A 60,948-nucleotide genomic window follows, 5' to 3' on the forward strand; every position below is an offset into this window, starting at 1 on the left:
AATCCGTGTCATGCGCGCTTTCTCTTCCGGTGTCTCTGGTGCCTGAGACTTGCTCAAATGCACCCCTGGAGCCATAGGAAGAAACCCCATCTTGGAGTTAGTCATGCTGAATCTCTCTAGAATCTTGTCTATGTAAGACTCCTGACTGAGAGATAACATCCGACGTGATCTATCTCGATAGATACGGATGCCCAAAATTCTTTGTGCCTCACCCAGATCTTTCATCTGGAAATGGTTCTTCAACCATACTTTTACCGAAGTCAAGAGAGGTATGTCATTCCCAATCAGGAGTATGTCATCAACATACAATATTAGGAAGACAATCTTTCTCCCACTCGACTTGATATATAGACATGGTTCCTCGACTGATCGAGTAAATCCATTGTCTTTTATCACTTGGTCGAAACGATGATTCCAACTCCTAGAAGCTTGCTTAAGTCCATTAATGGAGTCCACCTCGGATTTCATGGCCTCAAGCCATAGCTTTGAGTCGAAACTAGTCATGGCATCTTTATAGGTTGCGGGTTCACTACTCGTTAAGAGTAGAATGTCATCTATGTCATGTTCCTCGACCATACCAATGTATCTGTCCGGAGGAATAGAGACACCCGACCTCCTAGGTTCCTCAGGAATATTAATCGCAGCCGGGATTGAAGGAACTGGTTCCTCCAATGGTTTCTCGGTATTTGGTTCTGGAATCTCCGACAGGTCGAAGGTTCTATCACTCTTTGCATTCTCGAGAAATTCCTTCTCTAAGAATGTCGCACTAGCCGCAACAAGAACACGTTGTTCGGTTGGCGAATAGAAGTAATGACCAAGTGTTCCTTTAGGATAACCTATAAAGTATGTCTTGACCGATCACGGGCCGAGCTTATCCTTGTGTCTCCACTTGACATAAGCCTCGCAGCCCCAAACCCGTATAAAGGACAAGTTAGGGACCGTTCCCTTCCATAGTTCATATGGAGTCTTGTCAACAGCTTTAGACGGACTTCGGTTAAGTATTAGAGCAACTGACAGAAGAGCATAACCCCATAATGAGTCAGGCAACACGGTGTGACCCATCATGGATCGAACCATATCAAGTAGAGTTCGATTTCTCCGTTCGGACACACCATTCAACTGAGGTATTCCAGGTGGAGTTAACTGTAAGGCAATCCTACAGTCTTTAAGGTGTTGATCAAACTCGTGAGAAAGATACTCGCCACCACGATCTGAACGTAGTGTTTTAATCTTTCTACCCAATAGGTTCTGTACCCTATTCTGGTATTCCTTGAATTTCTCAAAGGATTCACTCTTGTGCTTCATTAAGTAGACATAGCCATATCTACTTAAATCGTCCGTGAAAGTGATGAAATACCTATAGCCTTCTCGTGCGGTGATTGACATAGGTCCACATACATCCGTGTGTATGAGTCCTAATAGGTCAACAGCGCGCATTCCAACACCTTTGAAGGAAATCCGAGTCATCTTACCGATGAGATATGATTCACACGTGCCAAATGATTGAAAATCAAAGGCCGAGATAGCTCCATTCTGTATGAGTTGTTTAACGCGTTTCTCATTAATGTGTCCCATACGGCAGTGCCATAGACACGTTTGATCTTTGTCACCAACCTTTAACTTCTTATTCATTACGTGTAATATTTCGGTGGTCTGATCTAAAACATAAATTCCATTCATGGAGACTGCCTTGCCATAAATCATATTGTGTAATGAGAAAATGCAAGAATTATTCTCTATTACAAATGAAAAACCAAGTTTATCAAGTGCAGAAACTGAAATAATGTTCTAGAAAGACTGGGTACATAATAGCAGTTATATAAAAATAACTCAAATCCGCTAGGAAGCTGGATCACGTATGTTCCCCTCGAGATGGCAGCCAATCGTGCTCCATTCCCGATACGCAGGTCCACCTCACCCTTTACGAGGGGTTCGATGTTCCGGAGCCCTTGCACATGATTACACAGATGAGAACCACAACCAGTATCTAGTACCCAAGTTCCGTAATTTGCGTGGTTAATCTCAATCATATGAATAAAAGTTGAAGAAGAAGACATACCAACAGGTTTAACGCGACCTGCTTTTATGTCCTCATGATAAACAGGACATGTACGCCTCCAATGCCCAGTCTTGTGGCAGTGATGGCATTCCATGTTATCATTCTTGCTCTTTGTCGTGCCTGATGAGGTGCTCGACTCACCAGTCCACTCTTACCGATCCCGACTTCTTAAACTTGACACCCTCGCTAGGTCCGGCGAGAACTTTGCCCTTATCCTTGCCCTTGTTTGACACAACGAGAACATCCTGTTTAAGGCTCCCACTAAACTTCATGTCCTTCTCGGTGCATACGAGAAGGGAGTGTAGTGCGTGAGGACTTTTCTTCAAATCATTCATATAGTAATTGGCTCTAAAGAGCGCAAAACCATCGTGGAGTGAATGAAGCATGCGGTCAATCACAATGTTCTCGCTGATTTTACAATCAAGCGTCTCCAATTTCTCGACATTCTCAATCATGCTGAGAATGTGTTGGCTAACCGGTTGGCCCTTCTGGAGTTTCGCCTCAAAGAAGCGACTGGTAAGCTCATAGGTCACGATTCTCGGTGCTTTCGAGAATTCCTTAGTGAGCGTAGTGAAAATCTTGTTTGCACTTTGGGCTATGAAGCGTTTCTGCAAATTGGGTTCCATTGCAAAAATGAGTACGTTCTTTACCGCACCCGCTTCCATGGCGAAATCGTTATACTTGTCGATCTCGTTAATTCCAGCCGTGGGGCCTGGGTTTGGTGGGATGGGCTCGATCGGATATTTGAGCTTCCCATCAGCAATGGCGGCATTCCGTAATGCCGCCTCCGTCCGCGGGTTAGATCCATCATTTTTTGGTCGAGTAGATCGATTCATCCGATCCATGAAGATCCGAAGCCAGGACTCACGGTCCAATGTGACACTTGGCATTGGGTCGTTAGTAGGACCAGCCATTTTGTTATTAGCAGTTTAAAAATCGTGTTCTACACTGAAAAAGAAAGAAAACAAAAACGAAATAAGCAACCCATCGAGGTGATTTAAGTCTATTTAAAATGTATTTTAACGTGTAGACTCAAGCACTTGCATAATTGATCTTCCTCAAGAATGATACAAGTGATCCCAAGACTCAATTTTCGTAAATTGATAAGCCAACTGTTTAGCTAATTCTTCCGTAAGAACTCTTGGTCGATAGATTTCCGTAAATCCTATCTATAGTCCACCATAATCACAGGATCGTACGAGTGACCATAGTGTTGAAATAAAATAGGTCAATCGGTTCCAACTTACCCGACGTAGAAGGGGTCATATTATGCCTACCGACGAAGAAGGGACTCATTGGAGTTTGACCTATAAAGACCATTCTCAATTTTGGTTTATACGAGGAAGATCCCATCAACTTAATTTTAATTCATTTTAAGTGAACAAATAACTAGCGTCTGCGTGAATGAATTAATTTAGGTGATGGCTTATCATTGATCGTGTGACATGAGAATGTCAAAGAAAACTAACTCGTGACCTCTATATGTGTCAGTTTTCATGCAATAATTAGGTGGTTTGGTTTTTAGGCGGAAAATGATGCATATTATCGTTACGAAAAATAAATAAAAGAAGAATGCAATACGTAAATAAAATTTCTAGTGTGGCCTATCCTAGTAAAAGAACATAATACAACTTTGGAATCCACCGTTGGACCCGAAAAGCTTGTCTTGATGTTCCATCTTGATCCAAGTAGCGGGAGTGAGTATCCGGTCTCCATCTTTGGTCTTCTCAAAAATTAGAATTTAAAAATTTACAAATATAAACCTATTTACATTCTAAATACAAAAACCGCAATTACAAGTGAAAAATCCAAAACGGAGATACGAGATCTCAAAATACAACCAAGACCGTGTTCCATCATTACGGTAACACGTTCTACTAAGGCCACACTAAGTTACAACTGTTTGTAAAAATAAATAAATACGTAATAAAAAGCATTCAAAACATTCAAAGACGATAAATAAAATGCATCAACTAAATTAAATTTATTCGTGACATAATTCCGTAATTATGTTAAATTATCCAAACCACCAAAGATAATTAAAATTATATGACAAAACCGCTTCAGTCAAGTTAATTTTAATTCATGATAATCCGTTACTTTAAATACGCTTTAAAATAACTCAATGGTACGTGTGTGAACCGTTTCACAATCATAGCGAGTGTACAATATCCGTATAAAGTACATATTAAGGCCAAAAGAAAATTTAAAGCAAAAAGAATAAATTTTCAAAGCTGCCAGAACAAAATCACTCGATCCAGTGGACAAAAGTGTTCGATCGAGGAACAAAAGAGCTCGATCGACTGAACTGCTAGTCGATCGAGAGGATTGCCAAACAGAAAGTGCTCGATCGACTACACTGGAGGTCGATCGAGTACTTTTATTAGCAACACTGTTCGATCGAGTACGAGGAGGTCTCGATCGAGCAGTCAGGGTTTTAAAAGTGGTCGATCGAGTGCAGCAAGGACTCGATCGAGTAAAACAAGACAGAAAAACCACTCGATCGATTTAAAACTGCTCGATCGAGTACAAAAATTTCTGGAAAACTTAAAACCCTCGTGAAACAGTTTTTCAACACAAAACTTATTGCAATTTTGATCAAAACCTTGTAAAATTAAATCAACAAATTGCAAAACATAAACATAAACATATTGCTATAATGATCGTGTAAAATAACAATATGCAACGGACAATAACCGTATCGTACCGTGTAAACACAAGACACGGTTATCAAAACACAAAAACGCAATGTGACCAAAAAAAAATTCTGCCGTGAGAAATAGGCTGATGCCGCACGGTTTTTAAGACAAAAACAAGATCGTTTCAAATCGATTTATGAAAAATCACAATGAAAATTTACGTGGCCTCGCTCTGATACCACTTGTAGGGTAATATCCGTATAAGACCCTCTAAATTTAGGATTATAACGTAAATTTAGCATGTGAAATATTGTCATAAACGAAAAACAACAAAGAAACAATAAGGATTAAGAATCAACCTCGGGTCCTTTAAAATGCGGCGTAATGAACAGAAATCAAAGTAGATTTCCTCCTAATCGTTGCACCCAAGACCGTCTGAGACTATGCCCCTTGTGCTAGAAAGTGCTCTCTAATTGACTTGCAATATTGAGAGAGTTTATGTGAGTGTTCTGATGAGAGATCTAGGTTTCAGAGAGAATTCTTCTCCAAAACCCTAGTTTTTCTGCAAATGATTATGCTTAGGTCAAAAGGAGAGAGGCTCTCTCCTTTTGTCTTGTTCGGCCAAACCGAGAGCCCAAGGGGAGGGAGTGGGCTTTCACTTCCTCCTTATTCTAACTCGTAGTTCAGCTCGAAATTACTAAAATGTATATGACGGGTTTTCAATTATAAATCGTCATCGGTTATCGGTTATTAACGTATCAACTAGTGACATGACTCAGTCGATATATTAATACATGTCCGACAAAGACAATATTGTATAATTAAATAAATTCAATATACATTAATTAAATATAAATCGTTTATATTTAATTTACGAATTAACTGCTTAATTCGCCTTAGCCATTTTTATTTAATCCGTATTAAATAATTATCTCAACATCGCGTTTGACTAATTACTAGTCAATAACTCTGACTAACTGGTTAGTCATATTAGGCATCAACATGACTGTATTTTCATACCGTCACATCTCTCAAACGTATCCTATAGGTGTGACTTTTAGGGACCAGTTGATCACCGCCATCTGTATGACAATAACGTCAAACTTATCTAGCAAGCCAACCGTTATTGATAAACGTGGATCAACTGATAATAATACCAAAAATTATGCCCTTTGATCATTTTAGAGATTTATAAGTCCTTGCACTAACTGTTAAGGACACCAACCCCAACAGCGGAGGTGTCCAAAACAGTTGTGGGCACCCCGACGCATGTTTGTATCTAATGTAGAATAATCTAAGTTTTCCCATCAAAGTGCTCTTTTTTCCATAGTCGCCATCAAGAAACAGACGCCGGCTCACACTGTCATACCGACAAGAGCGGCAGTCTCTATCAAGAAGCCGACGCCGGCTCACACTGTCATACCGACAAGAGCGGCAGTCGTTATGAAGAAACAGACGCCGGCTCACACTGTCATACCGACAAGAGCGGCAGTCTCTATCAAGAAGCCGACGCCGGCTCACACTGTCATACCGACAAGAGCGGGATCGTTATGAAGAAGCGACGCGGCTCACACTGTCATACCGACAAGAGCGGCGGTCTCCATCAAGAAATATAGCGCGTCGTCTTGAGTCACCCCAAGTAGTAGACGTAACGGCAGCACCCCCGCAGGTGTGACGCCATCGCAGCGATCACTCCAAGTGGTAGACGCCACGTAACACGCTATCAAGAAACCGACGCGGCTCACATGTCATACCGACAAGAGCGACATCGTTATGAAGAAGCGACGCGCTCACATCTGTCATACCGACAAGAGCGGCGGTCTCCATCAAGAAATATAGCGCCGTCGCAGTCACCCCAAGTAGTAGACGTAACGGCAGTCACCCCCAGAGGTGTGACGCCGTCGCAGTCACTCCAAGTGGTAGACGCCACGTAACACGCTATCAAGAAACCGACGCCGGCTCACACTGTCATACCGACAAGAGCGGCAGTCGTTATCAAGAAACAGACGCCGGCTCACACTGTCATACCGACAAGAGCGGCAGTCTCCATCAAGAAGCAGACACCGCGACAGTCACGGCCAGCGAAGTTTATTCCCGCAAAAGCAATCAAAATGCCTTAGAAACGTTGACCACAGTTGAGATACGCACTCTAAACTGCCTCGGCCAAGCCGAGGCGGAAACAAAAAGAGACGCTCAATTAATAACGTAAGAAGACAACTCAGATGAAGACAAGCAAAGACCTCGGCCAAGCCAGAGGCAAAGTGAAAACGCTAAAATGATGGCCGAGACGCTCAACTATTGGCGCAAGAGTATGAAATAAAGCAAAGGCCTCGGCCAAGCCGAAGGCAAAAGAAATGAACTCTTATTAAAAATAATAACAGGTTACAAGTGAGGAGAATGCAGACGACGGCCGTCCCCGTAGGGGTAAGCCAAAACACAACCTACCAAAGTTGTACAAAATACAAGGAAAGAAAATCAAAAATTACAAATATGTCATTTGAAGCGCCAAAAGATGGCAGGGAGGAAGGGCTTAATAATTGGCTCCCGAACAGCTGAAACTATCCGAGACGCCGGGTGAGCCTGGTGACGACCGCCCGTCTCCCTATGCCTGTTCCGCTTACCATCGCGGCGGTAGCGCAGATCTTCTTCGGTGGGCAACCCAGCAGCTTTCTTAGCAGCCTCAGCTTCAGCAGCCTCAGCTGCCCTCATTTTCTCGGCTTCCTCCTTGGCCGCCTTAGCCTTCTCAGCAAGAGCTGCTTTCTCCGCGGCCGCCTCCTTCTCTATCCTCACCCTCACCGCCTCCTTGGCCTTCTCCGCCACGGCCTTCTCCTTAGCTTCGAGCTTGTCATCAAGCAGCTCGTCAAACTTGCCCCACGGAAAGGAACCATCAAGAGGGAAGAGCTCCCCAATCACTTCCCTGGCAGCTTCTTCGGCCAGATCCCGGAATTCGGCGCACATGTTAGGGAGCATGACGGTTTGGAGCATCTCAATGTCCTCCTCCTTTTGCCTGATGATGGCCTCTTTGCTCCGAATCACCTCCCCCTGGGCCTTAAACAGGTCCCTGGATTCATTCCTCTGCTGGAGATAGAGGTCGGCGTGCCTCTGAACAAGGTTACACTTCTCCAAAGAAGCCTTCGCAGCCTTCGGCCGCCGCGGCCTCGGCCTTGGCTCTCTCAAAGAAGGACCTCCTTTTCAGCGTCCTCCCTGAGTTTTCTCTCAGCCGAGAGCGCCTTCTCGGCATCTCCCCTAAGCTTCTGCTCATTGAGGAAATCCAGCTTCGCCGACACGGCCACCTGCTTGATGGCATTACGCTCAAAAACAGATTGAGCCACGGCCTTCTCCTGCTCTATGATACGAGCACCGGTCAGCTCGTTCCACCTCTCCAGCTCCTTGATCAGCTTCGTGCCTTCCACTATAAGCTGGGAGACGGAAGCCTTCTGGGATGAAGAGACAGTGGTGACATTTTGATCACCAGCCTGCAGCTGGGAGAGGGAAGCCTTCTGGGATGAAGCGACAATGGCGACGCTTTGATCACCAACCTGCAGCTGGGAGAGGGAAGCCTTCTGGGATGAAGAGTCAACGGTGACGTCAAGATCACCAGCCTGCACGGGGTTCTCCCCCACCTGCTGCCCAATGAGAGAGACGGCCGACAGCGGCTGATCTACAAAATTTAATGAAAGCATCAGTGTCAACACGCATTGACATACCAGAGAGCCTGTCATCAGGAGCACCTAGTGAACCGGCTAAATTTGAGCCACATGATAGATCCGTACCATGCTTGGCCTTCTTGGCCGGAGGACGCATTTCCTTGCCAGCGGTAGAAGCTGTCTCCTTCCTCTTACGGACAAGGGGAGATTCCTCCGCATCAGAGTCCCCCCCATCAGTAATATCAACGATCTCCACCGTCTCCTTCTTAGGGGGGAGGATGGGAGGTGGAACCGGTGTCGACGCTTTCGCCGCCAAAGACTTTGTTGTCCGCGTCCGGCGCGCTATGCTGCTAACAACCTTCGCCTGGGCCTCCTCCATGTTCAAACCCTTCAGCTGTTGTTCCATGAGATCATTCGGCGACGTCCTGCGGTCATGGGCTAGAGCCTTGGGATGCAAGTTAGCAACTGTTTTATCTTTGTGCAGCCCCATTCTCCGGAGGATATTCTCAGACAGGTCCGGTCCAAAGTGGTCTGCGAAAGAATCAAAGCAAGAGTTAAGTAGAATAAATAAATCGAAGTTCGAGAAACAGGAACATTGAGAACGGTGATGGGCCTCACACCGACCCCACTCACCCTGTGCTAGGGCCGGTATGAGGCCGACATGGCAAAGCGGCTCATCCTGAAGAATGATCTGCGTTGGGGGGATCCATCTTTTCGGCACCCCACTCTTGTCCACCTCAAAAAGTCTCATCGCCAGCTTCTCATCCTCCTTAAGAGGGACCTTGCTGGCATCCATTTTAAGCTTCTTCCGGGTGACCCATCTTTCATGCTCCGCCTTAGTCTCACACCGCAAATTAACTCGGTGCTGGAAGGAGCGGGGCAGCGGATAGTCATCCGGCACCTTAACGTACACCCACCGATCTTGCCAGTCCTTGCAAGAAGAAAGTTTGTCAACAGAGACATAACCCTGCTCCATTTGCACACTGTACCATCCGACGCGGCCAGAGATTGATGGTTTGAGATGATGAAGCCGGCGGAATAAATTCACCGTTGGGGCCTCTCCCTTGAAGAGACAAAGCCAGACAAAACCGATTATGGTCCTCATAGCCAACGGGTGCAGTTGGGCAACGGCAACGTTCATGGCTCTAATGATGGCCATAACGTACTCATTCAGCGGAAATCGGAGCTCGTACTCCAAATGCCGCATGTATACGCCGGTGTAGCCCGGTGGAGGGCAACAGACGGCCTGACCATGATCAGGGATAACAATTTTGTATCCCCTACCAAAGAAAAAATGACCCTCGAAAAGTTTCTCGCCGGAACAACTGGCGAGCTTATGGGTCCAAGCACGGTCAAGACGGACCTTACAGGCGTCGCCGTGATCCATAACGTACTGCCTCCCCTCATTAGGACGAGACCTTTCCGCATCATCACCAAAATCATCACCAAAATCACCGACATCATCATCATCCTCCCATTCCTCCAGAATTTGAGGATCAACTTCAGGAGAAGGAAACCTAGGGCCCCCCGACGCAGGTTTACTAGGTCCAGCATCAGCAGAAGACATGTTCACAACAATTACTAACAGAATAAAAGAAAATTTGTTTGTTTACCTTAAAGAAAAACACTCGCCGGATCAAAGACTCTGAAGATTAGAAGAAAAGAAAGCCCTTGAAAGTTTAGAGAGATGAAGATTTTGGAGAAAAATTTGAGAATATGAAATTGGTGGCCAAAATCACGGAAAAACTGCCCTATTTATAGGGAAAAGCCCATGGAGAAGGACCAATCAGGGCACAGCCCATGAAGCGTCAGCCAATCAGCAAACGGACACGTGTAGGACATGCAACCACGGAATGTCAATCGTTGCAACAGTTGAACGTCAATCAATGCAACAGTGACCAAGCGTCTTCAACACGCCCATTCACATCTCTTCGCCTATTCATCTTCCTCAACAAATTCCTAGGTATCTGCTCTCCGCCGGCCACATGATCAACCAAGCTAGGAAGCACCGGCCAGGGGCAATCAAAAACAACCGGCACTCTCAACCCTGGTCTCGGCCAGCGTCACTTTCTTTTCCACATCGGATGCCCTTTACACATCCATGTGGAGGGGGGATATGGTACGGCCTAATAAGAACCAGGCCGAGGTAGAAGAAGCCGATACAGAAAAATTTTCAGAAATTACTTGCGCAGAATATACGCTCGACATACATCGGAGCCCATACCACGGCATAGGCTACGCTGGGGGCAAATTGATAGGGCATATTCTGCACCGCTGACCAAGTCAACATATTGAGCAAGGTCAGAGATATCCACAGCAAAGTCAACAACTCAGACAGTATAGCCGATGCAGCCCATCGGCCTGTCACCTGGGTCTCGGCATGGCAACCAGCTAGCCGGAGCACATATCCGCGTACTCATATCCAAGACCCCTCGGCCGGCCTGCCATAGGTCCATCGGCCGAGGGTAGAACGGTCTTTCCACCTGCTAGCCACTTGGCCACTACGTGACAAAAGGTGAAAGTCTATAAATACTCCTCAACCTTCATTGAGGAAAGGATCCACAATTAAACCTAATAACCACTATTCATCTGGTAATATCTTCCTTATCTCTCTACAATATACTCTTAGCCAAGTAACAACAACTTACCTCTCTAAGTTAACTGACTTGAGCGTCGGAGTGAGTACGCTCGGCCAAAGCCGAGCCCTCAGTTTGTTCATTGTTTCAGGAGACCGCAAGGAGGATTCAAGCAAAGACATCATTCTACGAGCCACGAGTGGTAACAAATATCTGCTCTGGAATTACACCCGGAACAAATCATCCGCTAATGATTGTACAAAACCATATTTTATCAAAGAATCAGTCAATTTTGCAAACCAATTCAGCGAGGCTTGCTTCAAACCATATAGCGATTTCAACAGGCGACATACCTTAGTCGGTATGTGCTCTCCATAACCCGGTGGCATACGCATGTATACTTCTTCACTCAAATCGTCGTGGGGAAAAGCATTGTTTACATGCATCTAATTGGGCTATTGGCCACCCTTTTGCAACTGCCGTGGCTAAGAGGCATCTGACACTCGTCATTTTCGCCACTGGAGCAAACATCTCATGATAATTGTCACCTTCAACTTGTGTATAACCTTGTGCCACGAACCTTGTTTTATATCTTTCGATTGATCCATCGGTTTTATACTTCACCTTATAAACTCATTTATATCTAATGGATCGTTTCCCGTCGGTAAATCTACCACTTTCCAGGTTCCATTCATTTCAAGTGCATTGATTTCCTTGGCCATGGCTAGTCTCCATTCGGACTTCTTTGCTACTTCAAAATAGTTATGCGGTTCTTGAACCGCATCAATAATTGCTAAGAAATTCTTGCGATACTCAAAAAAGCAATTGTAGTGACATAATTACCTACGAGTACCTTTTTTTTTAATGACAAAAGGAGTACCTTATTATCCATTAAATTATCTCGGATAACATTTTAATCGGGTTTCAAGTAGATCTGACAAAGCTGGCCTGACTCGAAACCCGAAAACGACTTGAAACTCGATCTGACCCGATCCAAAATGACTTTAAGTGACCCGAAACAGCAAATGCTATATTATACACATCAAAATAAAGTTTCATTAGTTACAACTGTCACTAATAAATAGTTAAATTTACAAAATAATAGTTCCTAATCAAAATAGTACTTCCCTCGTCCCGGTCATTTGTTGTCCTTTGGTTTTGGCACAAAGACCAAAGAAAGAGAAATGGACCAATTACTAAATGGACAACTGGAACAAATTGAGTGTGAATGATCAAATTGCTCATCAAGTTCATTCTTAAAATAGAAAGGACAACAACTCACTGAGACACCCAAATATGGAATAGGACAACAAATGACCGCGACAGAGGGAGTACTAACTAAAGTATTTTAGTCATTACCCGAAAGCGACCCGACCCAAAATGACTCATACCCGAAATCGACCCGACCCAAATGACTCATACCCGAAAGTAACCCGACCTGAAGTGACTCGACAATAGATCACCTGAAATAATACGACCCAACCCGACCCCATCCGAAATGAATAAAAGACCCGAAATAACCCGATCCAAACTTATACTCCGTAAGACTCATACCCGACCCAAATACCCAATTAACCCACTTACCACCTCTACTTTCAAGCCTCCGACAAGAGGAGAAAGATAAAGACGTAAAAACTGAAACAAACGTAAAAACATCACAAATTCTTGTTTGTGACGGTACATATCCGTCACTCTTGAGTGACGGATACCATTTTACCTCACAAAGTACCCACTTTTTCTCTCTCTGCAACACTATTTATGTGGTCCCCTTTCTCCACTAACCCATTTTGTTACCATTTTAACTCACAAAATATCCGCCACAAATGGTAACCCGTCACAAGGGAGACCAATTGTAAAAACATTCCCCAATCGTGGGCTAAGTCTCAGAGGATCCGAATCCCTACAAACATGATCCGAAATCGAAACAACAGACACGCGACATACACGCATTGGTCCTGCAAATGGAGAAGATAGAAACAAAAGGAGCAATATCATTCAACATCAATGGAGCCTCAACTTGACGCGGAAGCCATTGCCACTACACCTTCCCAACATGCTCATTCTAAACCTATTTCCACCATTCTCATCTTTATCGGTATCTTTCTGTCTCTTAATTCACAGTTTATTTCGATAAATATTTTTCCCGATTTGTAAATATCGTCGACGTTTTTAATCCAAAAGACGATAATGCCTTTTGCATAATTACACTATTTTCTCTCTCTAAACAATTTTCTCTCAAATTCTACTAAAAACCAGCTACATTTCGATCTCTCATTGCATTAAACCAATTAAAAGATGTTAAAAATTAACGCACATCGACTAGAAAACTTAAATAAATTTTAAAAATCGGCAAATAAACGTATTAAACGCGGTTTTTTTTTTTAAAAAAAATGAACTAGTTCATGGACTAAATGTTGAGATTCAACAATCGACCATGGACCAAACGTTGAAAACCAACGTTTGGACCACGGCCAACATTAGATCTCAAAGTTTGGTCCATGCCTCCATGGTTCAACCTTGGGGGTACAAATTTCAGATTTGCGCAGAAAAATTGCAATGTTTGTTATTACTAAGTCAATGCGTGACGTAAATCAATTATCGAATAGATTTAGCGGTGCGGGAAAAAAAAATTAACCAAATAATAAAGCGATTAAGTTGTTTAAGTACCGGTGATTCAAGATCCGTCGTGTTGTTAATTGTTGTTGTTGTTTTTTTTTTTAATTTAGTTGAAGTTGAGAGGAAATTTTTTAGAGAGAGAAAGTGTTGGATGAGTGGAAGGGCACTTATCGTCTTTTTTTTAAAAAAACGTCGTCGATATAAATAAGTCCGCATTTTTTTTCGAATTTTTTTCAAAAATTGGGATTAAATCCAAAGTATTTAATAAAATAGGGCTAGTTTGAAAGTATTTACCAATAATAGGTCCATGTCACCATTTCAACCATTTTTTTATTTTTTCCAGAAAATATTTTCCATTATACCCAGAATACCTTCATTTTTATTTCTCCCATTGACGATCTTTCATTCATCTGCTACCCTCTTCCTTTGTTATAATCGTATGATTGAAGAGATGGAAAATATATTGTATTATTCTTGTTCTTATCATATATTACAACTACACTATATATAATACAATGCAAAGCGATATATACGGAAGTAGATAATTACAACAGCTATATTTACGTTATTATAGGCAATGATAATATTTTGCCTTATAATAGCAAAGTAGCCGTTGTAGGCTTGATTGAGGAAGGCTCCTCGTAATACCCCCCCTCAAGTTGGCGCGGTGGATGAGGAGACGCCTAACTTGGAGAGCAAATCCTCGAATGGTATACGTCCAAGTGCTTTTGTGAATATGTCCGCAAGTTGGACCTTTGTATAAACGTAGCTTGGACGAATAGTCCCGTTGAGTATTTCATCCCGGACGAAGTGACAGTCTATTTCAATGTGTTTAGTTCGTTCGTGGAAAACGGGGTTTCGAGCAATATGTAGTGCGGATTGATTGTCGCAAAATAATTCAATGGGCTTGTCATGTTTGATGTTAAGAGACTTGAGAAGACCCTTTAACCATTTAAGCTCACAAACTGCGTAGGCCATAGCTCGATATTCGGATTCGGCGGACGACTTGGAGACCGTAGATTGTTTCTTAGTTTTCCATGAAATTGGGGACCCACCTAGGAACACGAGGTATGCGGATAACGAGCGTCGAGTGAGTGGGCAGCCATCATAATCGGCGTCGCAATAAGTACGTAATGATAATGTAGAGTCGCGTCGGAATAATAAGCCTTGGCCAGGACGGCCCTTAATATATCGAATGACTTGTAAAGCGGCGTGCCAATGATCGAGTTTCGGAGCATGTAAAAATTGTGCTAGTATATGGACGGAGTAGAGAAGCTCGGGTCGAGTAATAGTAAGGTAGACGAGGCGGCCAACCAACCGTCTGTAGGGGTGGGGTCCTTTATGGTGGAGGAGGTCGACGGGCTTAGTGTGTGGTTCGGGTCCATGGGAACCGCGCGGGTTTGCGGCCAAGCAACCGGCTTCTTTCGAGTATGTCGAGCGCATATTTTCGTTGAGAAATGAATAACCCGGTTTTATTTTGAGCAATCTCGAGGCCCAAAAAATATTTAAGTCGGCCCAAGTCCTTCATGTGAAAACACTCACTCAAGTAATTTTTGAATTTGGAAATGTCGGAGGAGTTAGTCCCACAGATAACGAGGTCGTCAACATACACTAGAACGTGCATCTCAGTGGTGGGTTTGATAAGGGAAAACAATGAGTGATCGTATGGACATTGGGTAAACCCGTAAGATTTTAAAGCAGAGGCGAGTTTAGCATACCAACATCGCGGAGCTTGACGGAGGCCATATAGAGATTTTCGAAGTCGGCAAACTTTGTTATTGGCCGTGGAGGAGAACCCTGGAGGGGGTTTCATGTAAACTTCTTCGGTAAGGTCTCCATGGAGGAACGCGTTGTGGACGTCCATCTGATGAAGTTCCCAATTTTTAATCGCGGCAATAGCTAGAATTGTTCGAAGGGTGACCATTTTAACAGTTGGGGCAAATGTTTCGTTGTAGTCGATGCCCTCAACTTGTCTATTACCCATGACCACGAGCCGAGCTTTATATCGTTCGATGGAACCATCAGCATTATATTTTATTTTATAGACCCATTTCGAACCGATTGCTTTCTTATTGGGTGGGAGATCTTCAAGAGTCCATGTTTGGTTACGTTCAAGAGCATCGATCTCGTGTTTCATAGCTTCTTGCCATTCTTTTACCTGCATTGCGTCACGAAAATTGCTTGGCTCGTGATTTTTAGTCACGGCCGCTAAAAAACATTTGTGAGTATCGGAGAATTTGTCATAATTAATGAAATGAGATAGGGGATATCTTGTACCTGAAGATGGTGTCGATGCGATGGTGGCATGGGTCGAGGGATGACGTGGGGGTTGGACAAAGCCAGCAAGGCGGGAGCTCGGGATTTTAAGTCGATGGCCTTTGCCCATAGTGTCGGGGTCGATTGGAGTGGGATCAGGTGGTGGGTTAGAGGCAGCCGTGGTAGACGGTGGGGACTCCGTGGAGGGTGGAGAGATGTCGTGAGTGGTGGAAACAGAAGGGGTTGTAGTTGGATTGGTAATTGGTGGTTGCTGGTTTGATTGGGGGTTAGGAGGTGGAGTGTCGAGGGTTGTAGATGGGTCGGTGGTTGCGGGTTCGGGATTAGGGGGTGCTAGGGAGAGGGGGTCGAAAGGGATAGCGACATCATCAAGTGATGAGGAGTCGGAATTTGGTTCGTTAATGTGTAGGGCTTGATATGGGAATTCGTTTTCGACAAAGACAACATCTCGGGAGGAAAAGAAAGTGCCAGTGTCTAGATCGTAGACACGCCACCCCTTTTTGCCAAAGGGATAACCTACAAATAGGCATTTCTTGCTGCGAGGAGCAAATTTATCGTGGGAACGGTTTATGTTACGAGCATAGCAAAGGCATCCAAAAGTTCGAAAATGGTCTATAGGAGGTGGTTTTTGAAAAACAAGTTCGTATGGAGTTTTGCCTTTTAGTAAAACGGATGGTGTTCGATTGATAAGGTATACGGCGGTTAGAATGCACTCCCCCCAAAAGAAAATAGGTAAGCTAGCTTGAAATAGAAGAGCACGAGCAACATTCAAAATATGACGATGTTTTCGTTCGACTCGCCCATTTTGTTGAGGGGTGTCAACTTGAGAGGTTTGAAAAACAATACCATTTTCTTGGAAAAAATCATTTAAATATGTGAATTCTGAACCATTATCACTACGCAAAATTTTAATTTTCTTGTTGAACTGACGTTCAACCATAGCGAAGAAATTAAGCAAAAATTTTCGTGTGTCACTTTTCCGTCGAAGTAAATAAACCCAGGTGGACCGGGAAAAATCGTCAACTATAGTTAAAAAATATTGTGATCCACACGAGGCATTAGCCGAGTATGGACCCCATAAATCGCAATGTATTAAATCAAATAAATTGTCCGCAATACTAGAACTTAAAGGAAATTGTTCACGAGTTTGTTTGGCACGAAGGCAAACATCACAATGAGAATTTAAAGAATGAGTTTTAGGAACATTATTCAAACTGGGAATAAAACGCAAAATAGAAGTAGAGGGGTGCCCCAACCTCCGATGCCAAATCTCGTGGGTATTCGTTATTCCGACTGAGTATGCCCGCGGTATATTTTGTCGAACCCCGGTCAAAAAATAGAGCCCATCGACCTGCTCACCCGCACCAATCACCATCTTCGAGGAACGGTCCTGTATAAGACATAATTTGTGAGAAAATTGGATGGTGAGAGAGTGGTCACGTAATGTGAGCTAGAAACAGATATTAAATTACAATTAAGATTTTCCGCAAAATAAACATTACGAAGAATTAATTGAGGAGAAAAATGAATGTCACCCATATGTGTGGCAATTGTCATATCGCCATTGGGTAACCCGACTGATAACTTATTAATAGTATGTAAATTACGAAATAAAACCCGGCACCCCGACATATGGTGAGATGCCCCGGTATCTATAATCCAAGAGGAAGTAGAAGAGATATTACCATTTAATTGTTCCAGGGACTGATTTTTTCGAGCATGCCACATCTGAGTAATTTCATCTAGCTCGGTGGGGTTTAGGCTATTGAAGTCGATTTTGTCAAGAACAGCCGCCGAGGAAGATGCTTGGTCCACGACTCTGCCCGACACCATATGAGCCCGTGGTGTAGAGGCAGTCGTAGATTTTTTTAGTTGAGCCCATTTGGCTCGACCTTGAACGTCGGGAATCACAGTCCGACTTAAATCATGTTCATTAATAGTTATTCGATCCCGAGGACGATCGCCCCACCATTCGGGGAACTTTCCAGTGACACGAAAACAAACTGGATAAAGGTGACCATAACGGAGACAAGCAATACAATATGGTCTATTCGGGTCGTCTGTTTCGTGTTTCATAGGACGGGCATCGCGTCCCGACGTGAGAGGACGAGATGAATTAGGTAGACGAGCCGCAAACGCCATAGGGTCAGGTCTGGGTTCTGTTTTAGCAACATTCAGAGCACGCATACTCTCTTCCTGGAGGAGTCTATTATAAATAAAATTAAGAGGAGGAAGAGGATTGATACCGAGTAATTGAGACCGAGCACTATCGAACCGATCGTCTAATCCCATAAGAAATTCTCGTACCTTTCGGCGTTCACGACGAGCATCCAGAATCGTTACCCATGTACAGGTACACGGATTGCAGGGGCACGAATCAACTGGGTCAGCCTCAACAATCTCATCCCAAATAGTGATGAGACGACCGTAATATGCCATAATCGATTCCGTCGGCCCTTGACGACATGCCATAAGATCCGCCTGCAAACGGTATATACGAGCATCGTTGTGTTGAGAAAATCGAGAACGGATATCGAGCCATACCTGTCGTGCTTCGGGCCGTTTGGAAATCGACTTTTTGAGAGTTGGGTGGATAGTGAGACGAATCCAGGCTATCACGAGGGCGTTTTGTGACTGCCAGGACTGAAAATTAGCATCAGTAGCATCAGGTTTCGGGATGGTGCCGTCGATGTATCCGCTCTTACCCTTGGCTAATAGGGCAAGGAGAAAATCTTGGGCCCATTCATCGTAGTTATTGCCATTGAATTCGGTTTGGGTGATTTTAATGCCAGGATTTTCGATATGATGGTAAGAATAAATTGGTTGTCGAGTGGGATCGACTAAGGAATTGTTGTTGTTTGGATTGTCGGAGTCGGAATTTGTCATAGTGTGGCTGTCGAAGATTTTAATCGTATTGTTGATGAAGAGAAAACCTAAACTGATACCATGTTATAATCGTATGATTGAAGAGATGGAAAATATATTGTATTATTCTTGTTCTTATCATATATTACAACTACACTATATATAATACAATGCAAAGCGATATATACGGAAGTAGATAATTACAACAGCTATATTTACGTTATTATAGGCAATGATAATATTTTGCCTTATAATAGCAAAGTAGCCGTTGTAGGCTTGATTGAGGAAGGCTCCTCGTAATATCCTTCTCCATTAAAGTACAAAATTCTAAATTACACAAGAACCCATCAAAGAATCCCTCAAAAAGTTGACATAAATTCAAATAGAAAGTTAATGAACGAGTCATTGCATTGTAAAAAAAAAATAGATTACAAAGTAACTGCTTTAATCTGCGAAATTAGTTTCGGTATTGTTCTTGGACTCGCTTCATCGGTAATTGCTTAATCAAGACGGATTAGTAATTGCCTTATGACCTCCATTAATGAAGCTTAACAAAACTTGTGAACTTGAAATAAGCGATTATAGGCAGTAGTTTTGCTGTTTTGAAAATTTCCAGCATTATTGAATGAGGAAGTTATGAAACAATTGCTTATAGTTGATGCAGTTTTCAAATAATACAGTTGTCGTATTGTCTTCTCCGATTCGGATGCAATTTAATAGCTGGAACTGCTGGGTGTATGAGCTGAAAAGAATTGTTTATGCTGCTGTTTTAATTAGTTTGAGTGCAGCTGCTGCATTCTGGTTTTTCTCCTTGATTACTGATTTAATGATATCTCTGTTTTTTGGAAGTAGATGTGGCCATGTCAGTATGTACTGTTGGTTGTTTACCGGAGACAGTTTAGGTTTCTATACTTCTTTTTTGCTGATTTAGAGTTCCCAGTTTCCAGTTATTCTGAAGTGGCTTTATGAAATGTTTATGGTGTATTTTAGTTTACTTTTAGAATATGGGTTTGTTGTTGGTGGTGTTCATTTTTTGAGACCGAATATTTGCAGGTAACCAAAAGGTGTTCCTTGGGTGCGATATAATCGCGTGTACAAGAATATGCAGATAAACATTGTACAACCTGGGAAAGATCCAGCATTAGGTAAGCATATTTTTATGATCAAGCTATATTGTTTATTCTCATGAAAAATCATTCATCAGACTATCATAGTTTTTGAGAACCAAAGACCTATTCTTCCTGACATTGATTCAATACCCTGCGTCTTTTCGAACTAAAGGCTGGAGCTTTTGAGGCTCTTGGATGATTATGTATATGAAACAGAATATAAATTAGTAGTTCTCCTAAAGCCTAACATGTTTGATGACATCGCTAAGCAGACTAATGTTAATTCTATGATAGAAGACTACCCATTCCTGTGAGTATCTAAGCTTCTCCTTGTGAAAGTCTTGTTAGTCTTTCAAGATTCCTCTTCCTTCTGCACTGGATGACTTCTTTCAATGTGTCATGCATTGTTGTACGCCAAATACTGTTGCTGATGCTAATGATAATATTAAACGTGGTGGCGCTATGGTAGCATCTATTTCCCTGGGTGTTTTCTTGAAACTTGCAATGACTCAAACAATTACAATGAAATGGCTATATGTGGAAGCCTTGCCATTATTAGATTCTTAGGCTTTCTTATATCATAATTCTTAACTTTCTCATGACTGACTGTTTATACTGCGAGTAACTACGTACTTACGAACCTTTTTTGTCGTTCAAACTGCCAGTTTATATTCTGTTCTTGTTGTCGGATTTGCTCCATGGTATGTCATGTACGAATGTAGGATACTTTCAGTTGGGTGTCCGTTTGAACTCAGAATAACTTGGTTATGGTCTAAATGCTGGTTTTGGCTGGGAAGTTGATTCCGTTGGCAAGTCATGCTTCGTCTATGCATTTCCGACTTTTGCAAGATTTCCTCATGTTTTATTTTTGAATTTGCGTGGTCTGTCTTGTTCAGGTTTTTGATTTATATGGGGTTGGACTACGACAGGCATGCTTTACATCCAACATGGTGCACGCGTTAAGTTTGAAGGTAATGGTGACTGCAACAAATCCTGCAAAATTTGATCACTGCAGACGGGTAAAAAAAGATTAGTTGATTAAATTAGATTTGAATTTCAATCTCCACTTTTCTAAGTGGGCAGCTCGAGAAGTTAATATTAAAGCCGTAGAAAAATTTTGCTTAGTTTTTTTTTGTTACATAACATGTATTCACAATCTTCTGACAGTAATTGTCAAGGATCAGATGCTTATCATTGCTGCAGACCATTCTACTCTTATAGCAGTTTGCGCATGTAATGACGCCGACAATTTTTTTCTTAATACTAAACTTTTTCCTGATATCTTAGACAAGGAAATTGTCAACTGGTGATTCTTTGGACATGTCCCCACACGATGAAGCGTCTATCAGTGCAAATGAGGCTACTGTCAAAGATATGGAGGTAACCTGTTTCAGAGAACCTTGATTAATTAGTTCTTGATTGGCGAGCTCTTTATACACAAACTTCTTATTTATATCTTTATTTTAATTTACCGTGTACTTGATTGCCGCTGTTGCTTATGTTGCTGAAAGTCCCGGTTATTTTTCTAAAGGCTGTGACCGATATTATTGATGGCGATAGGCCCTCTGCAGAGGAGTTCATGCAAAATTTGACTGACGTTACAGCTTCTTTGGACTTGACTGTTGCTAAAGTTATCGATTTTGTCGATGGGAAATGCATCGCTGAACTCTGAAGTTTCCCTTGGCTACCATTCCTTACAATTCTTTCAGGCACACAAAGGGTGTGTTTGGATAGCGAAAGTGGAGGGAAAGAGAGGGGAGGGGGAAGGAGGGAAGAGAAAGGGAGGGAAAGGAAGGGGAGGGTAAATGGGGTGTGGGTGTTTGGATACAAGTTCCTTTCAAATCTTGCCTATTGTGGAGAGATTTTGATTTGCCTTGGAGGAGGGAAAATGGATCCCTCCAAATCTCTCCCCCTCCATTTCCTTCCACTCTAATTTTCTATCCAAACAAAGGATTTTAAATCCCCTACTCTCTCTCCCTTTCTTTTCCCTCCAAATCCTCCAATCCAAACACACTGTATAACACTTACCTCATAGCATAAATTCTGGTGGTCCAATTAAGAAGTTGCAGAATGCAAACTGGGTGTTCATCCTCAATTTTGCCCTACTTAACTATAGTAAATAAGTAATATGATAAATGGAATCGTTTTTTTTTTTTGTCATGTTCCTTTGCCAAACTTCAAATTTCTTCTAGTTGTGTTCATTGCAGTATTGAACTTCTAATGGAAAATGCCTCTTTTAAGCTAGTATCCTGATAAAAAGAAAATGCTCCTGGCAGCGTTAATTGTTGACGGGATTTTGTACTTGGGTTATAGGTTCGATCCTGAAGGGCGTTACCGGCCAATCCCATATTTTAGAATGCATTTTCTTCGAGTCATATGATTGATGCCTCTTCAATTTTACTGGTATAACCGAGTACTTCTGACATAAATTGTTCCAAAATGATTTTGGAGGCGATTTTTAGTTGGAAATTAGCTCGATTACTGGTGACGCGAACAAATTAGATTACTGAATGAAAGATTATTAGTAGAGCAAAAGGTATGCTTCTTAACTACTCTCCATTTGATTATACATTCTTTACAAGAATGAGCACCTAAATATACCTCTACCATTTCCCCCCACAATAAATGCTTTTCAAGAATGTTATTTAATTTCTCTACTCTCTTTAATGGACATTATGCAATAGGATATATACAGTTGAATTGTTTGCAGGGATCAACTATATCTGCAGTCTAATCTTTAGAAGATCAAAATTTCGATTAAATGGGGTTCGAAAACATCAAACTTAATGGCATGGGGAAGAAGCCAACTCCCGGAAAAGCAACTGTTCTATCTCTTGGTAAAGGTTTCCCTCATACACTTGTGATGCAGGAGTTTCTAGTTGATGGCTACTTCAAGAACACCAATTGCGACGATCCTGAGCTCAAGCAGAAGTTAACTCGGCTATGTACTTTCTCTACTCTTTTTCTTTCCTGATTTGCACCCATATGAGTATCTCAACATCATTTTCAGAATTATTGATACAGAATATTGTTTGACAATTTTGTGTAATTTTGTAGGTAAGACAACAACTGTGAAAACAAGATATGTGGTAATGTCGGACGAGATTCTAAAGAAATGTCCAGAGCTAGCAATGGCAGGCCAAGCCACAGTAAAACAAAGACTAGACATCTGCAACGACGCTGTAACGGAGATGGCAATTGACGCCTCAAAAGCCTGCATCTCAGATTGGGGCAGACCCATTTCAGACATAACCCACTTGGTTTATGTGTCCTCCAGTGAGGCTCGTTTACCCGGTGGTGATCTCTACCTTGCTAAAGGGCTTGGGCTGAGTCCCGAGACAAACCGAGTCATGCTTTACTTTTCTGGGTGCTCTGGTGGGGTGGCTGGCCTTAGAGTGGCCAAGGACATTGCAGAAAACAACCCTGGTAGCAGGGTGCTATTAGCCACTTCTGAAACAACCATAATTGGATTCAAGCCACCGAACCCTGACAGACCATATGATTTAGTTGGGGTGGCATTGTTTGGTGATGGGGCCGGGGCAATGATAATTGGGTCCGACCCGGACTCAACAGAAAACCCACTTTTCGAGCTGCACACTGCAATCCAGCATTTCCTGCCTGATACTGAGAAGATCATTGATGGTAGGCTAACTGAAGAAGGCATAAGCTTTACTTTAGATAGAGCCCTCCCTCAAATAATTGAGGACAATATAGAAGGGTTCTGTGATAAACTGATGAGTAGTGTCGGATTAACTAGTGAAGATTATAATGATATGTTTTGGGCAGTTCACCCTGGTGGACCTGCGATATTGAACAGGCTCGAAAAGAGGCTTGATTTGTCACCAGATAAGCTGAGTGCTAGCCGAAGGGCTCTGACGGATTACGGGAATGCTAGCAGCAATACAATTGTGTATGTGATGGAGTATATGATTGAAGAAGGGTTGAAAAAGAAGAATGGAGAAAAGAATGATAATGATTGGGGACTGATTTTGGCTTTTGGTCCTGGAATTACATTTGAGGGTATTCTTGCTAGGAATTTAACTGTCTGATAATAATATGTTGATTTTACCTGTTTTACAGCAGTTACATGTAAGCTACTGCTACATAAAAAGTTTCCTATCATAAAGTTACTGTGTACTGGTTATAATTATTCTCGAATCATAATGAAAATCTAAGAAGCTATTTGCTCCGTATATCGTATCAAAAATGGTGTATTGTACTTGAGTAACACACTTTTCACTTAGTTATGAAATTATAAAACCATTATCTAGTCTTTAAAGCCAAGTCTTAGTTTTTCTCACATAATCTGAGAAGACGACTGCCTGCACCGCTTATACTGCAACATGATAGTAATTAGTAATGCAGACGTAGCCCTAAGGCTTTGCCGTGAATCAGTAGCAGACAGATTAACAAAAGCGAGTAGGACAGAAAAGGCGAAGCCCATTCCAAACAGGATGAGATGGTTTCAAAGAGTTGAAGGGAGTTCCTATACTTATTGACAGTTCTCAATCGATCACGTATCATCGCATTCAAATTAGATCATTTGGGGCCATGTAGGTACACCGAGTCACGTATACATTGAAGTGTTTAGCGCCAAATCATAGGCGTATTAGATTAGCGGCTGTATACAAATAACCATTATTACCGCAATAAACATGTATCACCACAAGGAACGTTCATAACAGGCTCCTAAAGTCGTTCGAGCTGTGTATCTACCCTTTAGTTTCCGTCACTCGATAACATCTCAATAAACCATGTCACAATGAATTGATGCTATCAGCTTCATAGCAGCAATTCATACTCATTTATAATCACTTTTCTGCAAGTCAGTGAATTTGTTTCAACCAATAGAGCATCACCATCAACTCAATGGTGATGTAGAAGATGACTTGATGCATAATGCAGTACTTCTCGGTTGAGTTTAGATTAAGTTTGAGCACCATAGGGAACGAGCACACATTGGATGCTTTCACAAATTTCAATCATTTTCAACACCATGGCGCCAATAACTAATCCCGGTCATGTATTCTGGCCTTCAGTTTAAGACGTTCAATTCCATCTCGCTGATTATATTAAAGAGAGTTGCAACTCATAGATATTCTAGCAAGATGGTGTGTTTACATGCACGTCTTTAACCATTGGCAGGAAGGCATGGTTATTTGCACACCTTTAATGCACGCTGGATATTCTCGTTCCCATTATCCATCGTGTTTTTCAAATTAAGCGCTCTGTGGAACGCAAGGATAAGCATGCTAAAATTTAAGTCATCCTCAAAAGTCCAGAAAGAATTTGCAATTTCCAGAAGGCAAAATACACATACCGGTTTTTTCTCTGATCTAGGTATAACCGGATATCTGTTACAGAATCTGACCGTCAGCTACCATAAAAGTTACCACGAGTTTTTCCAGATAAATAAACTCAAGAACTTCATACTTTGACATACTTTTAATCAACAGTCCTAGAGAAAATGGCTATGTCGAAACAAGTGACATATTTGCCTGATAGCACTTAACTGTAGGCCTGCACCATAAGCGAATACATCCGAATAAGTTAATGAAATCCACCCTTTGAGATCGCTAAACCAAATTGTTGGTGCAGCTTGCCACATCGTGTTGTAAAATTATACAACTCCTGAAGGAAGTCGCATAACAAGTTGTCCTCCAAAGATGCTGCAAGCATTGAAAAAATGGAATGAATAAACGAAAAAGATAGATGAAAGGTGTGAGGTAGAAGCTTAAGTCCTTGAGTTGTGGTCAAAAATACATGTAAGATAAGCAATCTTGCCAGTCATTAAACATAGGATCAAAAGTCGTCAGTATTGGTTCTCTTCATACAACAACAATACCCCTCTGCAATGGCTTCTGCAAATTGCAAGTGGGGTAGGGGGTCGAATGTATGTGCCCTTACGATTCTCTTCATATAAAAAAAAAAAAAAACATTGACCAAAATAAGTAAATGAACAAGACAAGCGACGAACCTTTTGACATAATAATAACAAAAGTCTGCAAGGATGAAGGTTTGAACAATCTCCGAGATGAGGACAAAGGATGGCCATAATCCATAGCCCAAAGCAGTAAGGAGGTGCCCACGACTATCCAAAACCTAGATGAAAAAAGAGCGGCAAAAGATCACAACATAGAAGTAAGAATGAAGATCCTCTTTTATTGATTTTTATTATGCAAATTACGTACTCCTTATAAACAAGAATCCCCGGAGTTGCCATGTTATATTTAACCAATGATTCAAGACATTTATTCAAAGAGCATAGATGTTTACAGGCTTAGCCAATTAGAGATAATTCCTCCGGGTTCTTCTGTCATATTCATTTCTGTTAGATATTTTCTACTCAGTGAGCATATCTCAGGTACAAGCTCTCGCGACAAGACACGTACGGATTTATGATAAATGTTTTAAATAGGTAATTTTAGATTTACAATTGCTATTAATCATGGTATGAGAACAGTAAACGAAAAACTGTTCAAGAAAAAAAGAAGCAATTGACAACAAATCCAATCCATAAGAAACAACATGAATAAATTTTGTCAAAGAACACAAAGAGGACATCTCGCTAAAAAATAGGCAATCTAGTACCAAGGAGAATGGAATGTTGACCCTTTCCATGATTAACATTTCAGAGCAATTTTTAGTGCACTGAATAACACAAGTAAACAACAAAAGTCATACATATATTTTTATGAGTTCCAGTACAAGGAGATTGGAGATTTGGAGGGCCAGAAACACTGCATTTATCTTGAAACACTTTCTCAAACTTCAAGTTCAAAACAATACCTGAAGAACCCAGTGGGCACAACTCAAAAACCTTGCTACTCCAAGTGCAAACACATAATGAGCTGTAAATGGTTCAACAATCTGAAGGAACAAAACAATCGGGAGTCAAAAATCAACAGAGTGATAATCAATTAATCATAATACAGATTACTCCCAAGATAACCGCACCTTTGTATTTTGCATAACCCGCAACTGTGGCAGCACTGAAACAGCTTCTAAATATACACACATTGCCCACATAATTCTGTTTATAATATTGTGTGAAGTTGAGGGATGAACTAGGAATGCTAAAACAGCACATGGCGCCAACTGCCAAAAGAGAGAGGAAATATAATTAAATTAATACTCCCCGCAACTTAACAAGGGATATGTTGAAGTAGAAACAAAATACAAAATATGGTATGTGGGATACAGACAAGACACAAGACAGATTTCCAGTTGCAAGCCATATAAATCAATTCTGAAGCAACAATATTTTGAAGGTAAGGCATGGTGAAGTGGTTCCCTCTCCTACCTTCCATAGTGTACACATGGGTTTAAAATTTAAATCCTCTTTCCAACTAGACCAAAGGAATGCCCCTTCTCTCTCCCTCCCTAAACGGGTTTCGCCAGAACTTAGAAACAACAACAGATGACACATAATTAAGTTAAGGAAAAATGGAAAAAAGTTACTCAAAATAATAGGTACGCCGCATTAAAAATACTGATGAAAAAAACGGCATTTGCCATACACACGAAAAGTGCACAGAAGCAGTTAGCCAGAATCACCACTCGTGCAACTGTGCAAGTGGCAATGAACAAACTAACATAAGATTATGATGCAGCCCATTCACATACGATGTTGATATTGCAGTTTATTTATTAAAAAAACATTTTAAGAAACGAAAAGGTGATGAATTTACCAAACTGAAATTTGAACTCCCAAGTTTTAGCAGTAATACTAGGAAATATTAAACTGAATAACAAAGTCTTAATGCAATACAGTTCTTGTCTATTAACATTGTTCTTGACGCCTCACTACCCAAATATGTTAAAATAGTTCACATGGTCTGCAAGGTATTCCACGGAGCAGAGCAAATAGTGAGATCATTCATCGCTCCAGCAGAAACAAGGCAGTAATAGATACCTCAAACTAATGATAACACTATGATGGGAGTAGATTGACAACAGCTAAATATAAAGGAGAGACGCCAGTACATAATGATCTCGAAACTGTAAGATGTCCAGTCATATCAAAAGGTAGAAAAATGATCACCAAGTATATGGCTATATGAGCACCCAGCAAACGTTTAGCAGGTAGGCAAGGAGGCAACATAATAGAGAGATCAAAATAAATTGCTTCTATCAGCTAGCTAAGCCTCTTAATCTGTAATAATCAAATAGATGACTCGCGTCTGAGGGTAATGAAATTCCTCCTAAATCTCTTTTGGTTATTACTTATTAGTGTACTCAACCAAAAAATAATTGGAAAGACAAGAATACGAATGAAACAGCTTACCCTGATGTTAGTCAGTAGCCACTACTCGAAATTACAGATTATTTATAATTCACAGCCAAGTTAAAGTCACTTCACTCACCACATAATATATAGGAAAGTTGTCCTTATCCTCCATATAAGTTGACCTCAAGCTGAACCGAATCATATAAATTACCCACAACGTAAAAGCCAACGTAGCTGAATCAAGCAGCGTATGTATATCATATTCCATGACAAAACTACAGTACAGCCTTATTGCTAGAAATATAGCAGTCAGCTCTTGTGACTTCAGTGAGAGCCCTGCATATCATCCAAAGAAGAATAATTTATTGAAGATACAACCTCAGCAATACCAAACAGAAACTATAGTGCTCTCCCAACATTAAAAAAAAAAAAATAATAATAATTGACAAACATCTCAACAAAGTTAATCGGCTACTAATACTAATAACAAAACTAAAACTAATCATTTGTTTTACTCCAAGTCTCCAACCGCGAATTAATCTGTTGTCAATCTGTAACATACTCAATTTGCTGTCAATTTCACGGTGGTGGTAAACAGACCAAAAGGAGTATTAGCTATTGTGTTGGTATCACATAAGTGGAAGAATTAGTATTAGTATACATGTTGATTCCTCACTGAAGCCTTGGTGCGTCTAGCACCTTCTAAAACTAAGCAAGCATCATTGACTTCTTAGGCAGTTAGACATTAAAATAGCAAAAACTTTAAAGCCAAACACTCCAATTTGCTTTTCTAGAACGCAAACTTCCGAAATCCCAAAAATCAAGCAATATAAAGACTAAAGGAACAAGAATATTAAAAAATCTAAAGCAATTACTGCAATTCCAAAATCCAATTTCAACACTCCAAAAAACAATTTTAAAAAAAAGTACATTTAAAGTCCAGGTTCAAAACGCAAGTCAATTGATCCCAATTCAAAAAGCTCTGTGGCCATTTTAAGTCTTTACTAACAAGAAGTTAGAAAGAAAAAGGTTGGATCTTTATGCTTCACATGTAGGCAAATGCCCACACCAGAAAAGTTTAAATATTAACAGCTCTCTGGTTTGAAGTAAGCCTCATCAGATAGGTATCTTGATACAAGGGGGTTGAAGTTGTAAAAAATCAAGCCAAAAAAAAAAAAGAGAATAAATAATCATCTAAACAATACTCATATCGAAAAAATCATCTGAAAATTAACAATAATGCTATCAGGAATGTCCTTTCAGATAATTGACATTAAGCTACATAAAGCTACAATGTTCCAGCAATAAAAATTATAATTAGAAGAATTAAACGGAGCAAATTAAAGCCAAAAGATCAAAACTTTTAAAACGGCACAAAAATCCGATACCGCGAATATGATAATTACATAAATAAACCTTCAGATGAACTGCACCACTGAGATTAAACTGAACAAATTAAGCGAAAAGATCAGAGCTACATAAAGCTACACAACCTCAAATTTGTATCTCAAAAACAGAAGAAATTTGAAAACAAAAGAGATTAAACTGAGCAAATTAAGCGAAAAGATTAGAGCTTCAACACATCACCACAACCTGATAAATCAAAATTTAAACTACACAACCTCAAATTCATCTCACATCCAGAAAAATGAAAACGAAAGTGATCAAAATGCGCAAATTAAGCAAAAGATCATCAAATTAGCTTCAAAATTTGACGAAAAAATCGAAACAATAGAGATTAAAGCGAAGAAATCAAATGAATACCGGCGCAAGTTTTCTCCTTGGCGAGCTTATAAATAAGGACAGCGATACCAATGGCGTGAACGGCTTCGGCGGCGACGAAGAGATTATCGTGATCATGCACGACAGCCCTAAGCAAAACCAAGGCCGCCATTCCGGCGACCACCGCGAGAAACGCCTTTACCTTCGGCGGTTGTCGTTTTAGCCATAAAGTTATTGTGTGGATCGGCCTTCTTTGCGGCCTCATTTTCGATTGATTTAGGGATTTGATTTTATCTTTTTACAGAAATTGATTTGATTTGGGGATTTAGGTTTCTCTCTCTTGTCGTGTGTTCATTCGTTTCTTCTGAATTGAATTGATTAAAGGTGTGATTGTACTGAATTAAGGTATTTGATTTGGGGAAGTTGGTGGCAGGTGACCCGTCCTGGGACCAGGGGAGTTGGGGGGATTGTAGATACGGGGCGATTAAATGCGGGTTTGGATCGGATATATTTTTGTCGAAAAAAGAATTCTATTTAGTGGCAGGTAAATTGTTTGCAGTTTGTATTTTGGGATTTTCTCATTTATACCCCTGTGTTATTACCTTTTCTCACTTGTACCCCTGCGTATTTCATAAGCCCGCATATACCCCTCAACTTTACAATAACTTTCATTTAGGACCAAAAGTTAAATTCCGTCAACTTTAGTCCGTTAGATGGAAGATGTTGCATATTATTAGCTGCTAATTAACTTTAACTATCATTAAATCCTACTTGTAAGATTAGAAAATTAATTTTAAAAAATAAGAAAATGGTTTTACAAATATGAAAATTAAAGCATGCCCCAACCCCATCACAACCACCAGCATCCGCCAACTACTGCACCGGCCACCAGGGCCCACCACCCTACAAAACCAGTCCAATTTACTGCACTCCACTGCCAGCAGTATTTAAACTCGGCCACAATTTAGCCCCTCTCTCCGAGACCACCAAAACTAGGGGATGTATTCTACCGCCTTATTGTGAAGTTGAATGAAAGAGATACAGTGAAACAACGCTAGCACCAAGGAATGGTGAGCGCAGCCAGGAATGGTGGCTTTCGTGCGAGGTTTGATGAAGGTGCTCGATGGCAAGGTAGGCTGAGTTATGATGGCGGCGATCGGAGGTGATAAGATGTAGCTGGTAACAAGGGTACTTGCCGTGATTGAGGGGGTTTATTTAAAAAAAAAAAAAAAAATACTTCATTTTATTTCCATTATTACGATTATTTAGTATCAAGGATTAATTGAAATTGATTAGAGAATAATTAATTGTCAAATGATAAACTTAACAGATTTTAACTAACGGAATATGACTTCTGGTCACGGATGAAAGTCATTGCAAAGTTGAGGGGTACATCTGGGCTTATGAAATACGCAGGGCTACAAGTGAGAAAAGCTAATAATAGAGGGGTACAAATGAGAAAATCCCTTGTATTTTTGTAATGAGTTAGGATTTTGGATTTTGCACTGTTGTCGTTTTATTAATGGTACAAATTATACAATGTTGTCGTATGGAATGTAAATTGTGAATTTGTGTTGGTCAAACAGAATTAGTAAGTCGTTATACTTCCAAATTGTTCTACATAAATAAAATTTATATTTGTATTTTTGGTCGGAAAACGACTCATAAGAATTGTTTGTGGAGATATAAAATATAAAAATTTTGTGATGTGTAACACTTTAATTTGTGGGAATGAAATGAAAACAATCTTCTTCTTTTTTATGTTGGAGATGTAAACTCCACTTGGCTTTCATGTAACAAAAGAAGCACGAATTTTTGTTTGACACGGACATTATTTGTCTTAAATTTAAGACCGGTCAAATAATCCATACAGATAAATAGGATAAAAGAAGAATGCATTGGAAAATGGCACGTGAGATGATATTTGATTCGTCTTTAAACTTAAGACGGATAGTAGTAGCGTAGTTATGTTGGTTACTTAGACTTTCATCAAAGTTATTATAGATTAGGTAATCTAATACTCCCTTCTATTCATTCATTTTGTCCCTCTTTCCTTATCAAAGCTAGTCGGATTTTTGTCCCTCTTTCCTTTTTTGGTAACTTTTGTGTGGTCCAAATTTAATTACATGTGGGGTAGAGTGGAATAGAGTGTTTTGTGTGGTCCAAAATCATTTTCTTAATTCTTGTGCAAAATAGAAGGGGGACAAAATGAATGAATAGGAGGGAGTACTTGTATGTTATTCTGTTTCACAAACTTTAGTTGACCTACAAATTTTGTAAAGATGTAGTACAATTCAGGACAGTAAGGAGACACAAAGAAAAAGAAACCTAAATTAAAAGTGTGTCTTCTTGACTTCTTTAGCCGAGTGGGAATCGAATTGATTAGTTGACTTATTACTAGCAAAAGGTAAACTATTTAATGTGAGCTGCTGTCAACTTATTGTGGTCGAAACCAAATCGATTCAAAGAAGAAATAAAATATGATCCAAATCCAACTTTTAGAAACACCTACCTAATCCATTATTTAGAAATCCAAGTACAACTCATTGAACTCCGCTATTGAAAATTCGAGCTAAATCCGTCACCGATCCATTCACAATCAAACTGTCAAACCCGATCCGATTAGATTTTATAGAGAATTTAGGCTAGGTTAGACTTAAATTTTTAAATTTTGCCATATAGGTTAACTTTCTATTGGGTGAAATTGGGTTTTAGCTCGAGTTTTAGGTTATATAGTGTAGTAGATAGTAATGGCTTACCTAAAAAAATTATTTGATCGTATATGGATTGTAAAATTGATATAGATCACATTTGGATCTAGACCGATGATTGACTAAGAAATTGGATTGGGTTAGGATCACGCAAAATTCGATCTAACCCAATCCATTGCAATTACGATCTTTTGGAAATGGAGGGTCCATTTCCTTTCAGCGATGTAGATTCCATTTCGCGACAATCTAACGGTTTAATTTTCATCACTAAAATAAATAAAGGGAAAAGAAAACAGAATGAGAAAAACAATAAAAAATTTTGTAAAACGGAAATGTACTCCCCATTTTTTAGGAAACGGAAAGGATCCCCACTCAATTCAGTGCCATCCGCGGGTAGGGAAAACAAGTATTGCACATGACTCCTGTAGGGCACGGGTTAACGGTTTTTTGTTTTCCAGAAAGTAAATTTGGGGAGCATTAGACACAAAGTTACCAAAACTTACCTGAAATCACCCATCGAATAATTTTTTGAAATGAAATTAACTAGATTTATTTCCTTCCTAGGGAGTACTAGTTTCGCCATCAGCTCATCAATCAACAGGAAAGGAACATCCTAAGCATGAAAAATCTATATACAGGAAGCCATAATAAGCCATAAAAGTTCTAAAAAATTTGTTCATGAACCGCGATCTACGCCTAAGCTATGCAACAAAAACGGAATGTCTAAATAAATTAGGTAGTCCAGGATGCTGATCTTTTCATGACGGGCTTCATCTGTTTATCTTCCTCAAGAGCAATCATACCCAAATGTGAAGGGTCCTCTAACATCATCTTTGCAACCAGATATCCAGCAATTGACCAAGTTTGACATTTCCGGGACTGCTTCCCAATAAATCTTCCCTGCTTCCCATCATAATATTCCGGCCAGTTATCTTTCAGTAATCTGGATTCCGCCAGGTTTATGGCCCGTCTTGCAATTTGAGGACGTCCCGTCTTGATGCATGCAGCAGTTAAGAGCCACAAGAGCACTGCATCCATGCAAGTTTGCAAGTAAGTTAAATGGTGCAGTTTCAGTGAACTTGCAAGACAAGAATAATAGGGGACAAAATGGAACATCTTTAGCCCGTCCTAGAACTAGTGGCCGGATTAAGCGCTCTCACAAAAAGAACTTGGCGAGACACTGTCATTTGAGAACTTGTAATCCTAAGCAGGGTGAGGATGGTGACAAAATTAGTACTATTTTTACATGAAACTTAGATAAGACGGTCTTACTGTGAGGTGTTGCAGCACAATGCTGTGAGCTTTTAAGGATTCTGAGTGAGCTTTCAACTTTAAACTTATCCTAGGACAGTCTTACTAAGGACTTGCAGAAATTTTCTGTTACTTTATTTATAAGAATATAAGTAGGATGGCTTTCAGGATTTAGCAGTGGCAGAACCCTAAAATTATCATGCATCACATTTTGCATAATGTCCTAGTTTCCACTGGCAGATCTACATGTACTGACTAGAGTTTCCGGACACCAAAAAGCTAAACATTTTGTGCATTTTGCCCATGTTTCTGCTGAAAATTTTATATCCATAATTCATACTTCAAATGTCTTTAGAATAACCATGTTCATAAAAAGGAGAGACGCTTGGCATCTTCCCTGACAGGGACGGGAACAGCCCTCGGGCTCACCCGTAAGCACATAGGTTAAGGCTATCCGCCTGTCGCGGTGGATCCATAACCCAATTTTTGAAATTGTGACGGATGCTAAAAAATGGAAGTGTGTGACGAGATTGTTGACTATCTATACTTGATTAGGGGATTGTCTTTGGTAAGATTTGGCTTTATTTTTACCCCTTGGGAATGAATATAGCAACTACTCGTACTTTGTAGCAAAAGAAAAAGAAAAAAATCATTATAATCAAAGGGACACTGTAAATGAAACTTTCTTGAGTATTTCATAATGAAGAAGTATATACCTGGCCAGGATCCACCATTGTGATAGCTCCATCTGGTATTTTTGGGATCACAGCCTGTAATAATGCGCCAATCGTGGCTTTCAATGGCTGGATAGCAAACTTTAAGGGGCATTTCACCAACCAATTCTTCCCATCTTGCTTCTATAAGGTCCATGATGGCAGTAGATTGTTCGGCAGTGGCCATGGATGAAATGATAGCAATACAGTTGCCCAGGCAAAACCAACGGATATCCATTTTCGCAGGGCTGACATTGCCAATAAAGTAGCCTCCACGATTTGGCATGAAATCAAAGACCCACTCGGGAAGGGAATCGGGCATCACGTTAAATTTGTTTACAGCAGTATGAGAGTATTCTTCTGTTTTATATCGGTATATGTCGTTAAGCTGCTTAAAGTCCATCCAATAATAACTTCTCATGTGGTAGCTCAAAGCAGGAAGACGCTTATTTATTCGCTCTATGAATTCCTTCCCTTCATCGTCTGGCTTTAGCAAAACTGAAGCACACCTCAATGCCATGAAGAACAAGGCTTGGATTTCTAGCGGATATCCATAGACACCCTGTACAAGAAGAGTATCAGAAATAATTGAAGAAATGGAGCATATTTCTTTGTCAAACTAACAAAGTAGTTGTTCTCATAGAGTCACGGATGCCAAGATTAAGGAAAGTAGAGAAAAATACTTGTGAGTTCTGAATGACAAACACATGTAATAGAGTTGCCATGGGAGGAAATGGAAATGAAACTGTAGACATTCCCCCTTAAGACACGGTATACATCTCAAAATATCCTTCCATGGGCAATAGGCAAACCCGGCAAAAGGGTCGTTCAGGTCAGGAGATAGTCGGCTAAATCGAGTTGGGTCAGATCGGACGGGAACAGTGTTCATCCAAGTTTTCTACGGGTCAGGTCATTCAGGCCATGTTTATAAATCTAGGGTGTGGAAATTCATTATTTCGGAAATTTGGGTCATTTTGGATAAGGAAAATGTTCCGTTCGGATAAATTCTGGTCAGTTTCTGGTCAGGTGGGTTTCTAGTCATTATTGTTTTCTCTACTCAGGTGTACCAGCACTTTAATTCTAAAATCAGAGGTCAATCTAATCCTACATACCCTCATTTCTATCAGCTCTATATAAAGCCGCTATATTAGCAAAAGCATAAAATGTCAAAAATGTCTAAATTACAAGAAACTTCATTAAATCTGTTATCAGCATACAAATTTCAACTAGAAGAGCTTACCATTCTGCGATCAATCATGCAGCAACCATCAGCACAGAGGAGAGTTGGAAAGGTATCAAAGCCCTCAGAAAGACAGAGACTGAGGATAAGCCGCATACCCTTCTGGCATTCCGGCATGTCAGCTAATGAAGAGTCTCCTGTACTTCTTGTGTATGCTCGAAGCAAGATGATCCACCAAAATCCTGAATCAACAGGGGCAACTCTTCCAATAGCACTTTCACCAAAATCCGCTATTAAAGTTTCGTGATTCCTCACTGGATCATGGAAAACTTTAAAGCTAGCTGGCATCACACCTTCTGCCAGTTGGAATCGATCAATCTTTTTCTCCCATGATTGAAGCCGGAGAGTTTTCAGAAGAAAATTTCTCACAATTTCAGGTTCTCCGTTCATCAAAAATGCCAATGCACTTGGGACAAAATCCCTAACGAAGACCTATAAAAATGAAAGCATTTTAAGAGTTTGTGAGCACATAAGACTTGGGTACATGGTAACTTAGGCTCGGAGTTAACAAAAATTCTAAGATTAAGCTCTTGAAAACAGCACCGCAAGATTACAGCAATTTATCAGTAACAATGTTTCTCACAAGATGAAATTAGAAAAGGAAGTTACAACAACATTATCCCACTTCCTCAAGGCCTCCCCCAAATGGTTGGGTAGAAGGAGGGGGTCAATCGCAAGCATCCTTACCAATGTGTTGTTAGCACATTGATGTTGTTACTGGGTGATACATGAGAATTGCATCGAGCAAGTGCTATTTCAGAATAAAAAGAGTGTGGATTCATTGACTAAGTTTGCTTTATTTCATTTCATCATAATCTAAAATGGAATGGTGAATCTTTGTCTCGATTAGAAGCGGAAACATCAAATGGTACAAAACCAATTATAAAAAAAATTATATTAAAACCATTTTAAACATCAAGCGGAATCTTTGTCTTCACCTGATCGTAGTTGCATTTTTCTTCAGAACTATCTAAAGCAGCAATAGTTCCAACGGGCTGACCACGAAAATAAACCAAGGAACGCCTCAAAGCATCCCATGCTTCACCAACAATTGGATGAGGCTCAAAGCCAGCAAGTGACCTAGGGGTACTAAAACCTGATCTGGGAGTGTTGATACCAGATCGTCGCCCATTGGCCAAAATATTTTCAAGATGATCTGCTAAACGGGATATATTCTCGGCATTTCTTGTTGATGCTCGAGGGGTGGCGTTTGTGAACTCGTTTAGGGACCTTTCATCAAGTGATCTTTGCCTGCTTTCCATGTTCAAGGTCCGAGGCCTGTCCAACAGCTTTGCAAAATCACGTTCTTCAATTTCATCTAATGCATCACGCGGGGTTATATTTCCATTCTGCGTGACTTTAACAGAGAGTTCTGACATTTTGAGTGATTTGAAGTTCAAATGGGATAGAGGGGCAGAAAATTTAGCTTTTCTCCAACCTGCACATAGAACCGTCAGATCATGCTCACGTTGAAACAAACGAGAATTTCATTCACTATAAGTACCAGATGCAAATCACAAGACAATAACGTTACTCAGCACCTCAAGGGTTTGCGCGCATATGGTAGGATAAGGGAATCAGATGTACGCAACATTACCCTATGTCATTGACAGTGTCACAGTAAGGAAAAGCTATTTCCATACGACAAGGGTCTCCACATACTAAAACAAGTAACTTCACGAAGTTGTTTACATGGAAATATATTGATGTTAAGAGGCATAGCACTATTCATCCAATCCAAAACAATAGCCATTGTGCAATTTTCTAAGCTCCGCCACAATACAATCACAACCAACCACGGAGGCACGGAGCACAACTTTCTCTTACATGTAAAACCAATCCATATTCTCAAGTATTCCTCGTTTAACTAAAGGCCTAATGGATCGGTATCACGGTTAAGACCAGCTCATATAAGATTTTTGTGGTTAATGAAAATCTAAGAAAGTAGGCCCTTTACTTAGATCACAATTTGAGGGAATTACAGCAAAATAAAAACTCATAGCCATGAATTAACAGCGTCGTTATCGATGCTGCAGGCACGCCTAATCGCACAAGTCTAATCTTAGATACTCCCCTAGTTCTATCTAATCAACTGAAGTGGAGTACTAAATTTGAACAAATCAAACACGGAATATTCCTCATCTTTCTAATTAAATGCCATTGTTTTCAACAATTGATTGTGAAAATAACATCATTGAGACATTGACAATCAATATTTTTCATTCTTTTGGTAAGGAGGTCCTTGTCACATAAATCATCATTTATAACAAATCTCAAATACACTTGTTGGGAAATTAACTCGAATCTCCCACATGCAACAGAAGCACCCGAATCCCAACCCCCAAGTACTATACCAAGGGGTTGGGATTCGGCCATTCGGTTAACAGTTCAATCGGGTTGGTGTAGGAGATTGGTATTAATTCTAAAATGGGTTTCAAAAACTCTGAGAATTTACATAAACACACAACAAAACAAACCCAGATGCAAAAACTATAAATCAAAATCAAATTACCCAAAAGATCCAAGTCAAAAAAAACACATGCATGGCTCTAAATTAATGAACATAGATTATTTAACAACAATTAACTACAAAACAATCAAATATAGCACTACCCACAACAGAATTATGCATGATTAATACACATATCATAAATACAAATCTAAATAAACCATCAAAATTCAAACTTGATTAGTACTACCTTACACTTGTATTCATTTGTGATTGTGAGGAGTATTTTAATAAAATGTAAGGAATAAGGATTAATGGAACACACCTTAGATTAAAGGGTTAGTTGTGATTTATGTGACTCAAATTTGTTCAGTATTTGAGCAAATAAAATGAGAGAGCAAGAGTCCTACTTCGAAGCAACTATTAATAAGGGTGTTGTTATTTATAATAACGTATATTTTATATAAGAAGAACTCTATTTCTCCATTTATTCAAGAAATGTAGACAATATCGTCATCATTTCTATTTTTTATAAAAGAAAAAAAAAATGGAAAATGAGTTGGATGACTGATCAAAAACCCAACAATCAATCACTGAAATAAATAAATTAAAAATAGGACTGACAATTATCATTCACTGACATTTCTGCCACTAGTGATTTTTATTTTCTCTTGGGAGTTTTTTATTTTTTTATTTTTTTGCTGGGTGTTATGTAGGGGAAAGTTTTTGTTTGTTTAAGATAGTCGCTTTACCAGGAAACTGACGTGAGTATAATAACTAGGTCCAGCTAAAAAAAATACTCGCTCTGTCCCAATCACAAAATACTTCTGTTACATCGATTTTTATTATCCTCTTTACCCAAAAATCTTATCTATATTAATACAAAAGACAATACTCAATCCTCAGCGCCCCACGTTTAAATTCATGTTATGGTGGGACCCGTGAGTGTGCAATGTATTTATTTCTTCAGATTTTCGTCTTTTCAAATATACGATAAATTCCGTCTTACAACAAATTCTATTAAATAATATTATGAAAAAATTCTATGAATTAATATTATGAAATAATTTTATACATTTCGTGTAAATAAAATTCTATGAATTAATATTATGAATTACATACATATGTTAAAGTTGATTATATTAGATTATATTTCTTTTATCCGGATGTAAAGTTTTTTATGTATGCAATTTTTATTTACAAGAGTAGATTACGTTATTTCCTTATAAACCAGTGTATGTGAACACTTGTTTGTAACAAATTTAAACATTAATTATGTAGATCGTAGATTTAGACCAACTAAATAAGTACAATAGAAATGCAAAAACAAATTGTTCCGGGTGTAATTCCAGAGCAAGTGTTGTTACCACCCGTGGCTTGTAGAATGATGTCTTGAGTTGGATCCCTCGTCTCTATCGTTCCTCTCGGCCTCTCCTGCAACAATGAACGAACTGAGGGTTTGACTTTGTGCCAAGCGTACTCACTTCGACGCTCAAGTCAGTAAACTTAGAGGGATAAGTTGTTATTACTTGGCTAAGGATGTATTGTAGAGAGATAAGGGAGATATTACCAGATGAATAGTGATTCTTCGGTTAATTTTTTGGATCATTTCCTCAATGAAGGTTGAGGAGTATTTATAGACTTTCACCTTTTGTCACGTAGTGGCCAAGTGGCCAAGTGGCTAGCAGGTGAAAAGACCGTTCTACCCTCGGTCGATGGACCCATAGCAGGCCGGCCGAGGATCTTGGATATGAGTACGCGGGTACGTGTCCCATTGGCCGGTTGCGGTAGCCGAGACCCCAGTGACAGTAGATGGGTTGCATCGGCTGGACTGTCTAAGTCGTTGACTTTGTTGTGGATATCCTTGACCTTGCTCACTATGTTGACTTGGTCAGCGGTGCAGAATATGCCCCATCAATTTGCCCCCAGCGTAGTCTATGCCGTGGTATGGGCTCCGATGTATGCTGAGCGTATATTCTGCGCAAGTAATTTCTGAAACTTTTCTGTATCGGCTTCCTCTACCTCGGCCTGGTTCTTCTTAGGCCGTACCATATCCCCCCTCCACATGGATGTGTAAAGGGCATCCGATGTGGAAAAGGAAGTGACGCTGGCCGAGACCAGGGTTGGGAGTGCCGGTTGTTTTTGATTGCCCCAGTGCCGGTGCTTCCTAGCTTGGTTGATCATGTGGCCGGCGGAGAGCAGATACCTAGGAATTTGTTGAGGAAGATGAATGGGCGAAGAGAGGTAAAGGGGCGTGTTGAAGACGCTTGATCACTGTTGCATTGATTGACGTTTGACTGTTGCGACGATTGACTTTCCATGGTTGCATGTCTGACACGTGTCTGTTAGCTGATTGGCTGGCGCTTCATGGGCTGTTCTCTGATTGGTCCTTTTTCATGGGCTTTTCCTTATAAATAGGGCAGTTATTCCGTGAAATTGGCCACCAATTTCACACACTCCAAAATTTTCTTCTTTCTAAACTTTTAAGGGCTTCTTTGTCTTCTAATTTTCAGAGTTGTTACTCCGGCGAGTGTTTTTCTTCAAGGTAAACAAACAAATTTCCTCACTTCTTATTTTGTTAAATAATCATTGCCATCATGTCTTCTGCTGACGTCGGGACTAACACTTCTGCGCCGGGGGGTTCCCCGTCGCGTCTTGATGGGGAGGGGATACTAGATGCCATCCCGATAAGGTTTGGGGGCCCTAGGTCTCCTTCTCCCGAAGTTGATCCTCAAGTTTTGGAGGAATGGGAGGATGACGATGATGTCGATCATGACGTGACGATTTTGGTGATGATCTTTGAAAAGGCTCGTCCTAATGAGGGGAGGCAGTACGTTATGGATCACGGCGACGCCTGTAAGGTCCGCCTTGACCGTGCTTGGACCCATAAGTTCGCCAGTTGTTCTGGCGAGACATTTTTCGAGGGCCATTTTTTCTTTGGCAGGGACTACAAAATTGTTATCCCTGAGAAGGGTCAGGCGGTCTGTTGCCCTCCCCCGGGTCACATCGGCGTTTACATGCGGCACTTGGAGTACGGGCTCCGGTTTCCGCTGAATGAGTACGTTATGGCCATTATTAGGGCCATGAACGTTGCTGTTGCCCAACTGCACCCGTTGGCTGTGAGGACCATAGTCGGCTTTGTCTGGCTTTGTCTCTTCAAGGGAGAGGCCCCAACGGTGAATTTATTCCGCCGGCTTCATCATCTCCGGCCATCAATCTTTGGCCGCGTCGGATGGTACAGTGTGCAAACGGAGCAGGGTTATGTCTCTGTTGACAAACTTACTTCTTGCAAGGACTGGAAAGATCGGTGGGTGTATGTTAAGGTGCCGGATGACTATCCGCCGCCCGCTCCTTTCAAAGCACCAAGTTAATTTGCGGTGTGAGACTAAGGCGGAGCACGACGGATGGGTCACCGGAAAAAGCTCAAGATGGATGCCAAGCAAGGTCCCTCTTAAGGAGGATGAGAAGCTGGCGATGAGGCTCTTTGAGGCGGACAAGAGTGGGGTGCCGAAAAGATGGATTCCCCCAACGCAGATCATCCTCCAGGATGAGCCGCTCTGTCATGTCGGCCTCATACCGGGTGAGTGGGGTCGGTGTGAGGCCCATCACTGCTCTCAGTGTTCCTGTTTCTCGAACTTCGATTTATTTCTTCTACTTAACTCTTGCTTTGTTTCCTTCGCAGACCACTTTGGACCGGACACATCGAGGATATCCTCCGGAGAATGGGGCTGCACAAAGATAAAACCGTTGCTAACTTGCATCCCAAGGCTCTAACCCATGACCGCAGGACGTCGCCGAATGATCTCATGGATCAGCAGCTGAAAAGCTTGAATGCGGTGGAGGCCCAGGCGAAGGTTGTTAGTAACATGCCGCGCCATACGCGAAAAACAAAGTCTTCGGCGGCGATGGCGTCGACATCAATTCCACCTCCCATTCCCCCTGTTCAGAAGGCAACGGTGGAGATCGTTGATATCACCAATGGGAAGGACTCTGATGAGGAGGGGTCTCCCCTTGTCCGTAAGAGAAAGGAGACGACCTCTACCCGTCGTTGCTTCGCCTGGCCTTTGGCGAGGAACGCGTCCTCCGCCAAGAAGGCCAAGCACGGTACTGATCTATCATGTGGCTCAGATTTAGCCGGTTCATTAGGCGCTGCTGATGACGGGCTCTCTGGCATGTCTATGCATGTTGATACTGATGCTTTCGTTAAATTTTTGCAGATCAGCCGCTGTCGGCCGTCGCTCTTATTGAGCAGCAAGTGGGGGAGAAACCCGCGCAGGCTGGTGATCATAACGTCACCGTTGACCCTTCATCCCAGAAGGCTTCCCCCTCCCGACTGCAGGCTGGTGATCGAAACGTCACCACTGACTCTTCATCCCAGAAGGCTTCCCCCTCCCGGCTGCAGGCTGGTGATCGAGACGTCGCCACCGACCCTTCATCCTGAAGGCTTCCCCCTCCCGCTTGTAGCGGAAAGCGCGAGGCGATCGAGGAGTGGCGAGATGGAACGAGCTGACCGGTGCTCGTATTATAGAGCAGGAGAAGGCCGTGGCCCAGTCCGCCCTTGAGCTTAATGCCACTAAGAAGGTGGCCGTGAAGGCGAAGCTGGATCTCCTCAATGAGCAGAGGCTTAGGGGAGATGCTTAGAAAGCGCTCTTGGCTGAGAGAAAACTCAGGGAGGACGCTGAAAAGGAGGTCCTTGCTGAGAGAGCCAAGGCCGAGGCTGCTGCGGCCGAAGTTGCAAAGCTGCTGGAGAAGTGTGCCCTTGTTCAGAGGCACGCCGACCTTTATTTCCAACAGAGGAATGAATTCAGGGGCATGCATCAGATCTAGGGGAAGGTGATTCGGAGCAAGGAGGCCATTATTAGACAAAAGGAGGAGGACATTGAGATGCTCCAAACCGTCATGCTCCCTAACATGTGCACCGAATTCCGGGATCTGGCCGAGGAAGCTGCCAGGGAAGTGATTGAGGAGCTCTTCCCTCTCGAGGGTTCCTTTCCGTGGGGCAAATTTGACGAGCTGTTTGACGACAAGCTCGAAGCTAAGGAGAAAGCCGTGGCAGAGAAGGCCAAGGAGGCGGTGAGGGTGATGATAGAGAAAGAGGCGGCCGCGGAGAGTGCAGCCCTCGCTGAGAAGGCTAAGGCGGCCAAGGAGGAAGCCGAGAGGGCAAGGGCAGCTGAGGCTGCTAAGAACGCCGCTGGGTTGCCCATCGAAGAAGATGCTGCTACCGCTGCTGATGGCAAGCAGCAACAGGCATAGGGAGACGGGCGGTCGTCACCAGGCTCACCCGGCGTCTCGAATAGCTTCAGCTGTTCGGGAGCCAATTATTAAGCCTTCCCTCCCCGCCATTTTTTTGGCGCTTCAAATAATAATGTAATCTTTTGTTTTTCTTTTCCTTGTATTTTGTACAACTTTGGTAGGTTGTGTTTTGGCTTATCCTTATGGGGACGGCCGTCGTCTGTATTCTCCTCACTTGTAACTTATCATTTTTAATAAGAGTTCGTTTCTTTTATCTTCGGCTTGGCCGAGGTCTTTACCTCACTTTGAGTTTTCTTGCGCTAATAGTTGAGCGTATCAACTGTACTTAGCGTCTTCACTTTGCCTCTGGCTTGGCCGAGGTCTTCTTTTTTTTTTTTTTTTTTTTTTTTTTTTTCCGTCTGAGTTGACTTTTTGTTTTCGCCTCGGCCTGGCCGAGGCAGTCTAGAGTGCGCATCCCAACTGTGTTTAAACGTTTTTAAGGCGTTTTGATCGTTTCTGCGAGTATCAATCGCGCCGGGCGAATCGCGCGGCGTCTTTTCGAGGGTGATTGCCGCTCTTGTCGGTGTGTGTGTGAGAGCGTACGCTTATTGGTAATGACGGCCGCTCTTGTCGATGTGACAGTGTGAGCTGGCGTCTTATTTCTTGATGACGGCCGTGGCGTCTACCACTTGGAGTGACTGCGACGGCGTCGAACTCTTGGGGTGACTGCCGTGGCATCTACTACTTGGGGTGACTACGACGGTGCCTGCCTCTTTATGGAGACTACCGCTCTTGTCGGTGTGACAGTGTGAGCTGGCGTCTATTTCTTGATGACGGCCGTGGCGTCTACCACTTGAGGTGGCTGCGACGGCGTCAAACCTCTTGGGGTGACTGCCGTGGCGTCTACTACTTGGGGTGACTGCGACGGTGCCTGCCTCTTTATGGAGACTACCGCTCTTGTCGGTGTGACAGTGTGAGCTGGCGTCTATTTCTTGATGACGGCCGTGGCGTCTACCACTTGGAGTGACTGCGACGGCGTCAAACCTCTTGGGGTGACTGCCGTGGCGTCTACTACTTGGGGTGACTGCGACGGTGCCTGTGTAACACCCCGTATTTTATTAAGTTGGATAAAATTCTTTTAATTGCTATTTTGAATTTAATTACATCATTTGACGATTTATATATATATGCTTAGCTAATTAATTAATTTCATCATAAGTCGATACGTTAATTTTAATAATCATTAATAAGTTTATTTAAAGTTAGTTCGAGTTTATTGAAATTAGTTCGAGTTTATTTATTTAATAATTTCCGTTTCTTTACGAGTCCTTATGAAAGTTGTTTTAAGTGAACCCGAGATGGATTTTGGGAACAAAACCGTCCAATTAGCTATTTTGAGCTTATTTCACTAAAATAGCAATTTTTATTAATATCCGTTAGTTTCGTAAAAATCGCTAATAATTCCGATTCAAGCTGATATCGTATTATTTCCGTTAACTAGCTGAGTTTATTTTATTTTCACTCATTAAATTTATTTATTATTGATTCCGCTTTTTATTCTTGAAACTTTTACTTAAATCGGTTAAATTTAACTCAAACGGTTTTAATAACGATCGAAGTTTCTTAACGACGAAGAAACGTACGTATAATAAATAGCAGGCTAGCAGTTTCTTTGTCTCATTTATAAACAACGCACGCCTGTTTTCTTCTTCTTCCTTCTTTTTCCTTCCTTTTTAAATCGTTCTTTGAAATTTGATCTGTTAATCGACGCGTCGGTGCTTGCGTTCCTTATCCGTTTTCAACTATTTTTGTTCCATAGCGCTCCTTTCGTCGTTTTCGTCAATCCGTTGTAAGTAAAATTCATTTTCGTTATGTATTTTTACAAACCCAATTTATATTTTTAGCTTTGTTTATTATAAGACGGTTGTATGTACTAAAATAGACGGTGTGGTAGAATATTTGTTAGTCATAAATGATTAGTTCAATCGGAAAAAGGTAATAATGATAGGTTACTCAAGTATTACTTGTTAAATTTGTGTATTTTGAAAATTTGGTTAGTCTGTTTTATAGTTGAGACGGTGTATAATTATATATAGGGATCATTATGGATGTTAATTAGTCAGTTGTATAGTTGAGACGGTGTATACTGATATGTGGAGATGATTGAGACGGTGTATACTGACCTCTAGGGATCATTTGGGATGCTAGCTAGTAAGTGGTATATTTGAGACGGTGTATCGACATGTAGGGATTGTTTTGGGATGCTATTTGGGATCTTGTTTAGTTGTGGTATTGTGCGAGAAATTAGGACTTTTTTTAAGTCCGCTTTGCAGTACTTTGGGACATTTTGGGACTGTTTTGACTCGGTTTAGGACTGGTTTAGGATTGATTGAACTGTTTTGGTACAGTTTTTGTGCAGCCTTCGATTGTTTTGGGAAAGTCGAAATGGAGGCCGTGTGGGCTGTTTTGGCCTCGGTTTTGGGAGCCGTGACAGGCTGAGTTGGGCTCAGTTTTGGGACGGATAAAATGGTGCTTTATGGGACTATTTCTAGGGCGTAAAAGTTGTGACAATTTTCTTGGTATGCCTGTCAAAAGGGAGGTTCATAATGGTTTATGAACATATGACAGTAGCTAATGAATATGATTTACATGTTTTGATTTAAATTAATTTCCGTCTCATATTTTATATAAAGATAATTCGTTAATATCGTCCTTTCACAGTTATTTTAGGTGGCTCATATGTGGTTGAAGAGGAAGAGTAATTTTGGGTTTTAGAAGCTTTCTCAAGTTATTGCTTGTCTCTTTGCTAGCTTAAGGTAACTATTCCGAGTTACTCGACGAGTTAATGTCACATTAGTAGTAAATGTGGTGCTTGTTGTTTGTTAAGTGTTTAGGTGATTGATAATGTTTTACTTTCATTTTTCACATGATAGAAATTGGAAATAGCATGAGAATAATATAGCAATAAAATTTGTAATTTGGGCCAAAGTAGGCCAAGACTCTGAGCTGGGCCAGATTGACCGAACGAGTTTGGTCAAGCTAGGTTTAAACCAGTCAGCCTCGATTTGACCGATGACCCGTCGCGGGACTCGGGTCGAGGGTTTGTCTTTGAGGTGAGATTGGTTGTTTTTGGATGTTTTATGTTGATGCCTTAATAGTTGTAATTATCATTTCACATGTTGGTTGTTGGATGAATTGGTTGCCTTATACTTCAGTCTTCTTGTCTTGTTGCCATTTTAGCTTGTTCTCATGAATTATGAGATTAACGGTTAGCTGGAGTTTGGATTATTATTGATATTGAGGATATTGTTGGATTGTCTGTTGAATAGACATTTATATAGCCTTTCACATGATAGAATGTTAGCATTTATGTTGGTAAGTTGGACTTTTTGCCCTCTTATGGTTAAGTGGGTGTCTTACTTGACTTGTGTGGTGAGTCTTGTGTGGTGTGGGATAAAGTATTCAAGCTGGGACTAGCTGGGACTAGGTTCTAGGTGAGTATTTCGGCCTTCATCATAGATAGGTCTTTATAGTCTCTGACGAGTATATGTTCACTGCTTGATAGCCTTTGTGTTCCTGACTAGTGGATTTATATCCAAGTTGGGGCATGACCTCAGGTACTTATTTTGATAGTATGGGGTCAGCTTAAGTACTAGCCAACCCTTCGGTGGTGTCCTTAGGGTACTCACTTCACTTTGTTTTAAAAAAAGTTGTGGGTCTTGGGTGCGGTGGTGTGTATCCGCATGTCTAGGTCTGCGCAGATTTTAGGCTAGGGTTGTGTTGTCTCTTGGCCATGTTTTCTTAATAGTAACCGCTGAGCCAAGATACCGGTTCGATTACCTTCCCTACCTCGTGGTATAGACTCGAGTTACAAAGTGACTATTGACGGGGCTAAGAACTTATGCCTGTCTTTGATATATTGCCCTTTCTTGTTTGATGATTCTATGAATCATAGAAGGTGAGATGCAAGCCGGCTATGGTTGATAGAGTTTGGATTCCTGGATGTTATGTGATTCACATGATAGTGTAGTATGAGTCGGTCTAGTATTCACATGCTAGGACTATGTGGCGTTATATTGTTGTTCACATGATAAGCACGATTGCCTTAGCATCTATATGCTAAGGCAGTGTGTGATTCGTATTCATATTCTTATGTTTACATGTTATATTAATTATGACATTTCGTGGTTGGGAGAACTCGGAGTTACTCCCCCATCGACCGTGGCTTTCGTATTTGTATAAAATGCGAATGACAGGTAGGTGATGCATATATGGGGTACATGGACGAGCTAGCGAGCAAAGTAACCTTGGGACCTAGATTGGCTTTATTTTATGGTGACCCTTAAACCCTTTTTATGTCACATACATTTTAGGGACATATGTCTCCCTCTTTACATTTAGTTGTATAATTTGCTATTCGCGACTTTAGCGATGGTTATGTTATGAAACTTCTAGTTAGACCTTGTATGTTTGACACCTTCCAATTTGGATATCTTTATAACAGGTTCAGGTTTTAAAAATTACAGGTTTTACCCAAATGAACCTATTACAAACATATCCATGCAGTTCTATTCTAGAATTACGTGTTTACTTTTCTGCAATAAATGAGGGTGTCACAGCCTGCCTCTTTATGGAGACTACCGCTCTTGTCGGTGTGACAGTGTGAGCTGGCGTCTATTTCTTGATGACGGCCGTGGCGTCTACCACTTGGAGTGACTGCGACGGCGTCAAACCTCTTGGGGTGACTGCCGTGGCGTCTACTACTTGGGGTGACTGCGACGGTGCCTGCCTCTTTATGGAGACTACCGCTCTTGTCGGTGTGACAGTGTGAGCTGGCGTCTATTTCTTGATGACGGCCGTGGCGTCTACCACTTGGAGTGACTGCGACGGCGTCAAACCTCTTGGGGTGACTGCCGTGGCGTCTACTACTTGGGGTGACTGCGACGGTGCCTGCTTCTTTATGGAGACTACCGCTCTTGTCGGTGTGACAGTGTGAGCCGGCATCTTCTTCCTGTTAATGACCGATGGGGAAAAAATGGACACTTTGATGGAAGACTTGGACGATTTTTCATTAGGTATAAACATGCGTTGGGGTGCCCACAGCTATCTTGGCACCTCCGCTGCTATACAAAGTTTTCCCGAGATTACCAGCGTCCTAATGGCTCGTCAAAGGTACACCTTCCCAGTCAGCCGCTAGTTGCATCCATGAGGTCGCCCTCCTGTTGTAAGGATGGATTTTTTCCTTTCTCTGACTTCTTTTCCACTTTGAGGGATTGCATGTTGCATCCTCTGGCAGCTATCTGGACGTTGACCACCTCGTCATTCTCGTCCTTGGAGACGAGCTTATGCGCTTCCCCCCGGTCCGAGACATACATCAGTGTTAGGGCCCGGATGGACATCACTGCGTCGGCCTCGCTCAGAGTGACTCGGCCTATGAGAACGTTGTAGGCGGACGAGCCGTCAATGACCACGAACTCGGCTAGGACATTCTTAGCCGCATTCCCTTCGCCGAACATCATAGGCGGTCGATTGACCCAGTGGTACCAGCCGGCCCCGAGAAGTGTACTGTGGATTGGTGCGGGGGCTTAAGTCCTTGACTCTCGGACCGAGGCCGAGGAAGCACTCCCCGAACATGATGTTCGTGTAGGCGCTGTGTCAATCGGGCACCTCTTGACCAGGTGGTTGGATATGTCCAAATTGACTACAAGTGGGTCATTTGTGAGGAGCGATGACTCCTTCGTAGTCCTTCCTTCCAATAGTCATATCGGGGATGTTGGAAGCGAGGATCGCTGTGTTGGGCACAAAGTTGATGGCCTGATATAGCTCGTTCAGGTGCCGTTTGTGCCCATGAGCGGACCCTCCGTTCTCGTTGCCCCCGATGACAACATGGATCACTCCTATCCGTTCAAGGACGGATTTCTTATCCGAACCGCCGGCGTCGATCTTTTGGCCTTTGGCAACGTATTTGCCGAGGCTCCCCTTCCGGATCAGTTCTTCAATGGCATTCTTCGATGCGGCGAGTTGTCGATAAGGTGACCGGTGTGGCCGTGGTACACAAGATCTTGGCTCGTGTCACCGTCTCCCTTCGGCTTGGGGGCCTTTCCCACTTTCGGCCCTCGTTTTTGCTCGGGGCGAAGACCTCGGCGGCCGATACGACGAGGGGGTTTTATCATTATATCGCCTCGGTGGTACGATCCCGAACTCCACCCGGCGCCCGTCGAGTCCTGTTTCTGGCAGATTTATCAGACCGTGGCCTATTATTGTCACGGCGTCTTTCACTGCACCGTGACCGATTATTGTCACGGCGTCCTTCATCCGGGTTGTCCTCCCGGCTCTTCTTTTCTCGAGGGTTTGGCCTCGCTAGGGCCTACCTAGGTTTTGTGATAGTCCTCCACTTTAATGGCTTGATCGGCCAATTTCTGGCGGCGTCCAAGGTCGGGCCGCCGCTCTTGATGAGCTCGTTTTTAGGTCTCCCCTTGGGAGGCCTTTCATCGCGTGAAGGCGCCGGTTCATTGCTCGGCTCGCGAATTTGTTGAACCTTGGCGTCGAACCTCTTCACATAACTCCGGAGGGACTCGCCTCCCTCCTGTCGATAGTCGGGAGGTCCGATGTCTCCACGGCCCTCCTCTTGTTGCGGGAATCTTGGGCTAGGAATGCGTCTTTTAGGTCGGCGTAATAAAGATACCGACCCCGTCGGGTAGCCCCTTGTACCAACTTTGTGCCATCCCATGCAGTGTCGTTGGGAAGATTCGGCACCAAACCTCATCAGGTTGCTCCCATACTGACATGTGAGACTCGTAAGCCTCGACGTGGTCGGTCGGGTCACCTTCCCCTTTGTATGCTATAGGTGGTAACTTGACTTAGTCGGCACTGGACTTCTAGGACGTAGGCGGCGAGGGGCTGTCGACCACATATCGAACGACACGCGGCGATCGGCTCCTCGCATTCCTAGTCCGGCTTCTCTCCTCGTAGCGAGAAGGACTTTCTCCTCCGGCCGGTGAGTCGGGCTTCTTCTCCAACTCGACGAGTTGGGCTTCTTTCGCTCCTCGGGGTGTGCCTCGTTCGTGCCGCGGCGACACTGTCTTCTCATGAGTGCGAGAAGGACTTAGGTCTACCACGACCACTTTGGGCTCCTCCGGTGTCTTGACAGGGTCAGCTTCTCCTAATGCTCCGTTCAAGTTTCTTGGGGTCACGTTTCGGGCCCTGGTCACCTGGACGGTTTCCGCCGCTCTTGTCGGCGTGACAGTGTGAGCCGGCGTACTCCCAATTAGGTCCACGAGCATCTTTAGTTTTGCTGTGTCAACCACATGTCCCATGATGGTGACCTGGTCGGCAGGCAGCGGAGTGTCTGGTATTATTGGCATCCCGTACTCCGGTTGAATCACTTGACCGGCGGAGAGTTGCACAACTCCAGATTTGCGGACGGTATCATCTTGGCAGAATTCGGTTTCGTCGGTCACGAATGCCTCTTGTTGTTTCGACATCTTCTTGGCTTTTGGGGTGGGTTTTTTTTTTTGTTTATGTTTTTTTTTTGTTTGGGAATGAATGTGACTAGCTTCTAGTGTCTTTCCCACAGACGGCGCCAATTGTTCCGGGTGTAATTCCAGAGCAAGTGTTGTTACCACCCGTGGCTTGTAGAATGATGTCTTGAGTTGGATCCCTCGTCTCTATCGTTCCTCTCGGCCTCTCCTGCAACAATGAACGAACTGAGGGCTTGGCTTTGTGCCAAGCGTACTCACTCCGACACTCAAGTCAGTAAACTTAGAGGGATAAGTTGTTATTACTTGGCTAAGGATGTATTGTAGAGAGATAAGGGAGATATTACCAGATGAATAGTGATTCTTCGGTTAATTTTTTGGATCCTTTCCTCAATGAAGGTTGAGGAGTATTTATAGACTTTCACCTTTTGTCACGTAGTGGCCAAGTGGCCAAGTGGCTAGCAGGTGAAAAGACCGTTCTACCCTCGGCCGATGGACCCATAGCAGGCCGGCCGAGGGTCTTGGATATGAGTACGCGGGTACGTGTCCCAGCTGGCTGGTTGCCAGGCCGAGACCCCAGGTGACAGGCCGATGGGTTGCATCGGCTGGACTGTCTAAGTCGTTGACTTTGCTGTGGATATCCTTGACCTTGCTCACTATGTTGACTTGGTTAGCGGTGCAGAATATGCCCCATCACAAATATACATCCAAAAACATTAATACTGGCCCAAATACATACCCGTGCAATTTTGCACGGGTTTAAAACTAGTATATTTGAAATTAATTGTTGTATTTCTAACTTTAGTATGATGGATGAACGAGAGATACGTGTCTCTAAAAAAAAGTTTTAGCTAAGCACCCGTAACATCGTCGTGGCAAATAAGAAGCGCAGCACAACATGAGAAAAACGAAGCGGGGAAATCAGCGGCGGAAAAGATTTTTGTAATTTTTAGTTAAATTTTTCGAAATTTTGTCGAGTGCACCTTATAAAATTAACCCCCCCCCCCCTCCCTAAAATTTTCGCCCCTGAGTACAAATTCTGGCTCCGCCACTGATCAGGGGTCTTAGCTTTGAAAAAAACTAATTAAGTGCTATTAAAATGGTTGTGAGATGGCACAAGCTTGTGACCGTCACATAAAAATTTGTGTTCAGTCAAAGGTGATGAGAGATAAATAAAAGTTAACGAAAAATTTGATAATTAAGTTCTTAATTGGAAAGATAGTAATAGTTGAGGTCCTTAGCGTATTCTTTAATATTTATTTTTATTTATCTACTTTTTACTTTATGGTTAGTATTTGCTAATTAATGTTAAACAATTGATTGAGATAGGAAATATTACTAATTGAGCAATTACGGAGTATGAGAATTAACTAAAGCAACGAGTTGAACTTCTTAGCCGCAATCATTGTAGAGTAGTACATTCTAGTTAAGGATGGCGATAGGGCGCCATCCGGTGGCATCGAAACTCGGCGCCACCGTAATTAAAAAAAAGTAAAATAGAAAAATAATGATAATAAACGTAACAAACTAACAATGATAATCACAATCAACAAGTGTTTTTGGTTGAATGAATTGTATCCTTCCATTAGTGAAATACTTGGTATTTATACAAGATAGGGATAAGAGGATTCAATGTATTGGCCTTGGGACTACAATAAGTTTGCCTTGGGATTACGATAAGTCGGCCTCGGGTCAATGCTAATACACGGTCTAATACTCTCCCTCAAACTGGAGCATGGAGATCATGAATGCCCAGTTTGCGAAGTAGTAAATCAAACTGTGACGATGCTAAAGCCTTCGTAAAGATATCAGCAATCTGCGAGTTTGTGGCAACATGAGACGGTCGTATCAAACCATCCAAAATAGCATCACGAATAAAGTGACAGTCCACCTCCATATGCTTAGTTCGCTCATGAAACACGGGATTCTGAGCCAGATGTAGAGCGGACTTACTATCACTGTAAGGATTCAAAGGTCGAGGAATAGAGAGACCGAGGCTAGAAAACAGACCCACTAACCACTTTAACTCGCATAAAACTGCAGTCATGGACCTGTATTCAGCTTCGGCACTAGAAAGAGACACAATTTGCTGTTTCTTCGTTTTCCAAGATACGGGAGAATCTCCGACAAATACAACCCAGCCCGAAAGAGAACGTCGAGTTAAGGGGCAACCTGCATAATCCGAATCACACCATCCAGAGATAGTAAGAGAAATGTCGGAACGTAACAAAATTCCTTGGCCCGGCCTCCCCTTAAGATAACGAACAACCCGAAGAGCGGCATCCATATGCTATTTGCGTGGTTTGTGCAAAAACTGAGACAGTATAAAACAACATAGGAAAGATCTGGACGGGTGAGTGCAAGATAAACCAATTGCCCCACAAGACGGCGATATTGCTCTGCATCCTCGAGAAAATCGCCAGAAGCAAGAGCAAGCTGGTGATGTTGCTCAATGGGAGTAATCGCGGGTTTAGCACCCAAAAGACCGGACTCGGAAATAATATCAAGAGCATATTTTCGTTGGCATAAATAAATCCCTTCAGAGCTACGAGCAACCTCTATCCCCAGAAAATATTTCAGACGACCCAAATCTTTCATATGGAAACGAGTCCCAAGATAGTCTTTAAATAATTTAATGGCCGCTGAACTATTCCCGGCAATAACGAGATCATCCACGTAAACCAAAACGTGTAGACATACCTCTTTTCTAGAATAACTGAAAAGGGAGTAATCGGAATAAGATTGAATAAAACCATAGTCACGCAAGGCGGTTCCCAATTTTGCAAACCAACAACGCGGCGCCTGACGAAGTCCATATAAAGACTTCCGTAGACGACACACCTTACCCTCTTTTCCTCGACTGAAACCAGGTGGTAACTTCATGTAAACCTCTTCGGATAAATCACCGTGCAAAAATGCATTATGCACATCCATTTGATGAAGCTCCCAATTTTTGATAGCAGAAACCGCGAGCAAAGTTCGAACAGTCACCATATTAACAACGGGTGCAAAAGTCTCACCATAATCAATGCCTTCAACCTGATGATTCCCAAAGATAACCAACCGAGCTTTATACCTCTCAATAATTCCATCGGATTTATATTTAATTTTGTAAACCCACCGGAAACCGAGAGCTTTCTTGCCATGTGGAAGTTCGGTAAGTTCCCATGTCCCATTATTTTCTAGCGCTGTTATCTCGTCTTACATAGCTTGGCACCAATTAGGATCATTAATCGCAACTCGAAAATTGGGAGGTTCAACACCCGTAGTAATAGCTGCAAGAAAATGACTATGTCGAGGAGAAAATTTGTGACAATTAATGTAATTAGTAATAGCATAGGGAGTACCTGAGGATGTGGAGCTTGGTGAGTCGGGTTGTGCAGCAGTAGAGACAGTGGTGGTGTTGAGAACATAATCATTTAAATGCGGAGGCAGCCGCTTAGCCCGTTTTCCACGACCCAATTCAGGAGCAGGAGGAGTAACCGATCTCTTGGAACCCGTCTGATCATCTACACTCCCCCCGCCATCAGACCCCGTCGGATCAACCAAAACTCCATCAGATTCCGAGGTGTTACACTCCCCTGTACCCGAGTCAAGGCCAGCACTCTCCCCCGCGTGAGAATGGACAGAAGGGTTTTCCCCGGGAGAGGGTGTGAGCTCCTCGGGTATAAGTGGCTGAACCCGAGTGCTAACACCGTCAACATCGTCTTTATCACAATACGGGAAGCTATTCTCATAAAAATGAACATCTCGAGACACATAGACTTTACCCGTCTCGATTTCATAAACTTTCCAGCCTTTCTTGCCATGTGGGTAGCCAACAAAGACACACTTTTGACTCCTTTTGGCAAACTTATCACCACGAGTATTTTGGTTGTGTACGAAACATAAACAACCAAAAACGCGGAGATTATCATAAGAAGGAACGGAGCCAAATAAAAACTCAAAAGGCGTTTTATTGTTTAAAAGAATGGAGGGAGTCCGGTTTATTAAATGAGCAGCTATCAACACACATTCACCCCAAAAAAAAGTCGGAAGGTTACCTTGAAACATTAGAGCACGAGCCACATTTAAAATATGGCGATGCTTACGCTCGACGCGCCCATTTTGTTGTGGAGTACCGACGCAAGACTGCTGAAAAATTATACCATGTTTAAAGAAATGGCTGGCCATAGGTTCAAACTCAGTACCATTATCCGACTGAACAATTTTGACTCGGCGTGAAAATTGGTTTTCAACCATGGCTAAAAAACTCATGAACATTTCCGTTACTTCCGTCTTATCAAGTAACAATACACCCATACTGCCCGAGAACAATCATCGACAATGGTAAGAAAATACTTGGCACCACAAGAAGAACGAGTACGATAAGGACCCCACAAATCACAATGGATTAAATCGAAAATTGCAGAAGCCTTGTTATTATTCAAATGAAAACTAGTCCGACTATGTTTCGCAAAATGACAAATCTCACAATTATGCTCAAAGGTAGCTTTTAAATTACTAATAGGAGGAAGTAACTTGACAATTTTATTTGACGGATGTCCAAGCCGTCGATGCCATAAATCGAAAATATTCGCAGTGCTTACCCGATTCACCACCGTCCCTGCCACCGCACGCAAGAAGTAGAGCCCATCCCTTAACTCACCGGCTCCAATCCTCGTCTTCATGGAAGGGTCCTGAATTATACAAGAATTATTAGTAAAATGAAGAGAATAATTAGTGGCAGCAACCAACTGGGAGACGGAAATAAGATTACAAGTGAGACTAGGAACAAAAAGAACATCTCGAATAACCAAAGTAGCAGTCAAGTGAACTGTGCCAGCCATATTGGCCGTAACCGAGAGCCCATTAGAGAGACTAACCGCTCGCGGCGAGATGTTGTACGAATCAGTCAGCCACCTTACATCACCAGTGACATGGTGTGACGCACCGGTGTCAATTATCCAATCGGAGGACATACCATTAAGTCGGTCATGAGAAGTAGAGGAATTGGCCTTGAAAATCAGCATATTAGCACGGCCAATCGATTTTGGGTTCGGAAGCGGAAGCGGAATCAACGTCCTTTGTCATTCACGGTGAAGAATAAGTTATGCTAAATAGGTTGCCTCCATACGGGAAACAAAGGAAGCTAAAGACAAGATTTTGTTATGTGAGGAGATAAGAATTGATATGAGCTCCAATTTGGAGTTACTGTACAGGGAAATATGGCCATTGATTGAAGAAGACAGAGGACGCAGACATTATTTTTTGTATTTTTTTTTTTTTTTTAAAACACTGATACCATGATAATAAACGTAACAAACTAACAATGATAATCACAATCAACAAGTGTTTTTGGTTGAATGAATTGTATCCTTCCATTAGTGAAATACTTGGTATTTATACAAGATAGGGATAAGAGGATTCAAGGGGCATTTGGTACGGGAAAGGGTAAGAGAATGAAATCAAGAAAGGGTAAGAGAGGGAAATGAATGGGATCACCCATATTATACTTGGGTGTTTGGTTGACAATTAGAGGAAAAGGGAATTAAAAGCCAACATCCACCACCTCCACCACCATTACCCATCACCATTACCCACCACCCGCCACCATTATCTACACCGACACCACCATAAGTAGCGGCGCCGACGATCTTCCTCACGGTACCCCACGGCGAACCTAATCACCGCGCCTCACACCCTCAACAAACACCACAATCCCGACCCCAAACACCTTATTCATTCTAAAAAATCCACCACAACCCTTTGAAAACCCCTCCCCCACCCCTTAAAACACCAGATCTTGTGTGGCCGGCGTCGGGTGGTTGCAGTGGTGTGGCCGAGGAAGGTGTTGGTGGTGGTTGGTGGGGTGGGAGAGTTACTGAAGGTGTTGGTGTGGTGTTTAGTGGTTGAGGATATGGGGTAGCGTGGACAGGCGACGTCGCTGGTGGTGGTTGTGTCGGCGTCCCTGGTGGTGGTTGCGTCGGTGTGGTGGGTGTAGGGTGTAGGTGGCAGTGGTTGGCGGTGTGAGACACTACAAGAAAACTTGAAACAGGCGACCGAAATTTGGCGACTGAAAGAAGTAGTCGCCAAATTGGCGACTGAAATTAGTCGCCAATATGGCGACTGACTTTTTCCAAAAAGGAATCAAACGTGGCGACCGAAAATTTGGATTTGGCGACTGAATTGACAATCAGTCGCTAAAATTTTTAGTACAAACCAGGCTGTCATTTTAAAAAGGGAATCTACGTGGCGACTGACTTTTTGAATTTAGCGACTGAAATTAGGGTAGTCGCCAAATTTGGCGACTGATTTTCAGTCGCCAAATTCAAAAAGTCAGTCGCCAAATTTTTTATTACTTTCAGCCCCTCTCTCCTACTTTACTCTTTGCGAAACAAAAAAAAAGGGGGACGAGCGAGCGATTTGGCGAACGACGACACCAACCAACAACACCACACAACCACCCTTCCACCGCCATTTCCACCGCCACATCCACCCTCTTTAATTAGGTTAGTTGTTTTTGTTTAATTTCAGTTTATTTAGTTTAATTTGTTAGATTAATTTATAGTTAGTTTGATTAATTTGTTGTTAGTTGGTTAGATTTATTTGTAGTTAGTATGTTTGATTAATTTGTAGTTAGATTTAGTTTAATTTGTAGTTAGATTTAGTTTAATTTGTGTTTGAATTAAAAGGGAATGATTAAGGGGGTTTTTATCTAGGTTTAGGGTTATGGGTGGGGGTGGTTCGGTGGGTGGCGGTCGGCCGGCGGTCGGTCGTGGTGGGCTTGGTTGGGGTGGGTCGTGGGGTGGTGTTTGGTGTTGGTAGCTAAGTGAAACCGTCTCATTATCATTAGTATTAAGCAAGTGAAACCGTCTTAATTAATATTATTATTATTATTATTACTAAGTTAAGTGAAACCGTCGTATTATTATTAATATTAAGCTAAGTGAAACCGTCTTTTGCATTAATGGAATTAGCTAAGTGGAACCGTCTTTTGGATTAAGAGAAATTAGCTATTAGCTAAGTAGAACCTTCTTTAGGACTTGATTTTGATAAATTTAGTTTGATAATTCATGTTATTGATGAATTGAGGTAGAATAACCTTGTTATTTTTGTTTTTCTTTTCTCTTTTCGGGGGGTTGTCACGCTGTTGCTAGGCACCACCGCACGCGGTAGCTGTTGCTTCTTGTTTTCTTTTCATTTTTGCTTTTACTTGATTAGGTAACCTCCTCTTACCAGTTACCTTTTAAATTTACTAATTTTAGTTCAAATTATGTTACGGACTTTAGGATAGAAGCCTTTATTATGTGGTTGAATTGGGCTATTGATTGACTTAATTAATTTAGTACTTGATTGTGTTGTTGTTTGATTTGATGTTGACTTAGTACCCGTTCAAGAATTACTCATTAGGAGTAATTCTTGAATAGTCCCCATTTCGGGATTTGTCTTTGTACGTTTCAAGTCATTTAGGTAGTAAACACGTACTTGTGATTTATTAATGAGGAATGAGTTTGGTGGCGATCCCTTTAATGTTCTCCGAATACATGTATATGTGTATTTGGAGAATGAAGGGAATTTTGCCGAATTTTTTCCTCATTAATAAATTACAAGTGTGTTTGCTAGTGACTTGAAACGTACATTGACGGGTTTAGGTTGGAGTGATAAGGACCCCATACGAAGATGGATTACTTATTGACAATATTTATATATTGTTTTCATATGTTTATTGTATAATGTGGAGTATAATGTTTAAATTTTGTATGTAATATTATTGTTATTTTTTAAAAATGTTTAAATTACTTTGGGGTCTTCTTTAGATTAAAATGAAGAGATTGGAACGTTCATGGATGTATGACGGAAGATTAGACCATTCCAATAAGAAAAGACGTCCTACTGCTAGATTTATAAAGGGTGTTAGCGAGTTTATTGAATTTGCTAAACAACAAGATGAATATGACTTGGTAGATAAAAAACTTAGGTGCCCTTGTGCCAAATGCAAAAACCTGAAATACCAGCTTGACATTGTAGTAGAAGAACATCTCATTATAAACGGGTTTAAACCAAATTATTACAATTGGATTTCACATGGAGAAGCATATTCTCCAATTCATGAACAAACTCACACCCAACAAATACAAAATGATGAGAACCCATATAGAGAGATGGTTGTTGATGCTATGGATTCCACTATTTTTAATAATTATGACCATACAACTATTTCTGAAGAACAACCGCCACACCCACAAGCAAAAGCCTTTCTTGACATGTTAAAAGCCTCAGAAAAACCCTTGTATGAAGGAAGCAGAATGACATTGTTACAAGCCGCTTCTAGGCTAATTACCTTGAAATGTGAGTTCAATATGCCATTTGTTGCTGTTGATGGCATTGCCTCGTTACTTGAGGAATCTTTCCCCGATGATAATATCATGACACGAAGTTTCTATACTACCAAAAAAGTAGTTAAAGGTCTTCAGTTACCGCATGAAAAGATTGATGCATGTCCTGAAGGATGTATGCTATTTTGGAAAGATGATGCTTTGCTTGACAAATGTAAAGATTGTGGGGCGGATAGATATGAGACAAGTGAAGGAGATACAGTTTTGGTGTTGAAAAAAGGCAACGGTAGTAAGAGGGCCAAAAAGAGTAAGAAACCAATAGCATGTAACCAATTGTTTTACTTTCCTCTTGCACCAAGACTTCAAAGAATCTATGCCACCAAAAACATTGCCGAACAAATGAGATGGCACAAAGAAAACACACGTGCTCCGGGGAAGATGAGTCATCCTAGTGATGGGGAAGAATGGAAACGATTTGATCAGATGTATCCTGATTTTGCCAAGGAACCCCGCAATATACAACTTGGCTTGTGTACGGATGGATTTGATCCTTTCGGTAATTTTGGGAGGAAGTATTCTTGTTGGCCCGTTATGGTCACACCATACAATTTACCACCTTGGTTATGTATGAAAAGACCATTTATCTTCTTGTCACTTATTGTTCTCGGACCAAAAAGCCCGAAACGTAATTTGGATGTTTATTTACAACCATTGGTGGAGGAGTTGAAATATTTGTGGGAAGTTGGGGTGGAAACTTATGATGTGTCTAAAAAACAAAATTTTCAACTTAAAGCTTCCCTTTTGTGGACAATAAATGAATTTCCCGCCTATGGTATGCTATATGGGTGGTCTACACAAGGACAAAAAGCATGTCCTTGTTGCATGGAGGAAAGTAAAGCATTTTGGCTTTCCAATAGCAAGAAAATAAGCTGGTTTGATTGTCATAGATGCTTCTTACGAGAGGGAAATCCACATAGGAAGAACAAGAAAGCTTTCACAAAAGGTAAAGAGGTGCTTGATGCCCCTCCGAAACGAGTGCTTGGGATGAGATATGGAAGACGGTATGTGATTTACCATCCCCTATTGATGGTACCGAGGAAGAATTTAAAGAATTGAAAAAGCAGAAAAACGGTTGGTTTAAAAGAAGCACTCTTTGGGACCTTCCTTATTGGAAGACAATGTTGATAAGACATAATTTGGATGTAATGCACATAGAAAAGAATTTCTTTGAGCAACTAATTGACATGATCATGGATGTAGAAGGTGAAAAATGTGATAGCATTGCTTCTAGAAAAGATTTGCAGAAATTTTGTCATCGTCCCAAATTACACATTCGCGGCGACGGGTCTAAGCCAACATCCATTTTCACTCTCGACAAAGCTAAGAGAAAAGTATTGTGTGAGTGGTTACAAAATTTGAAGTTTCCTGATGGGTATGCATCAGATTTTAGTCGATGTGTTGATATTAAGAAGCTGAAGTTGCAAGGCTTGAAAAGTCATGATTGTCATGTATTCATGGAGCGATTATTACCCGTTGCTTTGAAACACCTCGTGCCGACAAACGTTTGGAATGCAGTTGTTGAGATTAGTCAATTCTTCCGAGATTTATGTGCCTCTTCAATATGTGTTGATGACATGATTCGTCTAGAAGAGCAAATACCACAGATATTGTGTAAGCTTGAAATGATCTTTCCTCCTGCATTTTTTAACTCTATGGAGCATCTACCGGTTCATTTGCCATATGAAGCCAAAGTTGGGGGACCCGTCCAATATAGGTGGATGTATCCATTTGAAAGGTAATTAAGATAATCTAGCTACTT

At 41.7% G+C, this 60,948-nt stretch overlaps 4 protein-coding genes, 2 long non-coding RNA genes and 1 other non-coding gene across 8 annotated transcripts; 3 read left to right on the forward strand and 4 right to left on the reverse strand.

Annotated features, from left to right (window-relative positions):
* Window positions 1–16,891: 16,891 nt before the first annotated feature.
* Window positions 16,892–18,981, reverse strand: LOC141599497 (uncharacterized). Its single transcript, XM_074419525.1, has 2 exons — window positions 17,497–18,981; window positions 16,892–17,201 (listed from the first exon to the last, which is right to left on the reverse strand). The coding sequence occupies exons 1-2, from the start codon at window positions 18,695–18,697 to the stop codon at window positions 17,167–17,169; spliced, it is 1,236 nt and encodes a 411-aa protein (XP_074275626.1). The 5' UTR covers window positions 18,698–18,981; the 3' UTR covers window positions 16,892–17,166.
* A 968-nt stretch (window positions 18,982–19,949) lies between these two features.
* Window positions 19,950–21,996, reverse strand: LOC141599500 (uncharacterized). The gene is made up of 2 exons (XR_012523841.1): window positions 21,258–21,996; window positions 19,950–21,170 (listed from the first exon to the last, which is right to left on the reverse strand). It is a non-coding gene; the product is annotated as an uncharacterized LOC141599500 (long non-coding RNA).
* Window positions 21,997–22,546: 550 nt separating this feature from the next.
* On the forward strand, window positions 22,547–23,992 carry LOC141599499 (type III polyketide synthase B). The gene is made up of 2 exons (XM_074419526.1): window positions 22,547–22,730; window positions 22,843–23,992. The coding sequence occupies exons 1-2, from the start codon at window positions 22,547–22,549 to the stop codon at window positions 23,832–23,834; spliced, it is 1,176 nt and encodes a 391-aa protein (XP_074275627.1). The 3' UTR covers window positions 23,835–23,992.
* Window positions 23,993–25,060: 1,068 nt separating this feature from the next.
* On the reverse strand, window positions 25,061–30,197 carry LOC141599502 (uncharacterized). The gene is made up of 6 exons (XM_074419530.1): window positions 29,780–30,197; window positions 28,152–28,351; window positions 26,743–26,883; window positions 26,575–26,655; window positions 25,763–25,887; window positions 25,061–25,454 (listed from the first exon to the last, which is right to left on the reverse strand). Exons 1-6 carry the CDS (start codon window positions 30,000–30,002, stop codon window positions 25,406–25,408), a joined length of 819 nt encoding a protein of 272 aa, XP_074275631.1. The 5' UTR covers window positions 30,003–30,197; the 3' UTR covers window positions 25,061–25,405.
* A 2,841-nt stretch (window positions 30,198–33,038) lies between these two features.
* LOC141599501 (putative alkaline/neutral invertase B) lies at window positions 33,039–38,846 on the reverse strand. 2 transcript variants are annotated; one of them, XM_074419527.1, is made up of 5 exons: window positions 38,427–38,846; window positions 36,591–37,090; window positions 35,653–36,084; window positions 34,416–34,974; window positions 33,039–33,476 (listed from the first exon to the last, which is right to left on the reverse strand). In XM_074419527.1, the coding sequence occupies exons 2-5, from the start codon at window positions 37,029–37,031 to the stop codon at window positions 33,181–33,183; spliced, it is 1,728 nt and encodes a 575-aa protein (XP_074275628.1). In that variant the 5' UTR covers window positions 37,032–37,090; window positions 38,427–38,846; the 3' UTR covers window positions 33,039–33,180. The 2 variants fall into 2 exon arrangements, with proteins under 2 accessions (XP_074275628.1, XP_074275630.1); XM_074419529.1 differs by having other exon boundaries at window positions 38,352–38,846.
* LOC141604044 (U6atac minor spliceosomal RNA) lies at window positions 34,062–34,189 on the forward strand. The gene has a single exon (XR_012525869.1). It is a non-coding gene; the product is annotated as a U6atac minor spliceosomal RNA (small nuclear RNA).
* A 7,212-nt stretch (window positions 38,847–46,058) lies between the features above and the next one.
* Window positions 46,059–47,793, forward strand: LOC141602573 (uncharacterized). The gene is made up of 2 exons (XR_012524535.1): window positions 46,059–46,149; window positions 47,590–47,793. It is a non-coding gene; the product is annotated as an uncharacterized LOC141602573 (long non-coding RNA).
* Window positions 47,794–60,948: the final 13,155 nt, after the last annotated feature.

The sequence above is a fragment of the Silene latifolia genome, chromosome 9 (assembly GCF_048544455.1).
Source record: "Silene latifolia isolate original U9 population chromosome 9, ASM4854445v1, whole genome shotgun sequence".
In the NCBI taxonomy this organism is placed as follows: Eukaryota; Viridiplantae; Streptophyta; class Magnoliopsida; order Caryophyllales; family Caryophyllaceae; genus Silene; species Silene latifolia.

Excerpts from the sequence above, each read along its gene's own strand:
- LOC141599497 (XM_074419525.1), bottom strand. The coding sequence starts at position 18,697 with ATGACAAATTCCGACTCCGACAATCCAAACAACAACAATTCCTTAGTC. Across the intron at positions 17,202-17,496 it reads GTCCCTGGAACAATTAAATG|GACCGTTCCTCGAAGATGGT; the intron begins GTAATATCTCTT and ends TGTCTTATACAG.
- LOC141599501 (XM_074419527.1), bottom strand. The coding sequence starts at position 37,031 with ATGTCAGAACTCTCTGTTAAAGTCACGCAGAATGGAAATATAACCCCG. Across the intron at positions 36,085-36,590 it reads AAAAATGCAACTACGATCAG|GTCTTCGTTAGGGATTTTGT; the intron begins GTGAAGACAAAG and ends TCATTTTTATAG. Across the intron at positions 33,477-34,415 it reads CAATGGTGGATCCTGGCCAG|TGCTCTTGTGGCTCTTAACT; the intron begins GTATATACTTCT and ends GCATGGATGCAG.
- LOC141599499 (XM_074419526.1), top strand. The coding sequence starts at position 22,547 with ATGGGGTTCGAAAACATCAAACTTAATGGCATGGGGAAGAAGCCAACT. Across the intron at positions 22,731-22,842 it reads GCAGAAGTTAACTCGGCTAT|GTAAGACAACAACTGTGAAA; the intron begins GTACTTTCTCTA and ends GTAATTTTGTAG.
- LOC141599502 (XM_074419530.1), bottom strand. The coding sequence starts at position 30,002 with ATGAGGCCGCAAAGAAGGCCGATCCACACAATAACTTTATGGCTAAAA. Across the intron at positions 26,884-28,151 it reads ACTTTCCTATATATTATGTG|TTGGCGCCATGTGCTGTTTT; the intron begins GTGAGTGAAGTG and ends CTCTTTTGGCAG. Across the intron at positions 25,888-26,574 it reads GTGCCCACTGGGTTCTTCAG|GTTTTGGATAGTCGTGGGCA; the intron begins GTATTGTTTTGA and ends TTTTTCATCTAG.